We start from the raw sequence: 72089 nt of genomic DNA on the forward strand, positions 1-72089 counted from the left end.
AATGATCCACTGTCTCATCTCAGTGTGTCACTGTCTAATGATAATGTCCCACAAAATGTTCCATAAAAATGTTTCATGGACCCATCACAGTGACTGACTATCCTACCACAATCTCCACTGTTTTATTATACTGTCTACTGTCTCATCACAACGCCTCCTTGTCCTAACACAGTGCTCCACTGTCTCAGCACACTGCTGTTATCCAATTGTATAGCCAATCACTGACTCACCACGATTTTCTTTCCCTATCACCTTAGTCCCTATCTAATCACAAGGCCCTATTCCCATCAAAATTCCCCACTGTCCCATCACAGTGCTCCACATTTCTAGCACTGAACAGCACTTTTTCATGGAAGTGCCATTCTGTTCCATCACAACACTGCCATCTGCCATCGCAATGTTTCACTGTCCTATAATAACCTTCCACTGTCCCATCACATTGGGCCTTTGACCTATCACAGTGGCCCACTTTTCCATCATACTACACCATTGTCCCATCACAATTCTTCATTCTGCCATGATGGCGGTCACCAGACTCATCACTGTGCTCCAGTGTCCCATTACAATGCTGACTGTTTTAACAATATCCACTCTGCCATCGTAATGTTCATTTTTCCATTAGAATGTTTTACTGTCACATCATTATGCTTCACTGTCCCCTCACAACACTCCACTGTGGCATCACAGTAGTTCCTTGTCCCACCACAATGTGAACTGTTCCTTCACAGTGGAACCCTGACCCATCACATGTGCCACTGTTTTATCAAAATGCTCCACTATTTCATCTCAGTGTGCCACTGTCTCATGATAGTATTCCACAGTTCAGTCACAGATCACAGTGTTTACCTGTCCCATCACTCTGCCCTGCTCTCCCCTCTCAGTGATCTGTGACACCACAATGTCATACTCTCCTACCACAATGGTTGATTTAATCACAGCACTTAACTGAGTTAAACAAAGTGCTTAACTGAGTTAATTACTGTGCTTAACTGTTCTGTCACATTGGTCCCAAATCACATTGCAATGTGTCATTGTTACATTACAATGCTCCACTGTCTCATCATCTTAAATCCCCTGTCTACTCAATCCCCTGTCCTCTGTTGGCATATTGTTATTACACAGTGTGTAATATTTACTCTTGTTTAACCAAATGCTGGTTTCTCTGTCCTACCATCTGGTTTCACTCTGGGCATGGCATTGTAATGTTTATTCTAAGAATCTCCTATCTCAAGTTGTGTAAACATGCTCACCACTTGTTCTCTGCTTTGACAATAAAACTGGCCAGCCAGTAGTTGGGTATTAGAGGTGGGACATCCGTTTCCAGTGAGGGGAGGAGAGAAGGAATAGGAGGGGATTCGGCCACAAGAAGTAGAGATCTGGGAGGCATGATGAAAAAGAGCTGATTCCAGAAGAAAAAAAAAATTATAAATGCAAGTATTGGGGATTTTGGCTGGGAGGAAGATAGATTGATTAGCTTGGAGGTTTAGGATGGAATAATAATTGCTCAGTTCTGTGTTCAGCCTATTCAAATAACTCATAGTCTCTCTGTGTGGTTAACTGGGGAATTAGCTGGTTAAAGAACAATGCTGCCATATTAATCTCCTGGACTTTACATATTAATTAATTAATTCAACAGATGCTGCCCAACATGAGACATGTTATCCATACCTGTAATGTATCAGATATTAGACAAATTTCTAGGTGGAAGTCTCAGTAGGCTCACTGTCTCTAAGATAAAAAAGGCCATATAGAGCTAGAAACAGTGGTTTCTTTAGCAACTGCACACTACCTGTAGCTGAGGAGTAGAACAGCTAAGGTCACTGCCTCTAATTTGATAGTCAGAAAGAATTCTGAGATAGAAGCAGACATGGGAAGATTCAATCAGCAGTAGCTGAGGAGGACAGACACATGGTACCTAAGCTTGGGAAACCAGCCATGTGGCAGAATGTAGATTAATAAAATGGGTTATTCTAAGTTATGAGCTAGTCAGAGAAGAGCCTCGCTACATGACCTAGGTACTTGTAAAAAATTTTTCAGTCTCATGAGTCATTATTCCAGAACTTTGGGGCTAGGAGTAAAAAACACCCAATATAATGATGCTCAATCTGGGGCTTAGAATTCTAACTAACTGTGTTGAGGCACAAAACCTCCCCACAAACAAAACAGCTTTAAAGTTCTGTCTTTCTAAGAAAAGAGGTCCCCCCCCCAAAAAAGAGGTGGTACCTTAAAATTAAAAAAAAAGGTTCCCAGGAGCACATGCCAGTCTGAGGAGTACCTAGAGCTGCATGACTTAGCCAATTGCTCCATATGTGAGGTTGCATTTCCACCCACAGCTGGGACATAACTCAGCTGCTGCAACCGTGGCCCAAATCCATTCTGTGGGGCTTGGAAGGGAAGCCACCCTCCAGAGAAGCACTGCTCTGAAAAGCATGGTGGCTTGGAGAGATTTGGTAGGGGCAACATAGACAAAGCATGGTCCCAGAGCAGAGCAAAATACAGGCTCATGGACCTCAGCAAGGAGAAGGGAGGGTTCAAGCATCCAGTGAGCAGGCCTCTCCCAGTGAACAAAGGGAAAGGGGCGTGGTCAAGCATAGCACAGTGTGGGAGGAAGCAGGAGCCAAGCACAGATGCAGAAAAACAAACAAACAAACAAACAAAAACAATAACAAAAAATTCAATCAAGCAGGTAAAAAACGTTTAAACTTATGTTTTAATGCTAGAAAGGGAAAGAGACCGAATGTGAAATATCATAAATAGATGCAAATAGTTTGTATCTGATAAAATCAAACCCCTAAAGACATAATTAAATAAATTGAAAGAAATAAACCACATAAAGATAGGAAAGAGTCTGAGAAGAGGATGGGGAAAAGGAGAAAGGGTAGAGGGGGGAATTGGAAGAAGAAAAAGAGAGAGGGCTGTGATCAGGATGTAAAATGAATAAATAAATTTAATAAAATTTTTAAAAAGATAGGAGTTTAAATAAAGTTAAGAACATAGTAAGATGTTAAATTAAAAGGTAAAATAAAGATAAGTAAATGCACATAGAAAGTAAATCCAAAGAAAAGAGAAAGAGAGAAAAATAAAGGGTACATGGATACGAAAAACCAAACCAAAACAAAAAATGTAAGTCCATGCCTTTAATTTCAGCATTCAGGAGACAGAGACAGAGGGCTACAGAGAAATCCTGTCTCAAGAAAATTAGATAGATAACTAACTAACTAACTAACTAAATATCATTGTAAATGAGGACATGTCAACCCATACAGTCTTCTTTTGATTGTCAACATAAAAAATAGTTGTATATTCAATAATGATGGTAATTTTATGCATCCTCTTTGAGAAAGGTCAGAATGGAACAGACCTAGATAAAAAGAGACTGCTAAAATAAATCGGCCTATACTTATAATGACTTAAAAGTGGAGGACAAAAGGTATGTTATGTTAGGAAAGGAGCTTTATATTTATGTCAACAAAAATGGAGAGGCTTTGGATTCCATCCAAACTGATAAAAATCATATTTGACAGTGGGAGCCCCTCCCTGAAGATCTTGACTACATACAAAAAGAAACAAATCAAGACCTGAATAGGTAATGTATATGCTGTTCCCTCTGTATGGAAACAACTTTGAGACAAGCTGAGACATGAAACTCTTTGCATAGCCAATAAATCCTGTTTGCTATAGCATCCTCATGACTTTTTAGTACATGCCATCCTTTAATATGGCATGGAAAGAGATTGATATTTCAGTTTGGTATACAATCCAGACTGGCTTAAATAAAGACAAATGTCTTTTACCTGCTCATACAAAGAGGAAGAAATCCTCTTTAATTGATTTGTGCACCTTGCACATCCCCTGCGTATATAATTGCAGAACTGTATATTACTTGTGAGAGTATATATATATATATATATATATATATATATATACATATATATGTAATTATTTGTTTGTTTATTTATTTTACTTAGTCCTCTGGCATACATACAATTTTTATTTTCTGTGACCAGAGACACCCAGTAGTGGTATCGATTGTTGGGTTGTGGTAGTTTTATTTTTAATTTTTAAAAATAGTCTCTTTTTCACAATGGTTGTGCTAATTTACATCCTTAACAATGTCATGTAAGTCTTCTTTCTTCACTGTACTGTCACCAACATTGAAACATTGCCTATTTTTTGATCTCTCTCTGTGGGTGTAGATGCCCATGTATGTGGTTGTGTGCTCCCGTGCTTGTAAACACAAGGGAGGACACCCAGTGTCCTCTGCAATCACTCTCTGCCTTATTCATTTTGTACAGGCTCCCACTGCACCTGGAGCTGAGGTGGCAGCCAGATGGCACCAATGATCCACCTCTGTCTGCATCACAATACTGGAGTATGTTCTACACCTGGCTTTTTACATAGGTACTGGGGATTTGAAATCAGGCCCTATGCTTGCACAGCAATTGTCCTTAACCCTGGAATCATCTCCCCTGGCCCCCTCTTGTCTTTTTTTTTTCCTCTTGTATTTCCACACAGATTCTGAGATCACATAAGTTCCACATTATCTGCTGAAGCACAGGCAGAGGTAAAGAGAATGTTTAGTTCTAACTTGAGCATGTGAGGGGATTTTAAAAGGAGCTATTTAATCTTTGGGCCTCAAACTTCTTCCTCTGTACACAGTAAGGATCAAAGTAGAAATTAAATCCAACTCCAAGGGGCAATGATCATTGTGTGGAGACTATTCATAATTATTTGATTATTTCTCTCCTGAATGTTCCCAGCCTGGCTACTGGCCAAGCAAAGATGCTGACAGCTCTGACCTCTGTCCAGTTTGTTCCCATTGCATGTTCTCTCTTTATTATTCATTTGCTCCGACTCCAAAGTAACCAGTGTATCAGCTTTAAAATCAGACCAGAGAAAGGTCATTCTGGTGAATTGTTAGGTAAAGGGAGTCACTTTAATTAATGTTCATTGTGCTGAGACAGCAGATAACTATGTGAACACACACACACACACACACACACGCACACACACACACACACACCAGATAGGAACAGGTGCTTTAACAGTGCAATGGTAGGAACCTCCAGGGGCTACTTGCACGTTTGCAGCCTTTCCTGCTTTCTCAGTCTTTGGTGATTACATACACATTGCTTTGCTTTTGGAATTGCTAAGATAGTCACTGTCTATGGACTCCTTGGGACTCATTTTAAGGGAAGTTCTATTAAACTCACCTACTATTCATTTACATAAAAGTGCTATTCTGTGAGAATGCTAATATAACTTGGGGACCATTTCACAAATTATGGCTTTAATGTTGCTAATGTCAGCCTATCTCCACAAAACAAAGAACTTTCATAACTTGAATACATTTGAAATACTAAAGTATGGGAATTAATGCCTGATTTCAAATGTCTTAGCTGTGGATGTGTTGTGCTGGGAGCAGAGCACTGTGGGAAGACAAGATCTGTGGCATAGGGTAGTTCTGAACAAATATGAACAAATATGTCCATGTCTGTTTGCCATTTGGTTGCTTGGAATCACAGAATATTGTATGTACGATAGGGACTGTGAAAACAGGCCAACACACCTGATGTTTTTATGCTTGCATAGCAGGTTCTTATAATCTCTTGTTGTCTTCATAATCCTCTTATAAAAAGGTGGTAACTCATTTATAGAGGCAAAAAATTCTACTCAAACTCCCGACTCTCAGGCTGCTGTGTTCTATACCTTCAGGAAAGCCCTGAGGTTCCTCCACTCAGGTCACCCTCTCCTTATCCACTGGACCACTGTGATGGATTCCCTCTATTCTCACCATCTCCCAGCAGTAAGAGCGAAAGCTGCTTCTTCCCATGTCTAGAACATACGTTCTTCCTGTGAATCCAACTGGACTATCATGGAAGAGTTTATTTTATTTATTTTATTTCAACTGAAATTACAGAGTGTTGCAGAATATCCACCAGCATTTCACCCTTCAATAAATACCTCTTATGCCATGTGCCTTTCCCACTGACACAAAGTTTGTTTCCATTGCCCAACAAAGGTCAGCATCCCTGTGAAAACTAAGCATGTAATTATGGTATGAGTGACATAACAGAAGCTAGTATTTTAGCACAGACTCGGGGAGGCTCCATTTGCAAAACCCCACGAATTAAATGAAGAGATGTGGTGATAAAAATACCAACTCCCCTCCTCCCCTAGTCCCAGTCCCAGAAATGGCTGCCTTGTAGAGTCTCCATCCTCCCTAGGGTTGTGTAGATTCGAGAGCCGAGACAGGAGCTGCAACAAAGGGCTTTAATTTCCTTGTGTCACTCTTAGCTGGCATTTCATGTGGTGCTCGTTCAGCAACAAGCTGGTACTCATGGGGTACCTGTCTAAAGTGCTGATGTCTGGTCCAACAATGAGCAGTTTTAGCATCTGTCTCTTGTCACCAGGGTGAGGGACCCACTTGAATTATGTCTTTTTGGACCTGGGGAAAGTTGAGACACAACAAGCAACACTGTGACCCATGGGTTACTGGATGGTAGGTGTTTGTTGTGCTTTCAGCCAGTGTCCTGATGGACAGAGTATACCACTCTGGGAAGGAGAGTGGGAACTACTTTCAAATCCCTCTAGACAAGAACTGGAGGTGAAGAAGGAAGACAACATTGCTGCCCCACTTGAAGCTCTTGAGTCTTTCTACAGGTTAGCCCTTCTCGGCACCATGAACCCTGTTAATCTGGAGTGCACTACAATCAAGGGCACAGCTGGAAGACCCAAGTCACCCTGTGCTTTGGGATTGTAGGTTCTCCTGGAAAGGTTCCAGTCCAGTCTCCCTTCCAGCCTCTACACTGAGCTTCCTGACTTCATCCAGGTGCCTGCAGTTTCCTGGGACCCTTTCCTCCTAGTCACTACTAATTCATACGTTAGCTGGTGGCTGAAACTTGCTATGCCCACCAAGAGGTAGAGAAAGCACATTAAGAATAAGGCAAAGGACGCACAATGTTGGCACTTTAGTATTTTAAGACACTTTAGTATTGGCCACAGCAGTTGGAGGCTCTAAGGACCTCAGACTCTGATCACGAAGGGGGGTGCTGAGTATCCCTAGGCCCTTGACTCTGGAACCCAGCGTGGTTAGCATTCACAGTCTCTGTCCCAAAGATGAGATGGAGCAGAGCCCTGGATCCCTCAAGATGGTTTGTGACAAAGGAGGCAAACCATGTCTCCTCTCTTCTTAATTGTTCCCACTTCCAGAAATACCCCTCTATAATCACAGAGAGTGTGCTAAAATGACAATGGTCAGCAACAGTTGGGATAGAGCAATGATGGTGCGTGTTGAGGTGGAGCAAATATGTTAAGGATTCAATCTCTTATGTAAAGGGCCAAGTGAGCCACTTGTAGTGAGAATGAAGGGATGATATTATTTTTTAATGCAAAACCTTTTCTGTCTTTACTGGAGAGTCTGCCCAGCTCATGTTTGTCAAACTGTAAAGAGTCAAACTCAAAGCTATGTGTGGGTGAGCCCTGCTGGAGCCCCGAGAGCAGGATGAGGTCTATTAGTCATAGAGCACGTGTGTCCAGTTCTTGGCACTCTGGACTCAGTCATTTGGAGTCAATTTTATCAAACATCCCTTTAAATCTCTCTCTCCTCCCCACCTCTCTGTGTATGGGTGTGAATGCAGGTGAATGTGTGCCATGGAGTTTGTAGAGATTGGAGGTCAACCTTGGGTGTCAATCTTAGCTTCCCACCTTGTTTGAGACAGAGTTTCTTATCAATGTGCTAGCCAGCTGGCCTGTGAGCATAGAGAATCTCCTGCCTCTGCCTCCTACATTCCCATAGGAATTCTGGGATTACAGATGCAAGCCACTACATCTAGCCTGATGTGAGTTCCAGGGATCTGAGCTTACAAAGCAAGCACTTTACCAGTGGGGCCATCTTCCGAGCCCCCACCATTCCTTTATAAGAGGGTTTACAATGAAATACCACCAAGCCTCAAGGCTGCTGCTGGCTGCTATTGCTTAAGCATCCATTACTAAGTGCAAATACGGCCAATGAGAGAGTAATAGAAATATCCCTTTGCCTTATATTTAGGGAGTCATAAAGGAAAAGGATCGTTAACAGCATGTGTACAACTATGGCCAGTGTTCGAAGAGGAGTCATCCCTGAATACAATATGTTGCTAACATATATGCCTTAGGCTTATGCATTCCACACATTCTGTCATCTTTAAATCTCTTTTAGGTACCAGCCCTATGTTACACTTTAAACAATTTAAACAGAGACTAGAAACTGCAAGTCTGGCTCCTTAGGGAGGTCAAAGATTTACACAGTAAAGATATTGCCAGAATTATTTTGAGAATAGCGGTGTTGTTGCTGTTTTTTTGTTTTTTGTTTTTTTTCCAAAAGGCTGTTACCCTGGGTCATCTTGTTCACCTGACAGAGTTGCACTTTCCCAAAAAGAGAACTGGAGGCTTTATGGCAGGCTGGGCCTTAACATTGGTTATAATGTGTGACATCCCTTTGATCTGCCGGTAGAGGCATCTTCTTTGATATGGCAATGATATTAATGGCTTGCAAAACCTGGTAAACAAACATTTGCATCTTAGTATCCTAAATTTTCCCTATCTCTAACTGGCCTGGTTAGCAGACTACTTACTCTTAATGTCTCCTAAGAAAAGGCTATCAGAAAAGCCTTTATAACACCAGTTTTATTACTTTGAATTTCTTCTACATCAAAAGCAGTTCTGTAAGTCTGATGTCAGAGAAAATAAGGGAGAATGGTCCTTTAACCCCTTAAATGTCCCCTTCCACTTTACTTGTCTGGGGACTCTTGGATCTAGTTTCCCTGTACCATTTTAGATTCTCCCTGCTTTCCTTTTTGATTGTGATAAAATATGCAAGACGCAAAATTGACCAGTTCAACAATTTTAAACCAGATTGTCATCAAGCACATTCATATTGCTTGCCACTGTCATCATCCTAACCTGAAGATCCCAAGAAACAAGAATCCCTCACTCACTGGATCCTAGCATTTGATTTCCTAGCACTGAGTTTGGCTCTGACAGCTTTACCAAACCACTTCTAGAAGAGAGACACAATGGTTTCCTTCATTGGAAAAAGAAAGAGGAGAAGAAAGAAATGGAAGAGGAGGAGGAGGAGGAGGAGGAGGAGGAGGAGGAGGAGGAGGAGGAGGAGGAGGAGGAGGAGGAGGAGGAGGGGTGGGAGGAGGAGGAGGAGGAGGAGGAAGGATCTCCAGCTCAGCAGTACAGACTCCAGGTGGTGATAGGGTGGTACAGGGTGGCTAGATGCTCCAGCTTGCTGTGGCTGAGGGCTTTGCTTCTACACTGTGCCTTCAATACAGAAATGCAATGGTCTCTATAGCTTGAAAGTGCAGTATTTCCCACAGGCTCATACTTGGTTCCCAGATGGTGGCACTGTTTGGAAGGTTGTGATGACATTGTAAGGGAAGCCTCTCTAGGAAATAGTCAACAGGAGGAAGTGGTCAACAAGAGGAAGTGTTCAACTGAGGAATAGGAAGTGGTCACTTTCTATTCATCCTCTGCTTCCTGTTTGTGGAAGCAATGTGATCTTTTTGTCTTTTACTCCTGACATCTTGCTTTCCATACCTGATGCCATGTTTTCTCATGATGAAATGATTCCTTCAAACTACAGACCAGAATAAGCCCATCCTCCCTTAAGGCACTTTTGTCAGGCTATTTTATCACTAGAAGAAAAGAAGTAGCTGAAACATGTGGGCTGGTCTCCCTGATTTACAGATATTAGGGTGTGTCAGAAAACCCCCAAACCTCTCTGATTACATTTTCCCAAAACGAGAACTGGAGGCTTTATGGCAGGCCAGGCCTTAATATCAATTGTAACGTTTGATGTCACATGCTTAGTCACTGTCACTTGTGTATACCGGCTGGGTGATGTCACCCAACTTTCCGTTATGCTGCTTCCTTCCCCTGTAGTGCTGAACATGTGTGTATCTGACACATGCTTGACATCACAGTGTAGACTGTGCTAGGTCAGCATTAGTCAAACCACGAATGTCCCCAAGTGATTGAAAGTGCCTGGTGCCTCCTTCTGCCTCTCCTCTTCTCTACTGCACAAGCATGAAGAAGCACACACATCCTTGTGAGGGCCTCTGGGACTAGACAGGCAGACAACGAGCACATGTAGCCCATGCTTCTACCTAGTGGCTAATGCAGAGATTTACAACTGCTCAAAGTGCTGGGAATGTGTGAGTGGGAGTGTTCAGCCATGTATGGGGTGGTTATATCAGGCTCCTCCTGCCTGAGGCTGAGGGAACACTGAGTGAGAAGGGGCAGAAAGAGCGTGAGAGCAGAGGATGGGGAGGAGAGCTGTGGAGTGTCGTCTTCTGGATATGACATAGTTGTTGCCCACACAAACTCACAGGGGCTTTGCACAAGAGTAAACCAGTCAAAGGCCCAGGACAAACTGCATACTGGTTCCCGGGGTCCTACCGCTTAGCTGTTGGTGTTGATGGCTGAGGGTAGAGAGAGTCACTTTTCATTGGGAGTATGGCTGCCCACACCCAGGTGACGACCCCCACATCTGTGCACACACTGACAACACTAACTGGGATCAGTGGGTTATTGGTTTAAAAGAGCAAAAAGATGACAGGAAATTGGGAGGAAGACATTTTGGGGCTCCGTGTTGGACTGGAAGGAGAAAGTGGGGGCCAGATGTGATTTAAAAAATGCATGGTATACGTGTATGATTTTCTTTTTTAAAAAAATCACATTAGCTGAAAGGCAACTGAATATTGAAATAGTCTTATTATTCAAAAGTAAGACTATAAAATTACTAATATCTGGTTTTTCAGTGGTACCAGTGTTCTTATTTGCAAGGCTCCAAACGAAATTGATTGGAGGTTAGCCAATTGTATCTCAGTGCGATTCGTGGAGACTGGATTTAGAACGTGTGCCTGTCCAGTTAAGAGTGAAGCTTTTGGAACAGGTGCTATTGGGGCCAAGACTTAGGTACCACCAGGTGGTCAAGATGGGCCCAGACCCTTCAGGCTTTCCACTGCTGAGCTGGCAGCTTGATACTTGCTGACAGCCATGTTCTGACAGCCACTGAAGACATCCTGGTTCCCAGACAAACATGAGGCAACCAAGAGACAGCGACTGACTGGCAGCCCATGGATGTCCCCTACAGTCCCCCTCCCTTTGGAAGGTCTTTTTTAAGCCCCCAAGCAATAGCCAGACAATGGCAGCCCATTCTTGGGATCTCCTCTGTTCTGTAAGAGAGCTCCATTGACTGTTATGACTGATACCCATGTTACCTGAGTCATGACTCCTTTATCTTCATCCTAGGAACTCTCCCTTGTTGTTCAATGGAAAGTTTTCACTTTCACACTTACCCACCATCTGCAGGTTTCAGTAATCGGCCTGGTGAGTTGAAGCTATGATTGTCTAATATCTTTGCATTAAGCCCTCCTTTGCCTTTTGACCAGAGTCACACACAAAGAGATCACCTGGATCTCACTATTTCCTTTCTTCATGTGTAGAACCCATACCCCACTATGTCCCCATTTGCAGCCTCTGCCTCTTATTAGTCACTGTTGTTCTCCAGCCTTCTTTCTATTTCTTCCATCAGCACATGTGATTCCCTGGATTTGAAGTGTAGGCTAATGGGTACTTCTCTGTCTTAGCCACTTTTTTTCACATGGACAAGGTCTGAAAACCTCCCACTTCAGAAGTCACTGCTCCTACTTGCATAAGCCCCTTGCAGCAAGACACCCCCTCCTTTTATTCTGCATGAGATTCTTTGTCATGTGACATGAAATTCTTTAGTAGGTGGTGATCAGAAGGGCAATGAGCTGGTGAATAAGGCAATTAAAAAGAAAAAAAAAAAGGACTAAAGGGGTACTTTGAAATTTTCCTTTCATTGTGTTCAGAACTCTCCAAGTTATTTTTCTTGGCTGTATTGAAATGAGCAATGACTTGTTAAGCTCATAGTTAACCTTTTTATACAGAGAATTTGTCCAACTGCCTTTATACTCATTGTCCTAGTTTGCTTCTATTGCTATTTTTAAGGTCATAAGTAAAAGCAAGTTGGAGAGTAAAGGGTTTATTTGCTTTACAGGTTACCATCCATTACTGAGAGAAGGTAAATCAGGAACTCAGGGCAGGAACCTGGAGGCAGGAAATGAAGCAGAGACCACAGAGAAGCATAGCTTACTGCCTTCCTCCTTCTGGCTTGGTTAGCTTGCTTTCTTATACAACCCAGGAACATCTGCCCAGGGTAATGCCACCCATAGTGACTGGACCCTTCCAAACCAATTATCTGTCAAGAAAATTCACATAAGTTGGCTTACAGGGCAATTTGATGGAGGGCATATTTTTAGTTGAGGTCTCTCTTCTCATATTATGCTCAGGTTGACAAAACAAACAGATATCTAACCAACCAACCAACTACCCAACAAATTCAAACCTAACTAGGATGCCCACTAAACATCCTTTCTCTCCCTCCCACCTTCTTCTTCACATCTCGTGGTAACTACTGTGGTATTCTTGACTTGAAGAAGATCAACTATTTAAGATTCTACACATGAGATGTCTGAGTCAGTAAAGTGCTTGTCTTATACTTTGCACAATTCTCTGAAGTCCAAAGCTTAATAGTCTGGGGACGGATGTCTAAGCAGAAAAAGATGGAATTCAGTTCTTGAGTATTGGACAATTTGTTTCTTTTTTACCCTTGTTTTCATAATCCCTCAGCCAATTAAATGTGATCAAATTATCAAGGAGGAATCTTCTGTGCCCCTCCACTTAGATCCTCACACCAATCTCCTCTGGGAACATCACCAACACACTTCACATCAATACTATAGCAGATTTCTAGATTTTCCAGAATGTCTGACTACCAATTATAGCATTTCATACCCATTGACCACTCTACTGGTTGGTGTTAAGTGTCACCTTAACATAATCTAGAATCAGCTAGGAAGAGAGTCTTAATAAGGAAAAATCTAGAACAGGTTGGCCTGTGGGTATGTGTGCAGGAGACTATCTTGATTATTAATTTATACAGGAAGATAAGGCCATTGTGGACATCAGGGGATCCCAAATTGACTTAAGAGTGGAGGAAGCTAAGAGCAATCAAGAAAAGGTGTGCATATTTCTGCTTTGCTATTGACTATGAATGAAATGTGATTAGCTGCTTGATTTCCTGCCTAACACTCCCAGAATATGGGCTGTATCTTGGTATTGTAAGCCGAAACAAACTCTTTCTCCCCAAAGTCACCTTTTGCTGCAGTAGCAAAAATGAAGGACAGCCGCTTACCCTCTCTCCATCTGAAATGCTTCTTCCATTGCCTCTCATCTCTTCCACTTATCTTTGCCACAGATATGCCATGGTAAGTGTTTCTTACCAGGTGGGACGAGCCACTTCTCTCTTCTTCCAGTATCTGCTCCTTCTACTTGTACATCATCACAGATGACAAACAGCAGGCCACAGATGGCAGCAGGCAGCAGACACCCTGTGAGTGCTATGAACTGGTCTGAATGACCGAAGCCTTCTTCTATCACCAGCACCGGGGTGGTGTGAAAATAAGGTGGCAGGATGGAGAAGCAAACTGTTCAAATGGAATGCTGCCCGCCAGCATAGAGGGGAGCTGGTTCTTGGCCTTTGCTGGAACCAGTTTCTGTTTCCTCCTCTTCCCTCCTCTTCCTCCCTCTCCCCCTCCTCTTCCCATCCTTCATTTTTCAAATATGTACAACAAATGTTTTTGCATGTGTGTACCATGCATATAGAGGCTTGGGGTTGATGCCAGGGATTGTTCCTGATGCTCTTCCACGTTAGTCAGGTGGTTGGGTTTTGCAATCAAACCCAGAAATTTTTGATATGGGTAGTCTTGCTACCAGCTTGCTCTAGGGAATCCCTTGTTTCTGCTCTCCACTTGCCATTTACATGGGTTTCTGGGGACCATAACTCCAGTGGGCAGAGCAGGCACTTCAACTACTGCCCCCTTCCCTACCCCAGATTCTGTTTTTGAGAACAGCTGCACAGATGGCAGCAGGATGGAGGCCGGTTCTAGAAAGGGGCTGTGAATAATGCTTTCGTTCCCTCACAGACCCACAGAAAAATTATTTCTCAAGGAAAATGGTTCCTCTAGAACAAGGGGCCATGCCGTCTCTGCAGAGAAGACAGAGATGGTAGAAACATCTGAGCTTCTGTTATTTAATACTGTGTGGAATGACTTAAATTTTGATGTGTACTGGACCATACCAGATACCTGGGATGGGTGGGCACTGGGTTCTCAACCTAGAGTGTCCCTTAAGAACTATGCTATTCATATACCCCACCCCCACAAATGTCATAGAGTGCCCCCCAAACCTTTGGCAATAGACCCTTTCAGATAGCATAGGCTAAATGGAGGCGGTTCCTGGCAGGACAGGTGACCACTGTCATGCTACATCCTAAGCAGGGACATTGATTTTTCCAGATGACCATGATCTAGAAACATACTTGAGACCTTTCACACACAGCATCCATATAAACTTTAAGAAAAACATTATGTGTTTTAGTTTAATTTGGCGATATTAGCCAGCCTTGGACTCACTTTCTTGTAGCACACCTCTGCCTCCCTACACCCTCTCAAAGAGCTTTAAAAGAACACCCTCTCTCCCCCAGGAACAACTGAAGCTGTCACTTCAGCCTATACCATTCTGACCAACCCTAATGACCCTTTTCTTGAAGCTCTGCCTGACTCTGTCTCCTTGGAAATTCACTCTCGTCTAAACATAAGAGTGACACCTGCTCTCCCCCCCCTCTCTCTCTCAGATTGTTTTTTTTTGAGACAGGATCTTATGTGGCCTTCAACTCACTATGTAGCTGAAGATGGCCTGTAGCCTCTCACTGTCTTGCCTCCACCCACATCATGCCTGGTTTATGGAGTACTGGGGATTGAACCCAGGGACTCTTGAAGGCTAAGCAAGACTCCACTGATGGAGCCACATCCCCAGCCCCACCTTGTCTTCCCAGTGCCGCACGGAGCTCTGAACTCTGTAGAATCTATGGTGTTTAAGCTTCTTCTGTGTTTAAGCTGTGTCAGTTTCCACAGAAGAGTGGGGGGAAGCCCAGGCTCCCTAGAACTGCTAATCAGAACAAGGTGAGAGGCCAGTGCAATTTGCTCTTTTAACCAACGAAGTTTAAATTGAATAAAACCACAGAAAGGAAATTTAAGATTGAAAGTTGGGTGTTTCAAATCATGTGCTCAGCAAGCAGTGGGGTTCAGGCACCCCTTGCTGACAGCTATTAGAGCTTGTAAGGGTCAGACGATGATTATAAATAAAATCAGAGCCATCAGAGGTAACTGCACAGTGCACGCTCATTTAAATGCTGTGTGTAAGCAGTGCTTGCCTGCACGTCCATGGTACATGTTTGTTAAGGACACAGGCAGGTTTTAAAGGAATGTGTTCTGCCCAAATTTTGGCTATGAGTCTCAGCCTCTGCTTCGATACCTCAATCAATGGAGTCTTTCAGAGGCCATCTGTCCTGTTCCCTGTCTTCTCCTGCTTCCAATGTCTATCATATTTGCCCTTCTGAATGAGGATTGAACATCTTCCCTAGGGTCTTCCTTCTTGTTTAGCTTCTTTAGGAGTATAGAGTTTAGTATGTTTATCCTATATTATATGTCTAATAACCACTTATGAGTGAGTATATATCATGTGTGTCTTTCTGCTTCTGGGTTACCTCACTCAAGATGATCTTTTCTAGTTCCCACCATTTGCCTGAAAATTTCATGATTTCCTTGTTTTTAATAGCTGAGTAGTATTCCATTATGTAAGTGTACCACAATTCTGTATCTATTCCTTCGTCGAGGGACATCTGGGTTGTTTCCAGCTTCTGGCTATTATGAATAGAGCTGCTACGAACATGGTTGAGCAAATGTCCTTGTTGTATAGTTGAGCATATTTCAGATATGTGCCTAGGAGTGGTATAGCTGGATCATGAGGTAGCACTATTCCTAATTTTCAGAGAATTTTATGAAGAAGGGGGAGATAGAAAGACCTGAAGGGGACAGGAGCTCCACAAGGAGACCAACAGAGCCAAAAAAAACCCCAAACCAAACCAAACCAAACCAAACCAAACCAAACCAAACCAGACCAAAACAAAAAAACAAAAATCAAAAAACAAAAAACTGGGCCCTGGGGCCCCTTCAGAGACTGATATCCCAACCAAGGACCATGTATGGAGAGGACCTAAAACCCCTGCTCAGATGTAGCCCATAGACTCAGTCTCCAAGTGGGTTCTATACTAAGGGGAATAGGAGCTGTCTCTGGCAAGAACTCAGTGGCTAGCTCTCTGATCACTTCCCCCTGGGGAGGGGTTGCAGCCTCTCCAGGCCACAGAGAAAGACAATGCAGCCAGTCCTGATGAGACCTGATAGGCTAGGATCAGAAAGAAGGGGAGGAGGTCCTCCCCTGTTAGTGGGCTAGGGGAGGGACAAAGGGGGAGAGGAGGGAGGGAGGGTAGGATTTGGAGGAGATGAGGGAGGGGGCCACAGCTGGGATACAATGTGAATAAGTTTAATAATTAATAATAATTAGTAAAAAGGAACTTTAAAAAAATAAAGTGGAATGGGCAGCATTCTGGGGGGAAGAGAGTCATTCAAGCATGATTCTGCCCAAATTCTTATTACAAAATTGCAAAAATAAAGCAAACAGCCACTTGGTGCCACGGGGATGAGAATTTTTACCCTTTGAGCAGTTTCTGGGTCCACACTGCTGGAGATTTCATGCTGAAGCAATGCCTGGTGGATTGCCATCTTCTTGACTTGCCTAGAAATATGTGGCAAAGGAGGAAGGATGCCAAACCAGCTCCCAGGGAAGCTGTGGCTCAATGAAGAGTCTGCAGTTTTCTCACAAAGTCACCCTGACATCAGCCCTAAGCTTCTGGTGTGAAGTCTCCCCATCACTGCACCATGAAGCCCCCACCACCTACTAAGACCCTTGAGGTCCCACCTTGCTTTTCGCTGAAGCCAGAGTACTACTGGTGCTCCAGCTGATTGCTTTTCAATGGCCTCATTTTGGGCACAGTTCCACCTTTGTGGCTATCCACTTCCTTCCTACCAGTTTGGTTACAATTAGCATTGAAGGACTAGTATAAATCATATATCCTGTGTACCAACCAAGGACCATTCAAGGGGAGGACCTAGGCTCCCTGTTCACATGTAACCCATAAGCATCTCAGTCTCCATGTGGGTACCCTAGTAAGTGGAGCACTGGTTCTCTCTGACATGGACTCTGCTGCCTGATCTCTGATCACTTCCCCCTGGTGGGGAGGCCTTGCCAGGCCACAGAGGAAGAGGATGCAGGATGAGGTTTGATAGGCTGATATGAGATTGTATGGTAGGGATGGAGGTCTCCTTCTTTCTGAGGACTAGCGGAGGGGGTTAGAGGGAAAAGGGAGAGAGGGTGGGACTGAGAGGAGACGAGGGAGGGGCCTACAATCAGGATATAAAGTGAATAAATTATAAAAAAAATTACAAAAAAAGAAGAAGAAAGAAATCATGTATCCTGACTCGTTGTTCCTTGCCAACAATTCAGTTGTGTGTGAGAGCAGGATGCTGATCCAGCCAGCAGACGCGGGATCCAGTGTGCATGTGTGTTGGAAGCTGTCCCGAGAAATGTCTCTTCACTCCTATGAAGAGTACTGGGCATTGGAGGAATACATGCACAGGCTGCAACAAATGCAGATCTTGCAACCATGGTTTCTCATGAGAACAACCCAGCATGTGACACATAAAGACAAACAGAATCTGGCTTTTGAGGGATAGTTTTGAGCTGTCAAGTCAACCAACCATTGATTCTAGACTTCCTCATAGTAAGATATTTTGAAAAAAAAAATTATTTTCTTTATATTTAAGTAGAACAAATCAGGGGTTTCTGTTGCTTATTAACTGAGTTGTCCAAAGAATTTACATTTGCTAAAATCAAGCTGGTTATTGGCTATGCGCTGTGTCCAGGGTTCCTGTTGGCTCTCCGGTGTCCTAAGCAAGTTCATCTGCGAGCCAGATATATCTTTCTTTCCCACCTGATGTTTGCAGTTTTTCTCCCCTTCTCAAAGATATATTCTGCTTAATAGTGTGTGTGTATGTGTGTGGGTGTTTGTGTGCGTGTGTATACGAAGCTATGCACACATGTATGTACTGCTGTGCATGACTCTGTTTGAACAGAAGCCAGGAGAGGGTACCTAACCCTTGAAAATGGAGTTACAAGTGCTTGTGGGACGCCTGGCTTGTCACGTGGGTGCTGGGATCCAAACCTGGTCCTTATGATTATGCAGCAAATGTTCTGAATCACTGAGCCGTCTCTCTAGCCCAGACATGGTTTTCTTACCTTCATTGCACTGGGTGTTCAGGCACAGTAAACAATGGCCAGCTTTTGGCTGGGTGGCCAGTGGTCCCTCTGGGTCGAGATGCATAGGACCTTATGGCCAGCCCAGGAGGGATCCAGTCTGGCTTCTTGCTGGCTATCCAGTGATCCCCCTGGGTGAAATAGACAGTTTTGGGTGGTCAGCCTATTGTGTATCCAGGCTACCTTCTCAGAGACACTGTCACTATGGGAGATGAAAATGCCAGCTTTATCAACATGGAGCAACAGACATCCGGACCCAGAACATCCTTCATGCATCGAAGCGGGAGGCAGGACACCCAGCTCACAATTTTCCAGGGGAGATGGCTCCATGCTAACATGGAATCCAGAGCATTCCTTGCTCATGGGAGTGTTAGAGAGAACTAGCCATCATACAAATGCACAAAGAGGGAAGCAAAATGCATGACGGGGATCCATGTACACCAGGAGCTGGGTACAAATATAGCTTGGTCCAGTCTGTTAATTATCACCCACTTACCCTGTCCTACATTTTCTTCTTTACTGTATCAGGCCACACACTTTTGACGCAATAGCAGATTTCATTATCTTGTACGTAAAAAAATAAAATAAAATAAACAAGGCAAGCATATTGTTTCCCCATCTTCATACCTTCCTGGAAACTGCATATCCTCAGTTTCTGCCTCTGGGCATGCTTCCCTACCTTCCTGATCACAGCAATCTTGACCTAGGTGTTAAAATTCCATGCAGTATTCTACCCTTGCTCCAGCCAAGCCCAGTTATTTCGAGATTAGTATATCATCGCAAAGCCCTTACCCAGGAACCCAGAAATAACTTCACATTTGTGCAGAGGAACACACATACACACACACACACACACACACCCCAAATACAAAACAACAAAGATTTACCACCATAACCATTTGAACTGTAGCAGTTTCATGACATTAAACAAGTTCATATTCTCGCGAGGCTACGGCCATAGTCTGTCTCTAGAACGCTTCATCTTACTAACCCGGAACTGAACCTGTGACATTGACACCTCCGGTCCCATCTTCCGCTTTCCGTTCCTCAGAATTTGACTACTGGAGCACCTCACAGGAGTGGACTCATGCAGTAATGGCTGGCTCAGTCTGCTGGTGTGCTTCCAGGTTCATGCCTGTCCTAGCATGTGCTGACTTTCCTTCCCTGTACGGATGACCAGAGTTCTGCAGTATGTGCATACCATGTTATTCACTGCTCTGGAAATCACGAGTACTGCTGCTATGGACATTATTGTGGAAACATGCATTACAGGCTGCTTCTGATCCCTTAGGGTAAGTACCTTGAAGTGGCATTGGCCGTTCTTCTTTTTAATATTTTGAGGCACCGCTTGCTGCTTCTCACAGCTGCCTATTCATTCACGTTAGTCACTGTGCTGTGTCTCTGGAGTTCAGTGACTGGCATGATGGAGTCGGGCCAGCTGTATCTCATGCCACAGCCCATCCCTGACATGAACCAGGGGTCAGGGCACTTTGAATTGAGCGAGTGTGAGGAGATACTGCGTGCTAGACCAGCCTGAAAGGAGAAGATACCTCCTATTGCAGGACTCCAAGATCCTCCTGCTCCTGCTAAGCCTTTCCCATCCAACCCCACTCACACTCAGGGTCCCTGAAGCCTTGCTATTGTGTTTCTTAATCTTGTGTGCCTTTGTCTCTGGCTGTGAAAGTTACTGACTTTCAGTGCTTGATAATGGTCTCTGAACCAAATTCTATAGCCTATCCTTGAAGGCTCCGTCTTGGAAATTTGCCTCAATAGAGGCTTCAGCAGAAAAGGCTTGTCTTAGATAGGGTTTTTATTGCTGCGATGAAACACTGTGACCAAAAGGAAAGTTGGGGAGGAAAGGATTTATTTAGCTCACACAGGAATTCAAGCAGGACAGGAACCTGGAGGCAGGAGCTGATGCAGAGGCCATGGAGGGGGCTGCTGACTGGCTTGCTCAGCCTGCCTTCTTACAGAACCCAGGACCACCAGCCCAGGGATGGCACCTTCCACAATGGACTGGGCCCTCTTTTATCAGTCATTAATTAAGAGAATGTCCTGCAGCCTTGCCTATAAAAACTACGCAGCACAAAGCCCATGCTACAGACACAGTTCTCTGTCCTGCAGGTAGTCTGTGCACACAGTAGTCTCATAGTAGATCATACTGCGGGACTGTTTAGAGGACAGATAAATTCTTAGGAACTGAATTTATGTGTGTGGGTTTGTTCATATGGCTGGTGTGTGTGGGTACCCGTGCGTGCATGTGTGTGTGTGCGTATGTGTGCGCACGTATGACATGCATGTAGAAGTCAGAGGGCAGCCTCTGGTATCAGTACTCAAAGGCATTCTACTCCTTGGAGTAACAGATTGCCCAAAGAATCCAGATTAGGTCAATGTTCTCAAACAGTCAATTAGAGCAGCAAATTCATAGCAAAAAGTAGAGAAAGGAGATTCATTCAGTCAAAGTGTTGGGGAGAGAGAGATCCAGTGACTTCCCTCTCCTCAAAGTTGATCTCTAGGATACTGAAATGATGTTACAGTTTGAGTAGAAGCAAGCGTTATGCATATCTAGGTGGTTCTGATTAGTGTATGGTCCTGCTCACTACTGGCCCATCCTTATCTTCTGTAAGGTAGTTTAACAAATTCTTAATCCTCTCTTTTTCCCTCTGGTTGGTGCAGGCTTTAAGCTCTCTCTCTCTCTCTCAACATAAGATTCCTTGGGGAAGTCTAGTTCCTTGGGGGTTATTGCTTTAGTAGTCTGGTAGCCAAAACATGGGAGATAATATCTTTATCCATGTGCTGTGTGTCACTATTCCTGGGGAGACATGAACAAATATTTACTCACCCCAGATTTTGAACCACTGACAGACCAAAGTAAGGACACCACCCAAGTCCAATGTGGTGATTCAATAAGCTGATTGGAGTGTGGGTGAGGGGGTTACTTACAGGAGCAGAAATGACGCAAATTCAGCTGCCTCACCAAAAGCCCACCGCAGCATAGATGACAGCTCATAACAGCTTGAACTTTAGAGCTTTTTCCACAACTGACAGTCATCTTGACTGCTTGAAGTATTTCTCTTCCAGGCAGCTCAGCTGGTTCTTAGTCTCCTAAGTAGCCTTTAATGCTCATATAACCTTAGGGATGAACGAGTCTTATGCACTGGTCAGTTTCAGGAACTTCCTGAGATGTATGAGCTGTCTACTTCCTGAACTTTAACATTTTTTAAATTATTTTTTTTTTATGTTTGTGTAAGTGTATGCATCTTGTGAGTGAGTGCCATGTGTACGAAGGTACCTGTGGAGGCCACAAGAGAGCATCAGAATCTTTGGTGGGCTTTTTTTTTTTAACTTGACACAAACTAGAGTTACCTAGAAAGAGGGAACTTCAGTTGAGAAAATGTGTACATCAGCATGGCTATAGGCAATTCAGTGAGGCAAGTGTTTGGTCCCAGCCCATTGCGGGCGGTGTCACTCCTATGCAGGTGATAGTGGCAGGTATCAGAAAGGTAGTTAAACTTGACTTTGAGGAGTAAGCCAGTAGGCAACCTTGTGGCCTCCACATCAGTTTCTGCCTCCAGCCTGACTTCCCTTCGTGTTGAACTGTCAGCTGTAAGATGAAATAAACCTTTTCCTCCCCAAGTTATTTTGGTCATAGTGTTAATCCCAGCAATAGAAAGCAAACTAGAACAAAGGAGGAGGCAAACTGCCTCAATTGAGAACTGAACGAGCAGGGTATTAGTCAGGGCTCTCCAGATGGACAGAACAGACAGTATTAAACACACACACACACAAACACACACATACACACAGGGTTTACTAGAGTGATTTCCAGGATATGATACAAGCAGTATAACAATGGCTGTCCCACACTGGAGAGGCTGAGAACCTAGTAGCTGTGAAACCAATGATGCTGGATGTTTCATCAGTCCCAACTTGATGCTGAAGGCCTGGGAATTCCCAAAGAGCTGCTGGTCTTTGCTCTGCATTGGAAACCCCAAGAAGCTGGTTCTAATAACAGTAACAGAATACAGCAACAACAATGTAGATGAGCTTGCCAGCAAAAGAGAGAGCAAGCAGGCAAAGAGCAAAGTTTCCTTCTTCGGTGTCCTTTTCCCTGAGCTGCCACCAGTAGGTGCTGCATCTACATTCAAGGTGTGTCTTCTCCATTCAAAGAATCTGATCAGGAGAGCCCCTCACAAGAGGGTACAGGTTAATGTTCTAATTTATTCCAGGCCCGATCAAGTTGATAGCTAAGACTAACCATTAAAAGCAACAATCACTCTTTGCTGCTGATGCATCCTTCAAGCATCAACTTACAGTCTTATGGCTCCTCCCTTTAGAATATCCTGGGTCTCTACAAACTCTGGAAGAAGATGGATATTGCTTCTGACACAGCACCCTACCAAACCAGTTAGACATAAGTCTCTCATGGCCTGTGACTTCACACAGTAGACCTGACTAGTTGGTCAAGGAACTTTCAGGGATCCATCTGTGTCCACCCGCTCCACTAGAGTAACAAGTGTATGCCCTTGTTCCTGGCCTTTGTCATGGGTTCTGGGGACCCAAACTAAGGTTCTCACCCTTGTGAGGCAAATGTGTTGGTATAATGTTAATGTGGAAGTTATACAATTTACCCTTGTTCATTCAAATGCTGATTTCTCTACCCCACTATCTGGTTTCAATCTGGACATTGCATTTTGATGATCATTGTAAGCGTCACCTGTCTCATGTTTGTTAAACATGCTACCAATTATTCTCTTTAGTTAATAAAAACAAGCAGCCAATGCTGAGCAATGGAGAGAATAGAGTGGAACATCCTGGTCCAGAGGGGAGGAGAAAGAAAGAGTGCGGGGAGAGATCTGAGAGGAGAGGACTGGAAAACATCAGGAGAAATGAGCCAGACCAAACATATGACTAAAAAGCAAGTATGATGTGGGAAATGTAAATGGAGGAAGCTTGTAGGCTTAGGATGCAGTAATTATTGCCCAGCATAGTACTCTAGGTTAATTAAATAAATCCTAGTCTCTATGTGGTGATTTGGGTATATAGCTAGTTTAGGAATAACTACTGTTCAACTAAAAGATAAATCAATATTAAATATTAATAATCATCAACCCAAACACCTACTAAGTGACCTTTCCAAGCCCAGGCCCTGACATCCTATTTTCAATACCACTCAGAGATGCTGTTGTTACTGCTTCCACCTTGCTTTCATCAGTGTGGATAAATTTACCCAGAGAGTCTGGGAGTGTCTAGTAAACCACAGAAGAGACCAGCTTTTACATGGTGCTGGGATTCTGAATTCTGGTGTTCTTGCCTGAGCAACTTTACCCACTAAGACGTCTCTTCAGCCTGTATAGCCTTTACCAGATTTTGGTATTGTGGTTATTTAGAAACTAGTTATGAACAGCAGCAGGCATTCCCCCCCCCACACCTTTTTATGTGATGTTCACCACTATATAGATGAAGTTGTTTTTTCTAGGTCATTTTAATTTACAAATGAAGAAATATAACACCAGAATGTCCCTGTGAATTGGTGGGTCTAAGTACTACAACTGACGACTGCTGTCACCACAGAGACAAACATATGAGGCATCTTCTAAGAGAGGGTGCAGCATAACTGATGAAGCAAAGAAGACTGAAGAGGAGAGAGAGAAAGCAGAGGGAGAAAAGGAGAAAGAGAACTAAAAAGTGAATCCTAGTTGTTTTAAATAATAAAAAAAGACTTTTCAGGATTGGCAAGCATGCTAAGATGGACTTGGGATGAAAGGGAAGCTAGGCTAGGAGACCCACCAACACTCTGTGGGGAAGAGGAAGATCCTCACTTAAAAGTCTCTGGCTAGAAGCAAGGACTTTAATGCAAAGTCAGTGTGCCTCAGAGATGCTGTGAATGGGCCTTGCAGCTGCCAAAGCAGCTTAGGAACTAAGTAGGGTTTGAGGTCACAATGCATGCTGCCTTGGGAGGCAGGAAGCTGATTATGTGAGCAAACCTCACCCTGAGCATGTTTGTTCTTCAGGACACTGTGGGGAGCCTGTCTGCCTTTCTAAGGGAAGAAGCTGATCCCCTGGAATCTAACACAAATATGTTCAGAACTACAAGCAAAGACCAATTCTATGAGACAAAGGAATCCAATCAGGAAATTACACATCACAAAATATTTACAGGACATGCTCCCTAACTACTTTGAGAAATAAACTTCAAGGAACAAAAAGAAAAGAAAGATGTACAGACAAAAGGGACTCAAGAAACATGTCATCCAGTGTTTCATTTGGATACCAGTATGAGTAAGGAAATTGTTGGGAAAAAAAAGAACATTTTTTGAGACAACCAGGAGTATGATCGTTGGCCTGGAAAATGATAATATGAAATAATTATGAACAATTTTTAAATGTGATATTTAAAAACATGTTTTATCCTATTTTTCTAAAGACACACATTTAAAACTTGAACATTTAATTTTATATTAATTTATTGTGTGTGTGTGCATGTGCTTGTATGATATGAGTTAAGGTACCTTAGGAATCTAGAGATGGTTTCAGATCCCCGGGAACTAGAATCACAGCTGGCAGTTGTGAGCCTTCTGGTGTGGGTGCTGGGAACTGAACTTGGGTCCTGGAGGAAGTGTTCTTCACCTCAAAGACATTTCAAAGTGTTTATGAGTCATGTCACATGGTCTAGATTTTCTGCAGAACAATTTGCAAGATGGAGGTGTGAGAAGGAGAGTAAATGCAGAACAAAGGAGGTAGGATCTGGGTTCATTATGATAGTCTTTCAGTATTTGCATAAAATAAAAAATAAGAACAAAAGATTCACAAAGGGTAAAGAACTGCTCATGCATTTTCAGAAACTCCTAGAGGTCTCATTATTTTGTGTTTCTGGGATTAAATCAGAAGGATTCTGGAATGGCTTTCTGTGTAAGTGCTCTCATACCTGAGTTGTCATTTCATGGTTCCAAAATTGCTCTCCACATTGGGTAGAGACATCTGGCCGTTTTTGAGTAAGTACACTTACTGGCAGGTGGGCAGCTTTCTGCATATGGATGGCTCTCTTACCATAAATCTATATGCATAAATATACATATAACAGATGCCATATGTTGGCTCACTGCTGGGCATCCATAAAGCCAGCTCCTCCAGCTAGCTCTCCTCTCCTTTCATCTTTCCCTTCGGTTTGAGCACAGGCGCACATGATTTCACCCCTGCTCTTGGTTTACTTTAGCCTCCTTGTGGGAAACACAAGAGTTGCCCAAAGTGAGAGAATTGGAGGCTATGTCAGCCAAGGCGTGAAGCCAGAAATGATTGCTGTGTGTGTTGAGGCCACAAAATGATCCTGGGGTACCGAGGAAGGAAACACAGGAGAAATGCAAAGTGCATTGATTTACACAGAGAGGTGTGGGGCTTCTGGTTGAGCTGTAGCTGCTCACCACGACTGCCTCTCAAAGGACTGCCTCACACAACGTGTCATTGAGTGTGCGCGCGTGGGAGGCAGCGTACACCTGGGTTGTTGTTCTGCTCTAGGGGGTGCTGGCTCGGAAGGCAGTTTGTCCTCAAGCTAACTTTGCTGGAAGTATGAGATAGTTCCTGCACACCTCGCGTCTTAGATGAGCCACTGGGATGTGTGATGCCTGCAGCTCTCTCCCTCTGCAGTCTCAGTCTCTTCTCCTTTGCTTAGCTTTTCTATGTGCTATTTATGTGGGTCACTCTCAGGGCGATCAGGCTTTGTAATGCATACGTGTATATGTTTTAGGGTGTGTATGTACAAGAAGGACAGCAGTTTCCTGAGCTATCATTCCCTGCCTTGTTTTCTCTTATTGGATTAGAGCTAGGCTGGTGGTCAGGAGGTCCCAGCTGCCCTTCAGCCTGCACCCTGTGTAATGCTGGGGCTACACGTGTGCATGTGGCCATAACTGGCTTTTTACATAGGTGCTGGGGATTTGAACTCAGGTCCTCGTAATTGCACAGCAACTGCTCTGACCCACTTATACTTTTAAATATGAAAGGCAGTTCAGGCCTTCCCCAAATGCCTAGCAGATGTGAACAGGGTTTTGCATGGGAACAAGGTGTGCTGCCCAGAATTGTGATTTTCTCTCCCCTTTCCCACTCTTCACTTAGTGGAGTCACAGGTCATCACAGACCCATTCAATAAGTGTGTGACATAGAGGGCTGTTTCTCCCTCCAGGTGCTGCAGATCTCCTCTGTCATCCAGTGATCTGGTCCCTGGCAGAAGCAGAACATACACCCATCTTTTCCTCAGAACATTAGGCACAGGCTTGAAGACCACAATCCTCTCATCTCAGGTAGATCTGGACACAAAGGCAGAGACAGACGTCTTATCCCCCAGCTACCTTAGTCACCCTTTATTCTAAATTGAAGGCCTCTAAGAGAGGGGACAGTGCGTCTCTCCATCATATTCAAAATATGATGATTCAGACAAGAATTCATCACAGATCATCTGACGTAAAAGTTAATCTTAACACATAGTATGCTGGATACATGTAGGAAGCAGTGGAGGGGACCCGAACCATCGAAGCCACCAGCCTACAGCAACCACAGAACTATTTTAAACATATCTCTTCAGTCTGCTCCTGGGGAATGATTCACTGATGCTCCAGCCTTGTCCTCCTCTATTTCCTGTAGAATCAGGCCTGTGTGCAGCTGAATAAAATTATTTTTTTCCTGCACATTTTTTTGAAAATTTTATACATGTATACAAATTCTCTGTGTCCCCTAATGCATCTCCTATCTCCCTCCAAACTTTAAGTCTCTCTTTAAAAACACAATCCACTGGGTCTGAGTGCTGCATGTGTCCAAGGGCCACTGGGTAGGATTCTGACCAGCATTTCTCAGAGACACATGGCAGAGCCTACAAGACTGATATTCATTCGAACTGCATCCATTCCTTTCAGGCCAACCTGAACATCTTTATCTGCAACTTATATATCTCTTATGCATCGATGAAAATTATTTTTTAAAAGTTTCTTGAGATGAGTTATATGTGAGATGGGTGTGGGCAGGATCTCCTAAAGATCATGAGGAGCCTCCTTGGTCCATTTGAGAAGTCTTACCAAGGGATGTCATAGCTGTGTCTTTGATCTGATCTGTTCTGAGATTATTTTTGGAGACAATTTTGTTACATAGCGGAGGGTAGAAGCTCTCTTTGAACTCTGGATTCTGACACTTCTGCCTCAGCCTCTTGGCTGTTGGATTACAGCCATATGGACTCACATGGGCCTGATCTAATCTCTAGTCTGAATGAATTTCCTTCTGAAGCATTAAGTGAGTTCTTAGCGTTTCCTTTCCCCCTGATAGTCACACAAGCCCTGTGCTATGGACATGGCCCTGTAGAGATACATGAGCACAGAAAGCCAAGTGACAGCTCCAACCACAGTGAAATGAAGGAGTGTTGACAGCCGTCTTTTCTGGATTAAAAGAAACAAAAAGATGTGTTTCAAAAATCAAGGAGAAAATATTTTTACTATAAGAGATCATAAGTGCTTGAGGAGATAGATGTGTCAACAGTGAGTTTTAATCCTACATGCTGTACATGTGGCTACATGGCAGCCCCAAAATACGCACAATTCGCAGGGCTTATGTATGAATTTGTGACAAATTTAAAGGTAGAAAAGAATTGATTGAAAGAAAAATCAATAAACGGAACAAAAATCGATAAACAGAGAAGAACTGATTGACAAGGATGACGTCTTTTTGTTTGTTTGCCTTTTTTTTTTATTTTGAGACAGAGTTTCTCTGTGTAGCTTTGGCTGTCCTGGACTCGCTTTGTATACTAGACTGGCCTTGAACTCACCTAGGTCTGCCACTGCATGCTGCTGATGTAAGTATTTCATATGTTAAACAGAAGATACTCGTGATGTCAGCTTTAATAGTCAATTTGACACAACCTAGAAGCACCCCAGAAGAGAGCCCCAGTGAGGGCTTGGCAGCCCTGGGTTGGTGTACAGGCATATCTAGGGGACTGTCTTAATCCCAGTGCACTGTGGGAGGCAAGGAGTCTGAACTGAGCAGGAATAGAAAAGAATGAGCTGAACAAGCAAGCATAAATGCATTTATCCTCTCTTTGCTCTCGAGTACAGATCTCATAGGCGTAACTCGCAGAGTTCCTGTGCTGCAGTGGAAGCAAATAAAGACGCACTCATGAGCAGAACCTGAAATAATCTGTCGACTTTCTGTTAGGAAACAGGGATTTTAAACACGGAAAATGTCTCCTGATGGGACCTGGGTAAGGGAGCAAGGCGGGAAGATTGTGGGAAAAGAGGAATGCAAACGAACACTGGGTGTTTCAGAGTGCCTCACTGCTGTCCCATGGGGTTAGAGCATGTGGAGAGATGTCTGGCATTATTAACACAAATCATGGGAAAGAGCCAGTGACTTGAAATTTTGAATATTTTTGAATTGTTCTGGAGGTGTTTAAGGCAGGTTATAATACAGCACATGTGTGAATTTGTTTTGTGACACTGTTCTCGGAAAGACACGAATAAGTATCTACGCATGTCGGAGAGGGAAATGTCAACAAACCAAACAAAGTTGGATATCACTAAAGTCCGCCCGGAGAGTTAGCGAGTTTATCGGGATCACTTACAGGGATATGAGCGAGAGGGTTACCTGGAGGAGGATAAATGATTCGCACACAGCTGCGTCACCAAAGTTCACTGCAGTAGGAGTGACGGCTCGTAAAAGCTAGGGACCTGGAGCACACAGCACAGCAACAGGTTGGAGAGATTTTCTTTCCTGATAATTCAGTTAGTCTGAGTCTCCTCCGGGTGGCTCAGCTTCCCTCTGAGCTGCAACGCTTGCTCTGGGCAGACTTTCCCCCCTCAGAGCTGTAACACAATTGGGGGCTTGCTTACTGTTTCAGAGGGTAGTCCATGACCATCGTGGTGGGCAGCAGGCAGGCATGACACTGGGCGTTAGATGTGAACTTACATCTTGATCCACAAGCATGAGGCAGAGAAAACTAACTGGGATTGGCTCTTGGTCATAGTGCCTCCTCACGGTAATAGAATAGAAACTGAAGTGGGGAAGGCCTAGTGGATCTGGTCAGTTTCAGGGAGTTCCTGAAGCCTTTGAATTGTTTACTTCCCCAGTTAAGGAGCCTCCCTGAAGGATGGACTCCTGTTGTTTTACCTCGTCTTAGCACATCCAGTGTCTTAATGAGCTTCCATAGTAAGATATCCCGGTGTTCCAACGTCCCTTCAACATCTTATGTTTTAAAAAGCTTTCCTCCAAGATGAAGATTTTCATTTCAGAGGAGATGATACATGGCAATATTGTTATATCAGACAGTAAATGTTAGCACATATATATGATAGAAAAGAACAGTGAAAAGGAAACAATAGTGCACATGATTAATATATATATATTATATATGTATATATATATATATATATATATAAGAAAAAAGTAGGGAAAGTTACAGAGAGAAGAAAGAAAGCAATTAGAAACGGCAATAAGTTTAAATGGAAAAATATGAAAATATAAATTTTATTCTTTTCAATAATCTATCTAAAGCTCAAAGAAACCACAGACATCAATGGTGGAGTTGTACTGAGAAAGGAGGCACAGCATGACTCCTGAGGATTGCAATGTAAATACTTCAGGTAAGATAAATGAGTGTCTTTATTTCATTTAAAAAAAATGAATTCTTTCTATTGTGAGCAAACGTATACATTTCTGCACTCACTATTTTCAGAAAACAAAGGAAATCGGCAGGCTTAGGAGCTACCCACTCAAGAAGTGAAGAGATTAACAACTAAGAGGAAGCTTCATTGGGCTCACAAAGACAGTAGTGTTAGCCACCACGAGCACACTAGTTGTATAGTATTTTGTGGGAAAAGAACAGCCAGACATAGCTAACTTCACAGAGATCCCTCTAGAGAAATAGACCTACAAGTTTCAACTAGAAACAGGCCAAGGCAGTTTTCTTCTCAGAATCAAAATGCAGAACAAATGAAAAAATTATAGTATTTTACTGTCACAAGTTTGAGCATTCACAAATAACATAGACCAGGTTTTACATTTTTGACAGTCTTTTAAAGGTATGCTCCACTTTTTCACCATTTGGGTCCAAGTTTTATCTTCATTCCCAGTTATGCCAGTTACGTTGTTAGTTATGCAGAAAACAAATAAGAAGGCCTTCCCAGGGACTGGAAAGGTGGCTCGGCAGTTAAGAGCCCTTGCTCCTCTTGCAGAAGTTGGAATTTGGTTTCTAGCAACCATGTAATGTGTCTCATTATTACTCTAAGAAATCAGACAACTCCTTCTTGATTCTGTGGTCACCTGAACACAGACTCATATGTACACATCAATAAAAATGATATAAATGCAAAAAAGTGCATATTTAGTAACAGATTTTTTTTTTTTTTTTAGCTTCTGGCAAGTCAGTCATCAATATGACTTCTCTTTAGGTCACTTTGGTCATCTAACTCCCTCATCTAAGGAGACATTTTGAATATCAGTTGTCTTTATGTGTTGGAACATATGACTTTTCATTCTGACCAAAATTAAACTGAACTACACAAATGAAGCAAGAACATGTGCAATGGTGGCTGTTAAGCATGGATGCCCTTACTGATCTTGAAGACAGCACTAAGGTCATGTAGACTCCTAGATCCAAGGTTATCAAAAGACATAATCACATCACCTCATTGAACTTCCCTGCACAATCTTCTCTGCAATCTCGCGGTTACGTGTCTTTATTTCTTCCATAAAATACTCATAAGAAAATTCCTCTTCATCAAGTGACATCCAATTGTGGTGATCACCTAATCTGAGCTTCATGGATGTCAATATCTTAACATTTTCTTTTCAATTTTAATTTTATTTTTGATTACGTGTTTATGTGTCCATATGAGTGCCGGTCACCCTGGAGGCCAGAAAACCCTGTTGGATTCTCTGGAACTGGAATTGCAGGCAGTTGCAGTGATACCTGAAACAGAATCTGGGAACATGGATCCCCTGCAGGACCAGCATGTGCTCCTCACCACTGAGCCGTCTCTTCAGTCCCACCAATACCTTTTTTATGCAAATGTCCTATTGGGAGCTCTTCTGTAGCCTTCATCTCAGAACTATGTCTTTGACACACTTCAAATGTATACTTCCTTCACCTCCCCAAAGCCAAACTTGCCACATAAGGACTGAACCACTGAGAGGATCTCTTGATAGTTCTCAAGGCGGATCATAATGACAAGGACTAGACATGCTGCTCTCTCACCCACATGCTCATCTTCTTCAACAGGTGGCTGAAAGTTGCCTTCACAATGCTTGTTTTCTCCAATGCACTGAAGGCATCTGTGGTCCTAATCTCCCAGGTTTTGTGAGACGCTCTTTTTATCTTAACTTTTGTGTCCTGTCTGTTCTCCTCCTGCCTGTGCTTGCCCTCTGTCCCCACGGGCACCAAGATCAGATGAGGTGGGACTGTTGCTCCTCCTGGCTGGTTCTGCTTCATGCTCCCCCATGTCAGCTCCCTGAGCTGGCTTCCATCTCTCAGCTCCACCTGGTTGCCATCCAGTCTAGTCATGCCTTTTTCCTTCTGTCACCAGCCATGCTTGCTGTGTCAGGCCTGCACCATGCTCAGGTTGGAGGTTGCTCCTCCAGGACAGGTGGGCTTAGCTATTTGGGATCCCTTTAAATGTTAATTTTAGTACCTGTGAAAATTTCTATAATGGAAACAGCTGAAATGTTATGTGAATTCGTTGACCTTGTAGATGAATCTTGGAAGTTATGTCACCTTAACAATCCTACCCTTCTACATTACAATGCTACCTTTCCATCTTAACAATGCTAGCCTTCCACCTTAAAAATCCTAGCCTCTACCTTAACACTTTTAGCCTTCCATCTTAATACTAGCCTTCCAGCTTACCAAATGCTAGCCTTCTTAACAATTCTAGGCTTCCACCTTAACAATCCTAGTCTTCCACCATAAGGATGCTACCTTCTAGTTCAGGAATATTTTTTTCAATTATTTAACTTTTTGAAAATTTCTTTCAAAGATATTTTGCTTTTATATTTTTCTGTTTCCTACTGCAGGAATGAAGGAGTTTTGTCCCAGGCTGGCTGCTTGTTATCTTGAAGTGAGACAAACTGAGTCTGTGGAGAGAGGAAGCAAAGATCTCTTCCAAACCCTGGCTGGCTGTGACAAGATTCCCTTTGCAGATCACCTCAGACCTAGCACCTGGATGAGGGAGAGGAGTATAGCCACTGAGAGGACTAGGTTTGGTGAGGGCTGACTGCTCAGGAGAGGTTTCCCCTATTTCCTCCTTTCCTATTATCTATCTATCTATCTATCTATCTATCCATCCATCATCTGTCTATCAACCCATCTATCTATCCATCCATCCAACCACCATCCAACCATTCATCCACCCCCTCTCTATCTATTTATCTATCGATCCATCATATATCTATCTATCTATCTATCTATCTATCTATCTATCTATCTATCTATCTATCTATCTTGTGGAGAGCTGTGGGACACAGCTACAGACAAAGCCAGCCTGAGAGGCCCAGAAGCTCAATATTGAACTCAGAGGGTGATCCTGGAAGACATCCAGGAAAGCTGTGCCTGCCTTTCATTTCCAAGTCTATAGTTTAGCTGGATAGTCCCGAACGCTCCAGGTAACTCGTAAGCCTCCGGCACCTGGACACAAATGGCCTCTTGCTAAAGCAACACACCTGCGGCCAAGCTTGACCAGCTGAGTTGGATCACTAGGACTCACACTGTGGTGTGGAGAGCTGCTTGTTAAACTGCTTTGTTATGTTTTCACCCGAGGAAGTAGTTTTTGAAAAGAAGTTAGGTGTTTCCACACCTTTTCCTTCTTGTATTGATGTGGCTTGTTTTTGCTTTGCCTATAAACAATGAACTCTGGAATAAACTCGCGCTGTTTCAGCCAGAATGACAGCCCTCTCAAGCCAATCCCCTGTGTAGTGTGATTTGTCCTCACTCCCCACTCGGGTACTATTCAACTCGAGTGTGGGTTCCAGCACTATCTATCATCTATCTATGTATCTATCTATCATTTATGTATCTATGTATCTATCTATCTATCTATTCTATCTATCTTTCTAGAGCAGGGACTTATAAATACCAGGCTCACTATGAAGTTGAAAATGCCATTGAACTTCTGATTTTCCTACCTGCACTTCTCATGTGCTGAGATTTTAGGAGTGTGTCACTATGCCTGTCTTTCTTTCAAAGATCTTAACTTTGTTCATGACACACAGCTCAGAATGTGTTAAGAAATATAGATTCCTACTATGTATTAATCCATGTGTTTATCACATAGGTATAAATACAGATTTTTGTATAATTTCAGTGACATCACAGTGTTGTTAAAATGTACCTATGAACATCGGGGTCAACTTTTGTAACACCAAACCAGTGGCAGGTGCTTGTGCATAAAACTCCTCTCAGTGGGCCTTAGGAAAGCAGTCTGCACCACATAAAGGGAGACTGAAAGACAGCGAGACTGTCCATAAGTAGGTAGGCAGGTAGTGGATGAAGGATTCTAAATGCTATAAAAGCACAATATCTGAACAAAAATGAAAGACAACATCCTAGTATTTTGCTGACCCTTGCTTTCCATCCAGACCCATAATCTATGCACATGCACTGTGTTTTCTGAGACCACCAGTGTTTTGTTTTGTTTTAAACAGAATTGAGTAGGCTGGTCTGAAAAAGGGTGGAAAGGATCAATGCTCATCTAACTAACTTCAGTAAGAAGGATGTCTTCTCTGAAGTTGTCTTACAATCATTCTAGCTCTGAAATAAAATCAAGCCCTGAATAGCTGCATTGCCACAGCTGGAGGAAGATACCTTTCCCCACGGCTCGCAAGGATAATGTCCAAAGGGCTCTTCCCCATAACATCTTCTTTCTTATGTCTTAACAGAACTTTCTTTTTGTGTATACCATGGAAATGAGGGGTAGAAGGAATACATGACTCATTTTTAGATTCAATATTCACTGAATGTTCATATCTACTGCTTTTCTGCTTGAGTATATATCAATATTTATTGCTAATTCAATGTCAAAATTTGACCTCACTTTTTTTTTTTTTTGGTCAATATGTGCTTCTTGGAGCAATAAATCTTTGTAATCGCCATGGCTTAAATCAATGCCTGCTTATGGTCTATTCATCATCTCTCAGTCAAACTCCTCAAGCTTCAGATACATAGGGAATCCCATAACTAGGTTGAGGGAAGCAAAGCCCTGTTGGGAGTCAGAGATTCTTACAGTTGGCCTGTTCTTGGCCAGAGGAGCTGAAAGTAAAATGAAAACCATGTAAAGTGCTTTCCTTGGGATAGAAACCACTGCTCACAAAATGTTTATATCTAAAAAGCCTAAGGATAGCTAAACAGTGCCTCCATGGCATTATGCTAGAATCCTATCTTTCCAGGGAGATTCAAGTCACCCAAAAATATCTCCAGCAGCATGCAACACCAAGCTGACTTTTCCTTCCATGATGATCTTGGGTTAGCAGTGGAAGTTGTTTTAAAGATGAAATCATGAATCAGACCAAGTTCCAATGGACAAAGCCTTCTTACAAGAAGCCAGAAATAGCTGTGCTTGGTGACAGGTCTGCCTGTGGTGAGCATGGGGAGAGGTAAGAGTGACATCTAGCCATGTGGATAGTAGCAACCCCCAAAGTCTCCTCTTTACAGTACTATAAGACTCCTTACTGACTGGGAGTCAGCCACATACTGAAACCCAAGTCATGAAACTCTGTAACCTGACCTTCAACGACCAGCTGACCAAAAGACATTTTGAGTGCAAAATACTCTATTTTGGGAATCCCTGTGGCACCTGAAAGGGGACTAACCCACACATCTCATCATAGATAGCTATTACTGGTGGTCTGTCGGTTGACACAACAGAAATGGTCTCCAGGTGGCCTTAGATCAGGCTAGTTCTTTCCTTTTATCATCTATTATTTTCCATAATGACCATGGACTGTGATGGGGAGGAAATGCCCTGAGATAAGAGAGAATGGTCTGATAGTCTCTACTCAGCTCCTGTCTCTCTTAGACTAAGATTTCCTGGAGTGCTGTAGTCCAGCCAGTCAGGGTACCTTGAGGTGAAATGCCTCATGCAAGCAGGTAGCTTTCCCAGATTTCCCAATGGCCATGCAGGCAATTCACATGCAGTAGAATTCTTGAGCCGCATGCTAGCAGCTCATAGGGACTCCCAGCCTAGCTGTCTCTAAGTTCTACATCTACATGGTAACTTTTTATTGGATATTCTGTCTCCCTGGACTCAGACAAGTTGGTAACAAGTGCACTCAACTCTGATTTCTAGACAGCAGACCCTACAGCAGTCCGGAGTGAGGCATTCTAGGTAGGAATGGTCCTGAATATTGAGGAAGCATTTGCAAGACACTAGAATGTCTAACTTACTTAACCTTTATTTTCTCCAGCAACAGAAATAGTTGGTCAGGGCACTCTGCTTGTGTGGGTTTAGTAGAATCTGACCTCTTTCATGTGGCTTAAGGGTAAGAGGGTTCCCAAATGGCCCATACTGATATCACTTCTCAACCGCTTATATGCTAACGTTTGTTCTTCTGCTCCTTCTGCCTAGTGAGTGGTCCTCAGTCTTATTAGCACATGAATTATCAGTTTGGCTGCAAATATGTTTTAGGTGTATGAGATGCAGAGATGGATAAGGAAAGACTCTTCAACTAGAAAGGTCCAGATCAACCTACTGGAATGGCTCATGACAGTTCAGAGAACAGTGACTTAATATGTACAATTGGGATGGCAGGTTTTTCGACTAGCTGCATCCATGAGTTTTAAATCTGTTTAAAGTTTGACATGTGCAGGGTTAGATTTTTCAAACACCTACCTTATTTAAGTTTCTTAAATGCCTCTACCTCCCTTCCAACTACCCCTACCACAACACACACAGCTTAGGTAGAAGATTAATAGTGAAAGGAGCTGTAGACCTCTTTTATCTACTTCCTGCTGATTAGGGTCGATGGGTCTTTCGGGAAATACCAGACCCAGCCATGAGGATACCAGCAGTCCAGTCAAACAGCAAAGCAGCAAACAGTAGCAGCAGCAGCAGCAACACACAACAGCAGTGGGACCACTCAGCAAAGGTGGTGAGACTCAACCCAATGGGCAAGTGCCCACGGAAGCAGCAAAACGGCATGAAAAGTTTGTCTGGACTGTTTCTGTGAAAACCAGCAAAGTGATGCAAAAAGTGTTGTCTCACTGTCTGTGAGCTTCTATTTATTCCTTCTCAGAGTCCATGGGAGGATGTTTTCCAGTTCACAAAAACACACCCCTTCATGATGTAGTTTTCAGCTGACAAACATCATGAACCTTCTTACAGGGGCTGTTTTCCATGAGAGTAGGGGGTAGGGATGGGGATGAGGACATTCCCACACTTGGAACCATAACAACAACAACAAAAACAAACAAACATATTCACATGACACAACTGAGTTTCCAAAGAAAGCAGACACTTTTACTTAAGATGTGTGTGTGTGTGTGGGGGGGAGTGTCTGTCAAAAATAAACATTGTCCTCTCCCTTCTTCTCTTCCTTCTAATCATCTCCATCACCCCTGCCTTTTCCTCATCCTCTCTGTTCCCTGTAAGTATGGCTGGTCTTACTGTATAACCTCATACTAAGTACTCAGCAAAAATAGGGAAAAATAAAATATAGACTTTGTCACTTTATAGCTTAGTTGACAAGGCAAAACTAATTATGTATAAGAAGAAATGAAACAAATATAAGGGAGAATAAAATATAGCCTTTGTCTCTTAATAGTTTTGTCAAGAAGGCAAAACTAATTTTTTTAAAATTTTATTTATTTATTATATATTTATTATATATACAATGTTCTGTCTGCATATACACCTGCAGGCCAGAAGAAGACACTAGATCTTATTATAGATGGTTGTGAGCCACCATGTGGTTGCTGGGAATTGAACTCAGGACCTCTGGAAGAGCAGGCAGTGCTCTTAACCTCTGAGCCATCTCTTCAGCCCCCGGCAAAACTAATTTTTATATATAAAAAATGAAGCCCAGTGATGGTGAAATTCTGATCACAGAGTAATAAGTGGCCAGTAATAGAAGCAGCCTGATCATCTAGACCTGCTCTGGATTCTAAGCTCTGCACAGACTCTCTAATGGGACAGGATTAGATTCAGAAACTTCATATATTCTAGACTGTAGTGATCTTACTTTGTATAGTAAGATATCTGCTCTTTTAGAACAATGATTTACCTACTGACCACCAAGACTTAACATGTTCCTGCTGTCTTTTCTTGGCATATTTAAGGTATCAAGTTAGTATATCTTTGTATTGTAGTGTTAGAATATTTGATTTTAAAATATGTTGTTTTACCATAGAATTATCTGCTCATCTGCATTCATTGCTTCCCTACTCATAACATCTAAGAAACAAAGAGCCTACATGAACATTGACTGATGAATGGATAATGAGGATGTGTATATTTACACAAGAGAAAATTATTCAGCTATTAATAAAAATGAAACACAGGCAAATGGATGGATCTGGAAGACTCATCCTGAGTGAGGTGACCAAGCCCCAGAAAGACAAACATTGCATGTCTTCTCTTACTTGTGGGTGTTAGCTCTGCATCTTCAGGTCTGTGATTTAGGAGCTTTCACGGAAAACAATGTACAGGATGCACTTCTTTGATTAGTGATTAATATGGGGGGTGCAATTCACTGAAGGGGTTGCAGCTCTGGGAAGGTGGTCCTGAGTTGTACACGAAGGCAGGCTGAGCACGTTATGACGAGCAAGCTACAAGGCATAAGCCAGGAAGCAGCACTCCTTGCTGGTTTCTGCTTCAGCTCCTGCCTCCAGATTCCTGCCTTCATTTCCTGATCTGAGTTCTTTTGATGATGGACTATGATGTGAAACTGAAAGCTGGAACAACCCCCCTTTTTTCTCCAAGTTACTTTTGATCATAGAGACAACAATAAAATCACTCTCTAAGACAGGTTGAGGAGAGGAGGGCAGGAGAGAGGAAGAAACGTGAGGAGGGTTTAATAACACTAAAGGTTATTTGAAAAGTTTTATGGAAATCTATACCATAGAAACTCTCTCTCTCACACACACATACATACATGAGTTAAGATGGAGTTACCGTATAATGGAGCAATAATGTCCCTACTAGATACCACAGGCTAACAAATCAAAAGACAAGTGCCAGGAATGGATTATATCTTTTGAAGTTTTTGGCCAGCAAGGAGCCGAAGACCTCCATATTACAGTTTATTGCTGTTGCTTTAGGTTGACCTCCAGAACTTGACAATAAAACCTTATTGCTGAAGATAAAACCTATTTGCATCATAGAGCATGAAAACAAATCAGGCTGACACTGAAATGGAATCTTCATTTCTACTGGTTAGATGTCATAGCACTGAGAGGTGCTATTCATAGACCTGTAAAAGTAATCCCCTATCTTACACAGATGGGAACCTCAGGATCTAGAATAATGACTGGCCTGGAAAGCCGTGCTCGATGTCTCCATAGTGGCATGAACATCATAGGAGTAACCGAACACTTTGTGATGGTATTTAACATTGCTTTACAAGGTGAAGCCCATAATTGGCAGCATTATTAGGCCAAGAAATAAATCATGGCCGGGTAGCTCTTAGGCCTTAGAGGAGAACCTACTACTATCATTCTGCTAAATACAGTGTTAAAATAATTCCTAATGACATCGTTATAGACAGATCAACTCACTTCTCAACCCTCATCAAAGAAGCTTCTATTTATGATTAACACGGAAACCCAAAGCTCACCAAGATGCAGAGAATAAGAGACTGCAGACCCTAAATGGAACATATATTCCATACTCTGTCTTCCAAAGGCTCAGGATTCATTGTAAAAGAGAGGTTAGAGAGAGTATAAGAGCCAGAGATGGTTGATAACTGCAGGAGAACAGTGTCTTCTGGACACAGTTGGTCCGCTGTACGTAAGACCTGATAGTAACTGTGACAGAGCACACAAGATCGGTGTAAGCTCAAACCACACTAAATCTATAGAGGAGGGAGTTGGTATGAAATACCACCTCTTGCAGAGGAGCTACTGGCAATGGATAGTTGCTTGTAGAGGGAGAGTCAGTTTTCTCTAAGAGTATAACCTCTGATAAGTCAACCATGCTCCAGTGGAAGGCTGTCACACATCCAGGAATATTTGTGCTGCACCAATTGGTCTTGATGTGGTTAAAATAACAATGAAAGGAAATTAAATGAGAATAGGAGTAGGGCAGGATCTGGGAAGAGCTGGAGGAATATATGATCAAAATACACATAAAACTCATGAAGAACTAAAATAAAATATGCTGTTCGAGTTGCTGACTTGAGTGTCTTTAAAAAGTAATTAAATGAATTTTGGCTTCAGATGAGAAGAGAATTTCCAACAATTTCTCTGAAGTGGCCTTAAACATATTTCTGCCTCTTTTCACTACACATTTATGGGAAATGGCATTCTCAGAGTTGCTGACTACAAAATCAAAATATCAATCTACTTTGAAAACATTGAAGATGCTCTGCATCCTGCAGTATCAAATATTCAGCCAAGATTTAATTCCTAATGTAAAACCAAGTACATCCACCTCATTAGCATGCAAATTTGCTTTTGTTTTTAGTGGTAAATTACATGCATACTAAAATGGTAAAATTATATGCATACCAAAGGATCGTTTTAAGATAAACTTCTCTATAATTTATTATTAGCAAATGTTTATGTGTATACCTCATTTGCAAACCTATATCTTAGGATCATATGAAAATTTCTCAGGTGAAAAGAAGTTGTGAGTGAATAAGTTAAAGAAGTCTTACAATAGAAATCCAATGTAAACTGTAAAGCATGCACAAAGTATTTAAGGCGTATGGGCCTGAAGAGACTATGATGTCCATTCAGCAGGAGTAAACCTGTGGCCATGCAGGGCCTGGGTGGATTGCTCTCAGGTTCCTGGCCCAAGGCTGCCCCTTGAAAATATCAGATGATCCTGCAGCTCCTTCCCAGTATTTCAATAACAAGAGTGGGGCTTTTGGACAAACAGATAGGTGAGTAACTAGAAGGCATGGAATTAGACCCAAATAAATTATATAGGAAAGCCTGAAAACCTAGCTAGACTGTGAGACTCACTGGTATCCTGGCAAGGTTCCTCCAAGGGTGTGAACATCAAAGAATCCCATGTCCATCTCTGGAATCCCCATGATGTCTTTAGTAGCCATGACTTGTTATCTGGGGTCATCTGGCACTTGAATGTCTATATTGGTTACTGTTGTGACTGTAATATTAAATGTACCTCATAGGTGCATGTGTTTGAACACTGGTCTCCAGCTGACGATATCTGGGAAGGTTATAAACTCTCTAGGAGGTGGCACCTTCCTGGCCAGAGAAACAGAGTACATAACGGTGGGGTTTACCTGGCAACAGGCAGGAAAAGCATGGAAGCTGATGGACTGTGACCCTTGGAACTGTGAGCTAAGTATGCCCTTTCTTTCTTAAGCTCCTTTTGTCAGTGTGTTTTCTCACGTGGATAAAAAAAAGAAACAAGTACAGATAACAATTTTCTGCTCATTCACCAACTCTTTCCCTCTCCTACTGCCAATCAAGAATGTAACCAGTTGTTCAAGTTTGGAATTTAGCTGTTTTCCCTAAAGGCCCATGTATTGAAGGCTTTGTTTCTACAGACAGTGCTATTGGTAAATGGTAGCACCTTTAGGAAATGGGCCTGATGGAAAGCTAGGTGGTGAGAGGTGAGCTCTTGGGGGACACCGTGGGACTACAGTCCCTTCTCCCTTTCTTTGCTTTTCGGCCAGCACAAGGTAAGCAGCCACTCCCATAATACTCTCCTAAAATGACACACTATGTCCAATTGTTAAAAAGAAAGCCCAACAAAGTACAAACTTCTCTCTTTAACTGGTTTTAAAATTCTGTCATGGTATAGAAACGTGACTAACATACTAGCCTTTACTCAGAATCCCGTGCTGCCCTCTGCGGATGCTCCTTGGATGTGGTTGATGCTTTTGTTCTGGGTAACTTGTATACCTAGGGTATACAGACTGATACATCCCACTCACAAGTGAGATCCAGAAAACCCATGTGTGCAAAGAAATGTAAGCAACATAGGGAAAGGGATGCTGCAATAGATGGGGCAGGTAGGAGCCATAACTGAGGGGTCAGAAGGTTACAAAGATGAGGTAACTGATGTTAAGTAGAACATGGAACCTGCTGGGATGTTTGCAGCTGGTAGTGAACCCTGAGCCTCCATGCTCAGACTCTTCTCTTCAGATCACTGTCAGCAGTGTTCAGCAATGATTCTCTCACTCTATATAAGGTAACTAAGGCAACATAATTTATCCTTTTATGTGACTCTTAATTATTTTCCCTCCATGAATCAAGAGACTGTCAATAAGTGAGCTCTCCCCTCTTCTGCATGCATAACTAAAGTGTCATTCATCAGATTCCAAGCAGAGTTATTGATGAAGGGAGCAAGGTTATTGAGGAGGAAGAGAGCAATAAAACAACATTATGTTGGTAGCAATAGATGCTTTACAGCTTTCAGAGCATTTTGTTGTCTATTAATTCTTGTAATCCTTCAAACTTCCCAGAAGAGATCTGATAATGGAGGCCATGACTATGTCCCCAGAATTCTTGTCCTTTCCACCAAGCCATTTCTGGAAGTGTTGCACACCTTTAGTCAAGGTATGCAAGTGATGCTTACACCTCCAGGTCACAGTCCACATCAAGGGAAGCCAGAGGAGAAACTCAAGCAGGAAGTGAAGGCGGAAACCATGGGAGAATACTGTTTGCTGGCTCCCAGCTCTGGCTTAGCGAGCTTTCTTATACAGCCCAGCACTGCCAGCCTACAGATAGTATCACCCACACGGAGGTGAGCCTTCCTGCATCCGTTAATAACAAAGACAGTTCCACACAGGGCCTCAGGCCAAGCTGATCCCGGCAGTTCCTCAACTGATGCCTTCTTCTCAGGCTACTATGAGCTGTTTCAAGTTGCAAATTAGTGCCAGTTAGGACAAGCACATAGCCAAGATCCTTTCAATGTCCACAAAAGGCCACCACAGACAAACTGAAACAAGTAAGCCTGCAGTCAGGCATGCTGGGAGAACCATGTGAAAACGTACCGGAAAGTGTACAAGAAAGCAATGACTTTCCTACGCCATCACTGGAAAATAGAGTAGAAGTAATTCTCAAGCACAGTAGTAACAGAATCTATAAAGACGGAAATAAACCTCATTGTAAATGCATAATGTTTCATGAGAATCCCATGAAACATTTCTAAAAGTCATGCTGAGATACAGGTAAATAGGCACAGAGCACATTTCTTGGAATTTTGCTACTTTTATCTTGATGTTAGGCCTGAGTCTGGCCACCTTTGCCTATGAAGTCTACCTAACTCAGCCAAGTTTTAAAAAGATCCTGATAAACCAGAAAAAAAAAATCATGAAGTTTATCTGGAAAATAGAGTGTTCAAGAACAGCAGCTAAAATGATCAAATGTATGGGGAAAAAAGGAATGGATTAAATAGATAAATAGAGCAGAGCTTTCTTGAAATAGACAGTCACACATTCAGTCCATAACAACTATGGCTTTTCTAATCAAAGGTGAAAAAAATCAATACAACCAAAAGTTTAGGGGAAATTAACTACCTGCAGTAAAATTTTCAACCTCTAAAAAATTAAGAAGAATAAAACTAGGATGTGTAAAAAAAAAAAAAAGGTCTCTAGCAAAAATTAGTTTACACACATTTTATGCACATGTTTACCATAAAGCTATTAAATAAATATATGTAAATATATTTATAACATTGGGAGAGACTTTATGTAGGCATATTTCTCAAATAGACACATCGCATAGACCGAGGTCCTTAAATAGACATAAAAATGGTTTTAGAAGCCATAAAGCAGAAGAGTGGTAATTTGAATGACAATTTGGATGTCGTACACGATGCCATCAACAAAGTTTAAAGATATGGCATGAGTTCTGGCCAGGCTAAAATAACACCGCCTGCATTTAGCTTCTGCATGACCCAACAGTGTAAATCACAGAGAGCCTGTAACTCAAGGGTGATCAGACCTCAAATGCAGCAGAGCTTCCTGGGCAGACTGAATTCTGGACTGCTGCTCCTGTACTGACTTAGTTACTGTACTGACTTAGTACGCGCAAGCTTCTCGGTTCAATTCATGAGACAAAATAAAGAGTCTTGGGGAGATAGCCTGGTTGGTAAGTCACCTGCAACACAAACATGAAAGACTGAGTTCAAATCCCCAGAACCCATGTGGAAAATGTTCAGTCTGGTGCCAGATGTTTGCAATCCCGGAGCTGAGGACAGAGACAGGTGACGTGCTAGCCAGCTAGGAGAGCCAACAGGTGTGTCCCAAGCCAGTAAGGGGCAGTGCCTCAAAACAAGCGAGCATTGCCTGAGACCACACCTGAGGTTGTCCTCAGGCTTTTGCACTTAGCACACACGTCCACACATGCCTGCATACCTACATGTCCCTATGTTTGTACACAACACACACACACACATGCTAGACTGTGCAAGACTGTGCTAGAATGCATTAAACCCTGGGCTTCGTCCCTGGTACCACATACGCTGGAAATGGTGGCTCATATCTGTAATTCTATCACTTTGAAGGAGGAGGCAGGAGATTCAGGAGTTCAAGGTCGCCTTGCTAGGGAGATAGCAAGCAGAGGCCACGTTGTTTACTACAGAAAAAGCGAAGCAGCTCTGGGAGCTTCCTGAAGACATTCGGGCACTAATTCGTGTTGTGAAGTGTTCTGCTGTCTCACAAGGAAGGAACTTGATGTCGCAGAGATACTGAGTAGCTTTTCTGTGTTTCCAGGCTTGCTTGCACTGTGTGGGATTCACAAGCTCACATGTATAGGATTACAAGTATAATTTATAAACACAAGGAAGATGCGCCTTCTTACATCCGTGAATGCATGCAATCAAGCCAGCCCCCTACAGACATGGCCAACAGGGCTACTTGAAGAGAATCCCTCAATGAGACTCCTTTCCCAGATGACTTTAGACCCTGTCAGGTTGTCCATTCATACTAACCATCACAGTCATGTGATCTAAAATCAGTAATCTCAGTGGTGGTGGCCAAGAGTAAGCCTGGGGCATGTCTTCTGAAGACCTACGCTTGTCTTGTTCCAACTACCATTTCCCATGCTGCAGAAAGACTACTGTTGGGATGCTGGTCCTGAGATCTATAAGAATGGAGGCTGAGCAAGCCATATGGAGGAAGACAGTAAGAAGCACCCTCCCCCCATTTCCTCTGCCTCAGCTCCTGCCTGCAGGGTTCAGCCCTGCTTGAGTTCCTGTCCCGACTTCCTGCAAGGATGGATTCCAATGTGGAAGCGTTAGCTAAATATCGCCATTGCTGCTTTTGGCCATGGTGTTCCATTAAGGAAACAGTAACCCTAAGACACACCTGGGTTGTTATAAAGCCATGTGCTCAAGGAGGAAATACAGAGCATAGATTACATTATTAATCATTCAACTCCATAACCTTTTCAGGTGTGTAGGAACATGATTCATGGGCTTCCACTGTTACACTTGCTTTGAGCGCAACAATGTCAGGTGCCCACTTCCACTACAAATAACAATCCTCAGAGAATAAGGCACATACTGTACACATTTAAAGCCTTTCTTTCGTAGGTTAAAGCCAGGGTTATGAGCAAAGGTCCACCCCTGGTTTGCCATGTATCCCAGCATTGAGGTCTGTTCTTGTTACATGGAAAAACCTTAAAAAAAATCATTCTCCATCCTCTGAACAAAACAGCTGCTATCTTCATTGGTCAAGTGTGTGCATCCTTGCCAGAGTCCCTCAAGACTAGGTTTGTCGAGTATTGACATTCTCTCACAGAAGAAGATGGGGAGGGCCATTTGGACTCTCACTGGAGTGTCCAGACATTTATTGGTACTCGGTTCTGCTATAACTGAAAGTGGCTTTGGAGTCCTGGGAGGTGCTAGGGTTCTGGAGGAGGTTAGCTGAAATGAGCTCCATCTATCCATACTATGAAAAAGCCGTCACCTGTGTCTAGTAAAGACTTTCTAGTTCAGATGCTCTGGAATCGCCTACACTTCTGCAAGTAACTCCTTAGCAGTGCTCTCTAAGGAAAGCCGACAAACCCATTGGTTCTCCAGGGGGAACTTTGCAGGTATCATTCTTTGGTTTGTCATTGGAACATTAATAGGGGGAGGAAAAAGGAGGAGGAAGAAGAGGGGGGTAGATATTGTTAATTTTGTCACAGAGAAGGAATTCTTCCAACAGTTTCAATCTTCTCTCTCTCTGTCTCTATCTCTCCCCTTCATGCATTCTTTTACGTGACTATGAACGTGCCCATACCATTCCACACATGTGGAATTCAGAGGACAACCTTGGGCATGGATATGAGCCTTTACCTTTCAACTTATTTGAGTCAAGGTCTGTTTGTTATTTCTTTGCTGTAAATGTGCGCACCAGGCTAAATGTCCTCTGAGCTTCCAGAGACTCCTACCGCCGTATCCCATCATTGGAGGAGCACTGGGGTTGTCAGCACGAGCCTGGCTGCAGGTGGATCCAGACTCAGGTCCTTATGCTCGTGCTATCTCTCCAGTACTGAAACACAAGTTTGTGCTACTTTGTTTCCATGAGAAAGAAAGAAAGAAAGAAAGAAAGAAAGAAAGAAAGAAAGAAAGAAAGAAAGAAAGAAAGAAAGCCTTTTTGTCCTCTGTCTGTGGCTAATACTAAAGAAAGAGCGAAGACATTTTGCATGCAAATGACTACACTGAGTATCTGGAAGACCTTGATGCTATGACATAGTATGACAACAGCATAAAAGAGCTAAGAGAAAGGTGGACGTGCAGCTTTGGTTACACAACTGTCGGCTGAAATTTGCTGCCACAGCTTACCCTTCTTTGGCCTTCCCAGCTTCCCTTCTGGCGTCTGTCTTCAGGAAAGTGTCACTAGTATTTCTTTCTAAGAGTAGTAGCTCTCACTGGCACTGAGCACGGCTGGAGTTTGCTGGACTGTAGTGAAGACGTGGTACCTACAGGAAACATGTCTGCTACTCAATGGATGTTTCCTTCCATCCCGACCCTTTCTTACTAACTTGAAGAACTCCATGCTATTCTCTTCCCCCATTTTCTCTGCTTTCCCTTGCACACACTCCTTCCTTGTGTGTGTGTGTGTGTGTGTGTGTGTGTGCACATGTGCACGCTTGTATGTGTGTATGTTATGGTGTAACCAATTATTTTAGTTTCATTTTTCTTGGTGTGATGAAAATATCTTGGCAAAAGCAACCCTAAAGGAAAAATTGTTTATTTTGCTTATAACTACTCATCACAGTCCACCATTTCAGGGAGGTCAAGGTGGGGACTTGAAGCAGTCAGTCAAATTCATGGCTAACAACCAAGGGGGAACTGATGCAGGCATGTTTACGCTCTCCCTGCTTTCTTGCCTGCTCTCCAGCCCAGGATGCAAAGCTAGGCAATGGTGCCACTCATTGCCAGGCAGGTCTTCCCACATCTGTCAGTATGACTGGTCTTCCCACATCTGTCATTATGACTGAGTTCCCCACAGCCATGCCCACAGGCCAACCTGACCAGGACGGCCCCTCATTGAGACTCTTCCCAGGTGACTCGGGCCTATGTTAACAATGACAGCCAGCCAACTCATAAGCCACCAACTCTGCTTGGTGATCCGGGTCACAGGAGCCTTTCGGCCTAGCCGATACAGATTCACATTAAGCACTTGTAAATACACTTGGGCACCACTCCTTGGCAGTTTTCCTTTCTAATTTTTATCGTATAAATCTATTTGTCGCCCGTAGCCACATGCATTTATTCAATGTCAAGTGTAATGCTGAGAACTTTACATCAATTCCTTAATTTTATTTCCACAGCAACCTACAGGAGATTTGTTATCACAATTTCCATATTGCAAGCGAGGAAAAACAGTTTGAGAAAGATTAGAGGATGCTGCTTGATGGAGCATGATGGAAAAAAAAGCAATGTGGAAGTTCATGTGTATGTACACTTCTGATGATGAGCACACTTTGCCTGGACCCTCATGTTTTCTGTTTGCACTCTGGATGAGCTTTGCAAGAGCTGGGTCTGGGGCTTGTGCTTCTTGGGGTCTATGGCCATCAGCTTCCATTATGACACAGGAGCAGAAGCTGTTGAATTATTGGACTTCTGAAGCTATTTTTAACTGCCTACTGGGAACTACCCAGACTTCCTAGGTTGCTGCTCTCACTCTTTCACTGGCTTCTGACGAACACAAATTGAGACCATGTGGCAAGAGACGGTCTTCCAGGGATGCTGCCTTGCTCTGCAGGGGGGTGGCAGATTGGTAGGTTCCAAGCATACGCAGTTAGACACCCGAGTAGGCGTTCACTCTGACGACGCATGCACCTCATAAGAACGGCGGTGTCTGGTGTCAGGAAAGCCCAGGCTGGAGGGTGCTCTACTCCGCAATGGCTCTTTGACTGTGCCCGGGCTTTACATTTGTGATGTCATATTCCTAAAAGCCCACCAGGAAAACCCACTGCTCTGTAATAAGTGAAAGCGTTCTGAAGTGACTCTTAGCATCCTGGAAGGGAGATGGGGAAGAGGATTCGGGATGGGGGAAGAGGTGATCTGAAGCTGCAGTTGTACACAGGGTGTTTTTGAACTGAGGGACAAAGGGAAGGGGCTGATGGGAGTCTGGGTGGCAGAGCTGTGATGTAACCTATTTTAGATGGCTCAGAGTCCTATCTTCTTAGAGTCAGTCTACATCGGTGGTGTATCCGTTTTCATACCTATATTGGTTCAAGCTGGCTTAACAAAGAAAAAGGAGGGACGCCCAAGTGTGGCTGAAATAAGAAATAGGAAGAGCTAGACATGGTGGTGCACGCCTTTAATCCCAGCACTCAGGAGGCAGAGGCAGGTGGATCTCTGTGAGCTTGAGGCCAGCCTGGCCTAAGAAGAGAATTTCAAGACAGCCAAGGTAACACAGAGAAACCCTGTTTTTTTTTGGGGGGGGGGCGTGAGGGAGGAAAAGAGGGAGATTTTCTTTTTTCCTGCCTTTAAGGAGTCTCTACCTGTATGTGTTCACGTGTGTGTGTGTGTGTGTGTGTGTGTGTGTGTGTGTGTGTGTGTATGCATGTTTGCATTTCTGTAGCTCCTGGCTCATAATACCTGGAACAGATCGTATTTCTTCAGTGAGTAGAAATAAGAGCAATGATTTCTTGAGCAATCATAAAAGAGCAATGGTTTGCCTTTTATCCTTGGTTCCTGCAGCAGCTCCAGGGATGTAAAGGTGCAAGGTCTTCTGGTTACAATGTTGGAGCACCTCAGAAGCAGACCTCAGAAAGGAGCATTGTTTCCCTCTGACTTCCCTTTGCCCTCTTCTACCTGCTCATTTTTCTTTCCAAACCAAGCACAGAAACTAAAATTCTTTTGCCTTGTGCAGTCATAGAAACTAAAAATAGTCTCCAATCTTCTCTGTTTGTCTGTGAAGAAATTCTCTTTCCTATCTAGTCAAACAGTAGTGTCTAAGACCCTGATTTTATACAAGTTTCTGCCCTGTTCCTATGAGGAAGGAAGGAACAGGGCACAAGGAGCTGAAGTGAATTTGGACACACAGGTTTCATGTCGCTCTCCAGTTTGTCAACCTTAATTCCCCCCTATTTGTCCGGTCACATTGCTACTTGGATGTCCTTCATTAAATCGGGATTATGAAATGAACGTCCAGCTCTTTGGGTCACTGAATGCATGGAGCATTATGGGAAGGTAAACAATAATTTACCCTTAACTCCACAGGAACAAAAGCTCCTCCCCTTGCAGCCTCTCAGAACTTGCTATGTGCGTGGCAGGGGAGTTGGGCAGCAAAGAGGGACATCAATATTAACAAACAAACAAATCTTATGGCAGGAAAAGACTGGGAACTACATGTCAGGGTCAGAACATGTGCAAGAAATCCCATAGTTTCCGTATGTCAGAAAAACCTAGAGCTATGTAAATAACCAATAAGGGAGTCAAACTCTCTTTCCTCAGGATATTTGAGTTCAGGACCTTCCCAGGCTCTCTGGCCTCCTTCTCTTTGGGGCACCTCCATTCTTGGAACTCTTTTCTCACCCTTAATAAACTGTCTGTATTTCTAAAAATAAGTCAGGACCCAGAGGGAGAGGTGAAGAACAAAATGCCCCACAATGCCTTTGAATAGAGATGCCTTGAGAGTTGCATACAGAAAGAAACTCCAACCAGGAAAGAACCACTGCTATTGAAAAACCAGGGCCCTGAAGAGCAGATAAACTGCATATCTCAACAGCTGCCCGCATGAGGTTAACGGAGAAGAGGGGAAGAAAGAGCCGTGTTGTTTGAGTTAAACCGGCATTCAGGTCAGCCCGCATGTAGTAGCAGGCAGGGTTGGGATGGGAGCTTTAAAGAAAACAGAAGCCATTGTACCAGAAAAAGTATACTTAATTCTTGCCAGAATCTTAAGAAAGACACAAAAAGAAAGTTAGAGAGGAAGAAGAAAAAAGAAAAAAAAGAAAGAAAGAAAGAAGAAAAAAAGTTATGTTTTTCTGAATCAGGACTCAGAAAGAACTCAGACCCACTGGAACCTCATGGGGCCTATAGGAACTGTGCTAGAAGCTCCAGAAGTCTGAAAGAAAAGTACATTATCTCACTAAAGGGATAACTATTTGCCTATGACTTGAGCATGGCTTATGGTATGCCTGCCTTACTAGCAGTGGTCCCACATTGTTAGGGGTGGTCTCTTGAACCACCAGGTAACTGACCAACCCAGCTTGATTACCTCTTTTATGCTTTGGTCAGCTTGAAATGTTAGGTCACCACCCAGGCCAGAGAAAGAGCTTTTTCCATAATTGAACCCCACAAATTCCTGACCAAGGCTGCTGCACCATTCCTCTTTCTGAAGAGTTAACTCTCAGTCATTTTGGAACCAGGTCAGAGATCAGAGTACTCAAACATTTCTAACAATTCTGGCCTCCAGTGAGGACAGGACAAAAAATATTTCTGGACCAGCTGCTTCTCCGGTACTTTCCCCGACTCCCTAACACATCACCACAACCTGGAGTCAAAGAGACAGTTTACAGTCAGGATCAAGGTACAGAATCTCCATCTGGACAGTGACATGTGTCTTTCTATTACTGTAGTTGGGGTCTAGGCTGGTGTTTCCAGGTTCTTGACCTTTTTGTTCAAGGATCTTAAATAAAGGCTCACACAGGTTTGCAGAGCGGCGAGGAAATTTCACTCCTAGCAAAGTGAAAGACTGTTCAGATAGACTGTCAAGAGTGACTGTGGGTGTGGTGGTTTGAATGACAAAGCTTCCCATAGGCTCAGTTTACACACTTGGTCCCTGTTTGGTAGACTGGGAGGCTTAGGAGATATGGCCTAAATGGCGGAAGTGTTTCACTGTGTGTGTATGTGTAGGGGGGAGGGGACACGATGTCTTTGACAGTTGAACCTTGTACAACTTCCGGTTCTGTTTCACACTTGTGTTTGAGGGTATATACTCTCAACATCTGTTCCCACTGCTGTGCCTGCTACTTGCTGTCACACAGTACTGCAAGGATGGACTCTGATTCTTCTGGAACCATAAGCTAAAATAAACCATTTCTTTATAAGGTGCATTTGTCATAGTGTGTTACCACAGCAAAGTAATATAGCAGGCCACATGGGTGAGGGTACTCAAGGACCTTGGTTATAGTCTGGGCCTTTCTTTCATGGAGTCAAGGATGACTTTGTTACTGAGGATGACATTCGAGTGGGTCTCTATTTTGATTGACAATTTTTAAATTATGTAGTGTTTTCTCCACTATGTATGCCCCTTCCCATAACGCATCTGATTTTTAATCACATGCATGCCCAATCATGTGTTAGAATAAGATGCTAAGTAGAATTGTCCTAGTTTTTTTCTGTTGCTGTCATAAAACAGTGACCATACTAACTTGGAAATAAAAAAAAAAGAGCATATTTCATCTTCTACTTGCTCATCACTGTTCATCTTGGAGGGAAGTCAAGGCCAGTTTCTCAGTGAACTGACATATCAATTTACCATGAGAGCACATATTATAACTAACATGTATTTTCTAGGTAAGAGAAAAAAAAAGACTCCTCATGAAAACAGAGTTCTTTTACCTCTTATAATTTCAAGGGAAGAGAACGAGCCTGGCAATGGAGACCTTGATTTCAGTTTTGCGACAGGGTCTCACTATGTATCCCAGGCTAGCCTGGAACCTGCAGTCCTCTAGTCTTAGTGCTCCCAGTTTTGAGATTACAGGCATTTACCACCACTCTTGTCTTAGACTAGAGAGCATTTAGCAGCAGAGAGGGCACTCTTGTGATAATCCCACACCTGCCTGTTGGCCAGCAGGGAGAGGGAGAAGACGGGGGACTGCTGTGTGTGTCTTCTGCTGTTCTTCTCAGACATCTACTTGCCTCTAGAAGCCCTGGTTGTGAAGGACAGGCCTCCTCAAGAACTTCTCTCTTGCTGCTCTTCTCTGAAGTGAGACGTTTAGGCCGAGTGCTCTGGGTATTGGCCTTTTTTCTTTTTCCTTTGGAGACAGAGCATAGCACCAGATTGAGAATGTGGAGGTGAAAAGAGGGAATCCCTTTGTTCCATTCACCACAGCCCCCCACGCTGCTGTCAGACATTCTTGTAGCTGATGGGGATTCCTGTCAGATGTTGTCCCCTGGATGTAATCAATGCTGCCCGCATTCTCTAACTCCCATCCCCTCAGCAGGCTCTGCAGGAAATTCGCAGTTCAGCAAGAGGACTCGGTAACATGCCTGTCATCACAGTTAATGGAAATGGCACAGTTCAATCTTTCCACTCTGTGTGGAAACCAGCATCCCTAGTGCCATGATAATGTTGCCCCCCATTACCTCTTTAAGAGCACTGTGCACTGCCAAAGGAGATGTGCCGTCTGCGGGTGGAGGGTGGGCTCATCCTGTGCTCACTCTGCCCTGCCATAAGCTTGCATCCGATTCAGGAATTTGAAACTGATTATTTGTAGGCAAATGGGGGAGGGGGTAAAGGAAGGAACCCTTGAGTTAGATGATACAGCTACTGACAGGGAAGGCCCACCCCACATCCCCGTTTTCTGTTTCACACAGAGAGAAAGAGGCTGTTTCTTTCTGGGAAGGTGGCTTTCTGGGTTAGTGCCCCTCCTTGGGGGACAGTAATGGCACAGAAAAGTTCCCTTTAAAAGCTCTTTGAGTGCTTCATCCTGTTTAATGACTCATAAAAAAGAGGGTCCCACATGGGGTGTGGAGAGAGCACCAATCACAGTGCAACGGGGCTGCAGCCCCCAAGTTAGAAATGTGTCCTCTTTGAGAAAAGGCTAACGGCCTCATTTCTTTTGGCTACGGAATGGGAATCTTTCCTCCAGAGGCTGACACTGTGAATGTCAGCCTACTGACGAATGGTCGCTTTCAGCAATAACTCTGCCTCCTTGTCATGCTGGAGGAGAAGAAGGCTTTCTGCAAGCCCAGATTGTAAATTGGTGGGGTCTCCTCTCCCCGGGAGCCTCCTTCTGGCCTGCTTCTACTACAGAATCTATGGGATTTCCATCACAGGACCTGGGATGCCAGGCAGGAAACACGAACTCGGCAAGCCAGATCTGGCAGAAGCTTATTTGCAAACTGTAGTCCTGTCTGACACCCATGGGTCATGATCTGTGGGCTCTTTCCAAGCTCCTGAGAGACAGGAGGACTCTATTCCCTCCGCGTCCACAAAATCAGAAACATTTGTCCTGAAATAACCTGGTGTGTTCATCCAATGGTGAATAATCTTAGTCTGCAAAATACCAGACCTCATGATGGCGCATGCACATCTACAATTGGCATGCACTAAAGGAGTGAGGAATGGAGGAGGGCAGGGCCAGAGAGGTGGTTCTGTTGGTAAGGGGCTTGTCTTGCAAGCATGAGGCTCTGTGTTTGATTCCCAGAACCTATGTAAAACAGACAAACACTGCTAAGCATGGTAGAATGCTCTTGGAATGGCAGTACTGGGAAGAAAGATCCGTAGGGCTTGCTAGCCACAAAGCCTAGGATATGTTTCACAAAGCAGGGTAGATGGTACCTCAAAAATGACTCTGCTCTCCACACACTTTTATGCCCATCTCTACACGAGAGAGAGAGAAAGAGGGAGAGGGAGAGAGAGAGAGAGAGAGAGAATGGGATGAAAAAGCAGGCTGGAAAATGGAGGCTATTTTTCGAGCTTATCAAGCTGTACTAGAGGAATTGAAATATATTTCGCTTCTAAAATACTGTGTGAGAAAATGCTCATGCCAGCGGTCCACTTTTATACTTTTCTTTTTTTATGCTTCAAGAGACGAGTGAGAAAAATACATATTTAGACCAGACAAAAAATATAGCATGTCCCGGGGTGTCTCAATGTGGGAGCTCAGGCTAATAACATCTAGAAGAGACTGTTGGGGCTTTGGAGAAACAGTTCCCAGCTGCACTCTGGGAGGGTCAACGGTATTCCCACCCCGGGAGAAGTTACGATCACTTCCCATATCCTGCCCTCACCTCGTGGTGGAACCTCCCTGAGCCACTTTGGAGTCGGTCTGAACCCCGGATGCTGTGGGGTCTGAGTGGTCCCAGCGCACCGTCAGCATGCCCGGCTTCCCTGCACCTGTGCCATCAGTATTCTATGACTCACAGGCTGAGCTACTTGAGACGCTCCAGGGTGAGGTACCGAAAATGAGCATCGCATGTTTCAGTGACGCTAGAGCCAATTGAGGAATCATTACCATGCCGCCTGCCTCTGTGGTACACAGCAGAGATGCCAGACAGCAGGGGAGAGTGGCTTACCTGCGGCAAGGAGGTCAGGAGGGAACTCCGGAAGCTCTATTCCTGGGGTTGCTGTCAGATCCCTGACTCCACCCTTCAATGTAGAATATGTTACAGCTAGCCCAGAAATGCACACAAGTGTACTTATTTAAACAGAATTATTTTTAGGGGCTGGGAATGTGGCTGAGTTGGTAGAACACCTGCTCGGCACACACAAGGCCTTAGGTAAGAACCCCCAGCGCCCCATAGCTGAAGCATGGTACCTCTAAAATCTCAGCACTTGGGAGGTAGAGGCAGGCCACCCAAGACAATACGGTGAATTCCAGGACAGCTTGGGATACATGAAACCGTGTATCTGAGTAAATAAGTATTTCCCTTAAGAGTAGTTTCAGATTTCCACAGCAGTTACAAAATTCCTCTCTTCCCAATACTCATCTGGCTTGGATATGTCTCACATCAGTTTGAGGCACTTGCTGTAATTAATGAACAGATACTGACATGTTGCTATAAGGTCAATGTTCACATCTCTTCGGGTTTTATCTAATGGCCTTGCATCCTCCAGGATCTCATTTAGGATACAAGATTTATTTGACACACCTTCTTTCTGCTCTTCCCAGACTGTGATGTTTTTCTCTCATCGTTGACTTGTTTTGGATGACCTTGGTAGTTCTGTGATGTCTGTGTCAAGCAATGTTTAGAATGTCTTTTAACTGGCATTGGTCTGGTTTTGGTTTTCCCATGACAAGACTGGGTCATGGGTATGGGTGAGGAAAACCGTGAAGAGCATTTCCCCTCACAGCACATCAAGGGTCAATGGTGAATCATTGGCTGGGCTCATCATATGGTGGATGTTCATCTTTCACTCTTGATGAGGCACTGCTTGTACAGTGTCACTCCCGCCAGGCTACTCTGACCTCTATCCTTTCCATATTGTCACTCATGAGAAGAAAGCCACTGCTGATGGCCAACACTTCAAGTTTCTTTACACTCCATTCTCTGCATAGTGGGACATTTTCTTTAGTTACCTGGGCACATCTTAATTTCCCCAAGACCTCACCACCCCAGGAGTAAGTCTGCAATATGTAATCATCTTTGTTTCTTTAAAATTCAGTAAGCCACTTTCTACATAAGGATTAGACCAGCATCTGCCAGCTGGTGCTCAGGATGGTGACATGAAGAAACGATGATGAGGATTCTGCAGTCTAAAGCTGGGTGTGTGGGTAAAACTGGCAAGCTAAAACAGGCTTGGAGCGTTCTTCCTCTCTGAGCTCTGGCAGAGCCTGCAGAATCTGAATTGTCGGGAAGCAGTTCTTCCACACAATTCAAACACTGACAGTCCTAGGGCTACACCTTGAGGGCTTGAACCTAGCCACAGAGGAAGTCACACTCCGGGAGAATCTTGCTATGTACTGAGCTCTTCTGAATGGAGCTGTTAAAAAAAAATCACTCTTATTTGAAAATATTTGTTGTTCTTATTCATTAGATACATTTTTATTTATGTATGTACAGTGCTAGTGTGTGTGTGAATGTGTGCACATATACTTAATGCCACACTGCATGTATGGAAGCTGTAGGACAACTTGTGGGAGTCAGTTCCTTCCTCTTATCACTTGGGTCCTGGGGACCACATTCAGGCTATCAAGCTTGGCCACAGATGCCTTTACCCACGAAGCCATCTTGCCAGCCCTAGACATATAATTTTAATCTCTAGGGTATTTTTTAATGTTACTCTCTTAAACACATGTCTTATACTTCAAGGTCATCAGACCTTAACGTAAATAATAAAGGAAGTTAAAATGTCATTTCTCCAAGGATTGGGGAACATCACAGAATAGGAGGTATAAAGAGTGTGAGACCTAGAAGATGGTGGAGAGGTGTGAACACTGTCTTCCAGGCCTGACATGCCACTGCACTCACAGACTCACCACAGCCACGGTCGCCTGCACAAGACATGTGCAAAACAGAGCCTGTCAAGTGTCCATCATGGAGGAGGAGAGGGTGTTTACAAGGCTCCGTTTTCTTTGAGGTTTTTAGGCAATTACTTGTTGCTAGGGAAAGAGGAGATGGTCTCTTCAGTAGTGTAGCAACTGGTAGGGTGCCCATGCTTTCCTAACTGCCCCATCACCCCACGCACATATAAGCAACCCTAATTAAATGTATCAGCACACACACACAGGTGTGCTTGTGAACACGTACACACTCACTCACAGAGACGTGAAAATAAAAGAACAAGTTCAGAAGAGGAAAGGGGTGAGTCAGAGGGAAGTAGAGGGTTGATGGTGTGGGTCAATATTATTCATGTAGATGTCAAAATGTCAGAAAGAAAAACACATGAGTTAAAACGTGTCCTGGTGGACTGTTGTCCAACATCAAGGCTTCCTGATGATGATAGTGCATTTCATACTTCTGACCAGACACAGGAGGTTTTCAATGTTCTCATCGTAAAAGCGTAGATATGATGGCAGATGCCAATTATCCCAGTTTGACCGCTTGGTAAGGTACTCATGTCCTAATGAAACATATTGTATCTGATAAATGTATGCGGTTACTGTTTGTCAATGGAAAGATAAGTCTGGGTCGTAAGGGTCACAAAATCCAGCTCCTTGGTTTCTGAAAACCTGGAGGGCTGTCACAGTTTCTCGTTGCGGCAGCTTAGACTTTGTATAACTCAGTGCACAAGCGTAAGCGGGTGTGCTGGCCTCAGAGCCGAGCGGGATGAAGGAGATAAGCCCTTCTTATGAGCCCAGCTTGCTGGCTATGAGGCTGGAGTCCTTGCTGAAGGAGCCACGGGAACAAGGTATTTGCTCTTTCTTATCATTTTAATCCCAGGTCTGAGTTGCTGTGGAGATAGAGAGCCGAGAAGGTAAAGCGCTTGTCTTGAAAGCGTCAGGCCTGAGCTCTATTCCTCAACATTCACCTTTAAAGTAAGAAAACACACACTGGGAATGAAGTACTCATTTGTAGTTGTACTGGGGCAGGGGTAGAGGGGGAGACAAGAGAATCCCTGGGCCTTGCTGGCTAGTCAGTCCCACCTGCTTGGTGAGCCCCAGTTCAAGGGGAGCCCCTGTCTCTACAAACAGTGAATCCTCTGGCCTTCACATTCATGTGTACATGTGTGAACACGGACCCTCACACACAAACATGCATGAAAATACATTCACACATACACACTCACACACACGCATAATAGAGCAGGAAAGTACTCTCCATCTGCTTGTACAATTGCTACTGCCCTTGACACATGCTAGAAACAGCAAATGATGGATGGGATTATGGCTGTTCTTACTTCAATGGCTCCAGAACACAGAATTAGTCTCAGACTCCACCTTTGTAAAAACATGGAACAAAAGGCCAGGCTGATTTTGTGTTTACTCCTCATCCCAATGCTCTTTGCCCCGCCCCCTCACGTGAGCACACTTCCTGTTGGCAAACTTTCAGGGACATTTCTCAGCAGGGCTTTCTGGAGTGTCTTCCCCCTCCTGTGGTTTCTCCCTCTCAGACCCCTTAATGAGAGGGAGCTCTCCAACTCCTCTTAAGCCTGTCTTGGATCCAGAAGCCAGGCTGGCATCACATTTAGCAGGCCTGGAGCAGCAAGCATTTGGAAGGGAAATCATTTGGATTTTCTGATGTATTACACAGCCGAACGCTTAACAGGAGCTGGGGCCGGTGTGCTGGTTCTGGGAACACAGAGGTAGACACTGTGACTGCAGCCTGCTGCTCAACATTGGAGGTCATGGCACTGGACTCTTCTGCCCGGGCGAGAAGGCTGCTTTCCTGCCGCCCTTCACTCTGGGCCCATCTTCAGGACTCAGCCTGTCTCTTTCATCCTGCAGTGTGCTGCTTATTCGGGTTTTGAGTTGAGTGTGAGTTAAAGTTGGCCGCAGCTTCTAAACTCCAGGAAACAAGGTTACCCAGGGCTTTCTTCTTGGCTCCCAGAGCACAGGACTGTGAATCGTGCAGCCCTTCAGCATTAACACCACTCCTTTCCTGTGGATATGTGTGTGTGCACGCTCATGAGTACCGGGACATGTACAACAGCACACGCGTGAGAGCGAGTAGACAACATTAGGCAGAGTCTCTCGTTAGGGGCTGTGTGTGGCAGGCTAACTAAATGACAGGCTTCTGAGGGCTCTTCAGACTCCACTTCTTATCTCTCCATAGGGACACTGGGATTGCAGGATGTACCCCTGAGTGCAGGTTCACGTGTAGCAAGCGCCTTATACACTAAGGCATCACCTCTACCCCTTTTCTTCTTGGTTTTCAGTGCTCATCTCTATTCCATGTGTTTATTACACAAGTCAGAGGATATTTCCAGCCCTATGAACCCACTTCACACCTTTAGTGACACTCCCACAAGCACGCTTGCCTGCTTTCCTAACTACAGTAAACTACAGTAAATGAAAAGCTGCTGAGCCTTTAAGGAAGTGTGCCCAGGAGGCATCTCCCTGGCCAAGGTCAGAGGGCACAGGGCTGTCTGAGGTTCTTTGCCCAGGAGCCTACCTGCATCCCTGTTATGAGAACTTTTCCTGGGCTCGTGGGACTAAGCCACATTTGTACCCTTCCAAAAAGGTCCCAATAACAAACCAAAGTATAATTCCATCAGAGTTCAACCTGGGGAGCCAATGAGTGCATCGGACTTACTTACAGGATATGACAAGGGGTTGCCAACAGCAACATGGCCGACTCTAAACTCCCACACTGTAAAGCATGCAGCAGGGATGTTGGCACCCCCAAAGCTGCACAGATGAAACTCCTTCCCCTAGTCCTCCCCAGCCTATGCCATCTACCCCTCCCTGAGACCTTGAGAGGTGGTATGAAATTAGGGCATACGTTTCTACAGCCGGCTAGGAGGAACAGCTGAGTACTCAGGTGAGGGTGCAATGGCCTTGCCCAGCCCTCCTTCTATGAGGTTACCTCAGTAACCAACACATCCGGCTATGATGACCTGCTACCGACACTGCTGGTCTTAGGAAAAATGGCTGCTGTTTTGCTCAGGGGTAGTGCTGTACATCACCTGCAGCCCAGGGCGGGGCTCTGAGGCTGGTCCCCATGCTTCTGCTCCCCAAGGGCTCTGCATTTGAGCTCCCCAGCATTTGCTCCAACTCCAGTGCTTCTCCCTGCCCCGATGACCCCACAACCAAGACAACTGTATGAATGAGAAAAACTGGGATTCATTGTTTTCCGGGTGCTCTGATCTATAACCTAATCCTCACTACATCAGGAGCCCCATTACGCTGGATCATGAGAAGAGGCAGATGAGGGGACAGGAGACCGACAACCGGCATGGGCTGTGACACCTGGAGCCTCTGAGCAGGGTTTTAGGTTGTGTGGCAAAACCTGAACTGTGAACTGCCACTGTCCCAGGCTGCAGCCTCTCCTGTAAGCTCCTATGACAAGCTGTCCTCTTTCTCTAGGTTCTTTCTCTGGCTGTCCCCCAGGGCTTTGGCCATTTCTTTTCTCAGCAGGAGATTCCTATGGAAATCCTAATATCTTGGGTTCTACTCTCTCCATAGTCAAACAGCCAAGAGCAGAGCACAGATGTCTCTTTAAAATATATTCGTTCCTGTCAGACGGGTCAGTTACACAGTTAGGGCTGCCAGGGCCACAGCTCAACTGCAGTGACAAGGCGGGAGGACCGGGCTGCCCTGCTTACCACCTGCTTAGTGAACCTGTAAGGCTGCCTCATCCTGTAGGTGCCCCACCTTCCCAGATCTCACTATGTACCCAAATACAGACCCACAGCTCCACAGCTAAGAAGACAGTGACCCTCCTCTGTCACCAGCAGGATTCACAGAAGCGTTCTCAGGTTTCTGCCACTCCCAGGCTTCCTCTCTCAGCATCCCACTATGACTGTGCACAGCCTCTGTCAGTCATCCTGATGGAAGGTATTGGCTAATTTTATGACATTCCCTGGCCAGCCTTCTGCCCACCAAGTTTACTCCTATTCATCTTTTGGTCTAGACTTGGCTGTTGTTACTTTCAAAGATGGTCAGTTACTCTTTTGACTGTCCAGAAACATGCACACATTCATGGCAGTGGCATGGGAAATGAGGATGTTTTGGCTTCTCACTGATTAGCACTGTTCAGGAGCCCTCCCTCCCCAGTGATGGGCACTGAGTGCATCCCAGGAAAGGCTGCCACTGTGTGTCCCCCATGGCTCGCGTCTTACCAAGACCCCATCAAGCAGCTGAAAGTTGTTCCCTCCTTTCCATTGTGTCTGCTTCCTCGCAGGCTGCTCCTGGGAGCAGGGCCGCTGTCCCCGCTGCATGCAATGAATGCACTGAAGGCAATAGTTAAAACCAGATTAAATCACTGAGGGAGTAATGAGGAGCTCCCCCATCCCACCCGCAGCTTAGTGGGGAGCAGAAAAGGGAGAGCCCAGTGAGGAGTGACTGGCTGAGTGGTCCCTCCAATTCATCTATGGAGGACCTCATCCCAAATCTCCAAATGTGATGAGAGTCTTTTTTTTAGTAATGTTTTAATTAATTAATTAATTAATCTATTTCTACTTCTCTCACATACTACAACCCAGCCATATTTTATCCTTCCTCTCCTCCCAGTCCTTCCCTCGCCCAGATCTCCTCCACCAGATCTGCTCCTCCTCCACTTCCCTTCAGAAAAGTTATGCCAATCATGGCATAACAAGTTACAATGAGACTAGGCTCACCCCTTGTATTAAGGCTAGACACGGCAGCACAGTAGGGGGAAAAGGGTATCCCAAACCAGCAAAAGAGTCAGGGACAGCCTCTGCTCCCACTGTTAGGAGTCCCACAAGAACACCAAGCTACACAATTCTACCTCATACGCAGAGGACCTAGGCCAGACCTGTGCAGGCTCCCTGATTATTGCTCCAGTCTCTGTGAGCCCCTATGAGCCCTGCTTAGTTGTTTCTGAGAGAGGGCCATAAAGAAGTTCTTAAGCTAAAACAAAACCGCTAGAACCATCTCAACACATGACTGGAGTGCATGTACTAAGAAAAGCAGACACGGCGATGCACCTCAGAGGGCAGTGAAAAGTCAGCCGTTGCATGCTGGGGAGGCCTCAGGGGAAAGCAGCTGGGCCACACCTTGGGCTTGAGCCTCCAGTTGACAAAATGGTCAATTTGTGGTGCCTAAGCTGCCCAGTGCTTCGCTGTGTCAGCTTTCATGGATGAGTAAGGTGGGGGGTGGGAAGGTAGGGAAGGTTAGGGAGGCACAAAAGGGGGTGACCAGGGAGACCACAGGCACATTCCATGGAGGAGCCAATGGATGGTGCACACCCACCAAGCCATGAGCTGATAGTGAGTGAATACACCCCTACCCCCACTCCCCAGTCTTGCCCCAGCCTCGTCATGAAGAGGTTTTCTTGCACCCTCAAGCCTCCTCCTCAGTGCATAGCAGGCAGCTGTTTCTTATCGCCACTTAGCACTGGCATGTTGAGATCAGGTGAGGTGCCAACAACTTTATGAAAATTTAGAGGAACATCTCAAAGATTCTCATTGAATACCCACCTGATCACCAACCTCACGGGCCTCTCTACCCAGCAAAGCAAGTCCTGATGCCTGGATGGGGCTTGTTTATTAACACCTGGCCATGCAGGGTTTGACCTAACTGAAGAAAACTGAGCACGAGCCAGTGGGATGGATTGAGAGAGGTCTCATCTTTCCTCGGCAGTGGGTGGCAATCCCAGCTGGTGAAAGCCATTGGGAAGAGGATGGGTGTGCCAGTGGGTCTCAGCTGGATCTGAAGTCCGGGGGCTGAACGTTTCTTTCCTGCCCATAAGAAGAACATGAAGGCATCGGGATTGCAGATGAGAGAAGATGGCCAGAAGATGGTGTGACAGCTCTATTCTGTTCTAGTGGCTGGTGAAGATTGCCCTCATCTTCCCTCCCTGCAGGCTTCAGCAACTTGTGTATGAAGATGTTTATGAGGTATGTGTGAGTGTGAGTGTGAGTGTGTGTGTGTGTGTGTGTGTATGTGTGTGTGTGTGGTTTCAGGAGTCAGGGAAACTCTGGGAAGAGTATGACAACCAGATGAGAAGGTCTCTCTAGATCAGTGGTTCTCAACCTTTGTAAAGCTGCGAGCCTTTCATACAGCCCCTCATGTTGTGGTGACCCCCAACCATAAAATTATTTCATTGATACATCATAAACTGTAATTTTCCCACTCTTGGGCATATACCCAAGAGATGCCCCACCATACAACAAGGACATTTTCTCAGCTATGTTCACAGCAGCCTCATTCATAATAGCCAGAAACTGGAAACAACCCAAATGACCCTCAGCTGAAGAATGGATACAGAAATTGTGGTGCTTTTACACAAAGGAATGCTAATCAGTCATCAAAAACAGGGAAATCATGAAATTTGTAGGCAAATGGATGGGACTAGAAAAATATCATCCTGAGTGATGTAACCCAGACCCCAAAAGACACACATGGTATGTTCTCACTTATAAGTGGATATTAGCTGTACGGAATTGGATAACCATAGTACAATTCACAGACCCGAAGAAGCTAAGAAACAAGGGAGGATGCTTGAATCTCACACAGAAGAGGGAATAGACCATTCAGTGGAAGTGGTCTAACACAGGGAACAGGATAGGAGAGGGAACACTGAGGAAATAAGGGTGGGAATCAGATATGGGATGACTGGGGCAAAAGGAAAGAGGGCTTGCAGAAAGTAGAGCAACCATGGGAGGGGACATCTCTTAGACAAGTCTGCAACAGGGTGGACCCCTGGGAGGACATGGTGGGTGACCATAACTGAGACCTCTGGTGGCAGGGATCATAGAGACTGCAGAAGCCACCCACTAACCAGACAGGACTTTCTGATGAAGGGAGGGAAACACCAAGCCACCTAAAAAATTTCCATCCAGATTTCACCCTGCCTTCAGGATATATAGAGATTAAGATAGAGCAAAGATCAAGGAAAAGTTCAACCAATTCCTGGCCCAACCTGAGACCTTCTTCATGGGAGAGAGCCAACCCTGACACTATTGATTGTGCCCTACTGTGTTTGCCAAAGGGAGCCTTGCGTGGCTGTTCTCTTAGAGGTTTTCCCTAGCAATGGATTGAAACAGAAACCTGGACTCACAGCCAAACATTGGTGGGGCATAGGGAACCTTGCAGAAGAGTGGGGGGAAGGATAGAATGACCTAGAGGGGACAGGAGCTTCACAAGAAGACCAACAGTCTCAACTAACCTGGGCCCAGAGGGGCTTGTAGAGACTGGGGCACCAACCAAGGACCAGGCATGGATTAGATCTAGGGCCTCTACACATATATACCCAATGGGCTGCTTAGCCTCCATGTGTGTTCCCCAGAAAGGGGATGGGGGCTCTCTCTGACATGGTCTCTGTTGCATGACTTTCTGTCATTTCCTCTTGGTGTGGCTGCCTTGCCAGGACACTGTGAAAGAGGACCAACAACACAGTCCTAATGAGACTGGATATGCTGGGGTGCATTTACGGAGGGAGTGTGGACGTGGGGAGGGGTGTCTCCATTTTCTGAGAGGCAGGGGTGGGGAGATAAGGGGATGAGGGAGGAGCAGAGGGGAGGGACCAGGATGAGAAGAGGGAGGGGCGTACAACTGAGATATAAAGTGAATACTAACAAAACAAAACAAAACCCTGTAATTTGCTTTTATTACAAATCATAACATGAGTATCTGATATATGACCTCTGCGGGTGTGGTGCCCCACAGCTTGAGAACCTCAGCTCTAGAAGTTAGCCAGCCTCATGGAAGCCGTGACCCTATTGCCATGGACTCTTTCATTTCCCTAAGATCACCCGCTCCTCTTCAAGCTTTCCTTCCCAAAGCTTCACACCTGGGACACCTCTTTACCTCAGCCATCACAACCCAAGGCTGCAGTCTGGGCTTGTCTAGGTGCCACAGTTTGGATTTGTGTTCATCCTCCAAAGGTCACATGATAAAGACTTGGCTCTGAGGACCTTGAATATGTGTTCCCAGTCTCTCTCTCTCTCTCTCTCTCTCTCTCTCTCTCTCCTCTCTATTTTATTTTCAGACCAGAGGTGATCTGTTTGTTTCACCACATAGGCTGAATCCCATGATGCCCTGCCCTCCTATCCTCCTATGCATGCAATAGGCCACAGTCCTGGGATAGAATTTCCAAACTGTGAACCAAAATAAGCATTTTTGTTTGTTTGCTTTTTTTTCTTGCATTTTGTTTTTGTTTTGGAGACAAGGTCTTACGTAGCCTAGGCTGCCTTCAAACTTCCTATGCAGCTGTGAACTGCCGAATCTTCTATTGCCCCCTGCTGAATGCCAGGATTACAGGCATATACCATCACACTCGGTTTATATGGTGTTGGATCAGGACTTCTTGAAGATTTCAAAATACTGTACTGAACAAGCTACATCCCTAGCATAACTGGTTTCCTTGTGTAAGCTAATTGTCCCCACTTTTTTGTGTTGATCTCTGGGACACTTATCTGAAGCTTTCTATTTCTGTCCTTTATTCTCCCTGATAATACATTTTCTTCAGAAAAAAAAAATCCCCTTTCCCTTATTCACCAGATCACTGTGTTGACTGAAAGTCATCCCAGGGGCCTTCCAGGCCTGTCCTCTATCCACTCTGTCCCCAACAGCCATGACCTGGACCCAGTGCCCAGCTTGGTCGAGTTAGAAACTAAAATGATCCACACGAGACAAAGAAGGAAACTTGAATCAGCACCAATTTTACAGGCACTGGTCCAAAACTTCCAAGGTCGTTTAACATTGACCTCACACAGTAAAACTTTGGTAAATGCTTTCCATATGTCAATCATTCATCATCAAAAAGCTTTAGGCATAGCTATATACAAACTCCCTAGCAAAGTAGCAAAGCACTTGTGACCTTTGCAATAATATTGACTGACAGGCCAAGGACCTAAGCAGGAAGGATTTGTGATAAGCATAAGGATAGACTCTATCCTTAGAGGATGCAGATTACATGGAACTTCTTCCAGTAGGATGGGTTCTGTTCCCGGAAAAACAAAGATCAGTGTCCAGAGACAAAGAGCCTAAGCAGTGTCCAGGATTCGGGGGCAAGCTGACTCCACAGAATATCAGAGAGTTCACCAGCTTGCCAGACAACACTTACTACAGCCTTTTGCGTGACCAGGTGCCCGTCATTTTTCTTCCTTTGAAGTAAACAGGCTTGCATGTTTAACAAGTCTGGTTTCTCCAGTGCTTTCTCTGCTCTGTGCTTCCTTCAGGACCCTGAGCAAAGGGCTGTGAACTGCGCTGAGAGGGCCAAGGGAAGAGGCCAAAAGAACTGAGGTGTGGGTGGTGGGGGAGGGAAGCGTGCATATACACAGAGCTGGACCAAGTCTTCAAGGTGAGAGAGAGACTAGCTGTGGGGCTCAGGGGCATAATGAGAGGACACCCCTTCACCTCCACCCCCCAGTTACAGTGTGTGTTCACCACTTCCTTAGCAGCAACCTTTGAGATCCAAACTCTTTTTTTTTGTGTATGTGAGACATGACAATTCAAACATGCTTTATTTCAAAAAGAAGCATGTGCAAAACTTAGATAAGGGCTGCTGTGAGGTTTTTTTTTCTTCTCTCTCTCTTCCAGATATCTTTTTATATTACAAACTAGCATGGATACATAGCAGTTTAATTACATATTTGCTATCACAAAGCGGTGCCCGTGGCTGCTAAGCAGGCGGGATTTAATTGGGTTGAGAGAATCCAATAGTGCCTGCTGTTGGCACAGGGTTCGCATGAGCTACAGCCTGTCGTGCCTCATCATCCTTGCCCGTCCCTCAGATGCAGAGTGCAGCGCTTCCTCTAAGAGGTGTTTTCAGGAATGAGTGACTCACAATAACACTTCTCCCTTTCCCCTTCCTTTCTGTACACATTCCGTGTACACAGGCCATATTAAATCAGTCATCCATCCGACGGTTCCATGTCTATGATTTGGAAAGTTTGGTACCAAGGGTAAAGTTGACAATGGGGTGGTCAGGTCCCTCTGGGTAAGGACCCCTCTGCCTCTTTTCCCTTGAGGTGTCATTACACTATGAGAAGCCTGGATCATGTCATGCCACCCAATCAGCTTCCGTTGGCCAGGGCTCACTGGCCTTCGTCCAGACACCGTACCTTGTCTCTACCCCCGCCTCTTACACACACAGCCTCACCAATCACAAAGCTCCGAGAAAGCATTGGTTTTCAAGTACAACCTGACCTCATGTTCATCTCTGCTGCCAGATTGATAACATTTAGAATCACAGTAGACATAAGTCTCTGGGAGTTTCCAGATTAGGATGAGTACAGTGGGAAGACCCGTGCCCTTAAGGAGGGTAGTAGGGCTCCATGGAAGGGACTGGAGAAAAGGAGACTGTGAGAGGAGCATGGGCAGTCATCTCTTGGTTTGCTGGAATGTGACCTGCCATCTCAGGTCTCCGCCATCATGCCCCCACCCCCACCATGCTGCACTACACCTTCAATCTGTGAGCCTCAATGAACCTTCCCTACCTTAATCTGCTGCTTTTTTTTCTTTTCAGGGATTTTTGTCACAGCAATAAGGCAACTAACTGATATGGTTTATAAGGTCAATCCAACAGGTGTACCCATTCTGTCACCAAGGTGAATGTGGACTCCAGCTCTTGGGAGTTTTATGGCCCAGGATCATCCTGGCTGGATATCCAGGCAGTGGGAGAAAAGTGACTGACAGTCCTGTGTTAGACAGGTTTCGGTCACTATAACACAGTACCTGAGTCAGTCAAGTTAGAAAGAGGAAAGGTTTGTTTTGGCTCCCGGCTTCAACACTCGGCTGCCTGGCTCTCATGGACGTGGGGTCTCTGGTAAGCTAGTGTCAACAGGTGGTATGTTATTAAACAAAACTGCTCATTGCATGATGGTCAGAATGCAAAGTCAGAAAAAGAAGGAACCTGGTCCTAGAATCCCCTGCAGGGAGATGACCAAACTTCTTCCTTTAGACTCATTCACTCATTGAACATCTCATCAGTATGGCACATGCCAAATACTGATTCTGTTTTTACATCAGCCTTGAAACGTGAGCAATAGTTTGAGGTGAGGCGTCGGGCCCTAGTGCCATCACTCTTCCTCTGTCACAACCCACTGGTGTGGTACTCATGTATGGCCACCCCATCTGTCTGCAAATGCCCCAACCAGGCTTTGGTTCTGTTCCCCAGGGGAACTCTGAAACCTTGCTGTTACTCTCTTTACTTCCAAGTGCCAAATGATGGATGCTTCCAAGTAGTTAAACCAGAGTCTTCTTTCTGCTTGTGTTTTACATTGGGCAACCCACCCTTCACAAAGTAACTTTTTAACATTTTTCTTGAGAGGCTTGCAGTTTTGATTTTCCCATTGTACATAGTGTTATGTCATCTGGGAACAAGCTAGAGTCATTAGAGAGGAGGAGCCTTAAATGAAAACAAAAATGCCTCCATAAGATCCAGCTGTAGGGCATGTTCTTAATTGGTGATTGATGTGGGAAGGCCCAGCCCATTGTGGGTGGTGCTGTCCCAGGGCTTATGGTCCTGGGTTCTATAAGAAAGCAAGCCAGTAAGCAGCACCCTCCATGGCCTCTGCATCAGCTCCTGCCTCCAGGCTCCTGCCCTAACTTTCTTAGATGATGAGCAGTGATGTGGAAGTAGAATACAAATAAACCTTTTCCTCCCCAACTTGCTTTTTGGTCATCATGTTTCATCATAACAATAGGAACCCTAACCAAGACTGTCATGTAAATTCAGCGCTTCCCAAGTATCCAACCATCTAGGAAGACAAAACTCTGCCTTCCATTTATGACAAAACTCTGTCTTTCATGAACACAGAGATCTAATTTTGGTCTTTCTATTTTATTTCTTCTTATTCCTGAAACCCTAAATTGTTTTGATTATTATTGCCTTATAACAAATCTCAAATGTAATATGAAGTATCACTTTTCTATTCTTTTGCAAAAAAGGTCTATTATTATCAGGCAGGCTTTTACATTTTCTTAGAAGTGCTAGAACAGTGTGTGGTGATTTTAGAAAACATGTTAGGCTTTATCTTTGAATGTTTAGGCTAGCTTTAAGAGAGCTGGTGTCAAAGGGCTTGGCAGAGTTTGTATGGTGCTTTCTTCCTACATTCAGCTAAGCTTGCTTGCTGGACCTTTTAAATTTAACTTTTGTGTTTAGAGGTCCTCATTGTATTTAATTTGGATTTGTTTTTTATGATTTATTTTATTTGTTGTTATAAATGGACTCTTCCATTTTACTGCCCATTTTAATTCATTGTTGTTAATAAGTAAAAATTTTAATTTGTATGGAATTTTTATCTAGTCGTTTTCTCTAATTAATTATAATTGTACATATAAACACCATGAATTTTCTAAGTGAGCAAGCACAGTGTTTAATTTTTGTCATAATTGACTCACTGTGGTTATTGGGACTTCAAAATTAAAAAGAATGCTTTTAATTCACCATTATTTAAAGTCTTCTTGGTAGATGTTCTGTATCAGTTTAAAGGTTTTCTATTTTCTGCTGCGGTCATGGGGTGTGGTTTTCATGGTTATTTGCTTACTTGGTTTGCTTTCTTTGTTTCATGGTACTGGGGATTGAACCAAGGGCAAGCATCCCACCACTGAGCTACATCCAGTGAACATTTTGTACTTAGGATAAGAGTATTGGTAAGTTTCCCAGAATAGCCTTGGCTTCACTTTTTAGTGTTAGCTATACTTAAATTTATGATCCTCCTGCTTTAGCTCCTCAACTTCTGGGATCACAGGCCAGTGCCATCTAGTCCTTTGTTTTGTTTTGTTATGATTTTCCCACTTTGTCTTCTCGAGTGCTAGTGTGAGAAATGTGAGTTGCCATGCCAGACCACAAATGCAGGAAGCTTGATTTGGTACCTATTAGCACAATCTGAATGCTTTGTAACACATTAGAGTTTTCTCAATTTTAGTTATTTTATTTTTTATTTTCCAGGACACACATCTTAGCATCTTGGAAATTGGGTCATGTCTTACAATTCATATTTTTGCTTTAAGGAAGTTTTATTTGTGTGTGTGTGTGTGTGTGTGTGTGTGTATACGTGTGAGTACCTCATATGTGTGTGCCCCTTGTGCATGCCTAGTGCCCACAGAGGCCTCAGAGGGGCCCTGGAATTAGAGACACTGGTAGCATTTGGGACCTGCCTGCTCTGATTGCTGGGATATGAATCAAAACCTCTAGAAATTTAGAGCAGCCAGTGCTCTTAACCTCTGAGCCATCTCCCCAGGCCCATATGCTCACATTAAAAAAATCTTACTAGTTTTATTGCTAGCAATGTTTTGATAATTTTCAGTGCACAAACCTTCCATATTTTGTCAAATCTTATTATTTTACACTGCTGTATGTAGAAATTGTGTTCTTAATTTTGTTTTGGGTTTTTGCTCCATGCTGAAATATAGAAATGGAAATGATCTCATTACAAGTTTGTTGAGTTAACTTACAAGTTCTGCTGTTCTGGGGGTAGTAGAAGTCTTTGAATATTTTTTTGTATAAATTAATGTTGTCTTCAAAAAAAAAAGGAAATAGTTTTAAGATGTTCTACATCTTATAGATATTGCGTTTTCTTGGTCATCAATATGTTGTCAGCTTTATTCTTGCTGTGTTGTCTTCAGAGAAGTCCCTCCCTTTAAAAAAAATATGTGTATGTTCATGGTGCAAATGAATGTAATCACATTCACATATGTATGAGTACAAGTGTGTGTTTGTTTTTGTGTGTACATGTGCTCATAGCTCAAGTGAGCATTGGTGTCTTCCTTTTTAAAATAATTTTTATTTTGTTTATGGGTATTTTGCCTGTATGATAGGTACCATGTGAATACAGTGCCCCCAGAGGCCAGAAAAGGGCATCACATCCTCTGTGGCTAGAGTCACAAACAGTTGTGAGCTGCCGCCTAGGTGCTGGGGATTGAACCTGCGTCTTCTGGATGCAGTCCAGAACAGTCAGTGGACTGTCAGTGAACAGTCAGTGAACAGTCACTGGAACAGTAAGTGCCATGTTCATATCTGGTACTTGCACATGTCAGAAAAGGGCAGAAGACCTTTTAGATGGTTGTGAAGTTATAGATGGTTGTGAACTATTACCTAGGTGCTAGGGATAGAACCCAGGTCCTCTGGAAAAGCAACAAGTACTCTTAACTGCTGAGTCAATTCTCCAGCCCAGGACAAAGCCTTATCACATGAAAATTCTTTACTAAAAACACCTTCACCCTTCCCCTCACCTCTCACAGGTATCCTTGTTGCTCCCTCTCAAATTCAGGGCCTCTTTAATCATTTTTGACACACACACACACACACACACACACACACACACACACACAGATATAACCAACTCAGGCTGTTTAGTGGTACTTGAATGTATATATGTATATGATTTCAGGACTGACAGTTTGGTGTTGAATAACAAATTGGGGACTTATCCCTGGGAATGACTGTTTCTCCCATTCTCAGAATTTCTTAGTTGCCTCTTGCTCTTTGCTTAAAGTTGAGATGCCAAGAGATTTCCCCTTCCATGTTAGCCTCATGAGATTCCCCCCTCCCTCCCTTCTGTGTTAGCCTTGTGACATCTTCTTCTATTTTAGCATGTCTATTGGTGTTATACTTGTAAGGTCTTGTTAGGGAGCCATATTGTTCTCAGGGTCCTGTGTCCAAAGTGCACTGTGTCTTTACCAACAGGAAATTAATATCAACCTTTGGGAGGCAACCAAGGACAGCAGCAATATATTGTTTTGGGGGTCTCTTATAGTCCCATGACCAACAATTCAAAAAAGAATTTCTTATGCCTGGTGCTTAGATTTTTGTCTGTGACTCTCAGGTGGAAAGGGAACTATCAGCTACCATGCTTCCATGATGAATTTTTATCCCTCTGGAACTGTAAGATAAATAAACTCTTCACTCTATAAATTGCCTTGATTATGGTGCTTTATCACAGCAGTAGAAAAGTAACCAATACATACAATAACATTAAAAATATTATCATCTTATTAAAAGAAAACAGAATCCAAACTATCTACATAACATACTATAATAAATAATATCATTTACCTACATTTTTGTAGACTATGAGGCTTTAAAAGCTCCACATTCCAAAGCTTCGAATGAGTATACACTGACACTATCTTTGAATAATGTTATACAGAGTAATTACACTGCCATGGCAGTCTTTTTGCACTCTTTTTATCATCTGATTCCCAGTGCTCAGTTAGTGTTGGTCATTTTTCCCATTTCCATGGTTTGGTTTTTGCGAAGGACCCTGTGGTTGAGTCACTGAGCATGAAATGTTAATCTTATTTTTATAAATCTGTTTGTTTCTCAGTTTCTCTCTTACCCCAGCTGGCATTAAAATAATTGAGACTCTATTATATTTGTTTAATAAGTTTCACAACACAATAACTGAGCAGTTATTACTCTATTCTTCACCCTCTAATCTAATCTGGCTTTCTCATTGCCAAAATCCCCAAGATAATTGCACCTTGTGGTTTTCCTCCTCCAGCTCCTCTCCTGATGTATCTTAGACCCCTGCCCATGGCTGAATCCCCTACTTCCTCTTCTCTCCTCCTTTCCTGGTTGGCAGGAAGTTCAGCCCTATTCTCTCTGCTGCTCAGTGATTGGATGTAAACTGCTTTAGTGGCATATTGGGGGACAATTGGGGAGCAGTGTTTACACAACACTGAGACAGGAGATTCTCAGAACAAGGATTGCTACCAGATACGGGACAAGGTACAGAAACCAGCATTTGAATTACACAATAATCTTATGTTTATACATGAGGTGTTTCCCCCTGGTTACCTCCCTTTTAATCATGCACTAAAGCTGTTCCATGTCCTCTTGGAGCCTGAAAGCTCCCTTTGTCTAGATACATTAGTTTATTTAACAGTTGTGATGACATTTCCTGGGAGATGCAAACAAATGTCTAATCACCCCAGATGGATATCCACTGAGGCTCCAGGA

General features: G+C 43.8%; 1 long non-coding RNA gene across 3 annotated transcripts; it reads left to right on the top strand.

The window, feature by feature from the left end:
• Window positions 1–3524: 3524 nt before the first annotated feature.
• Window positions 3525–33274, top strand: LOC132648395 (uncharacterized). Of its 3 annotated transcripts, XR_009586807.1 has the most exons (9): window positions 3527–3586; window positions 4296–4372; window positions 4516–4564; window positions 19400–19640; window positions 26525–26642; window positions 28086–28177; window positions 28437–28582; window positions 29872–29960; window positions 30730–33274. It is a non-coding gene; the product is annotated as an uncharacterized LOC132648395 (long non-coding RNA). The 3 variants fall into 3 exon arrangements; XR_009586805.1 differs by lacking the exon at window positions 4516–4564 and having other exon boundaries at window positions 3525–3586; window positions 4296–4401; XR_009586806.1 differs by lacking the exons at window positions 4516–4564; window positions 26525–26642 and having other exon boundaries at window positions 3531–3586; window positions 4296–4401.
• Window positions 33275–72089: the final 38815 nt, after the last annotated feature.

This window comes from Meriones unguiculatus, chromosome 16 (genome assembly GCF_030254825.1).
Source record: "Meriones unguiculatus strain TT.TT164.6M chromosome 16, Bangor_MerUng_6.1, whole genome shotgun sequence".
Classification (NCBI taxonomy): domain Eukaryota; kingdom Metazoa; phylum Chordata; class Mammalia; order Rodentia; family Muridae; genus Meriones; species Meriones unguiculatus.